The 72,089-nt window shown below is 40.7% G+C and overlaps 1 long non-coding RNA gene across 1 annotated transcript; it reads left to right on the top strand.

Annotated features, from left to right (window-relative positions):
- The first annotated feature begins 31,921 nt into the window (after nucleotides 1–31,921).
- Nucleotides 31,922–59,605, top strand: LOC126514203 (uncharacterized). Its single transcript, XR_007595522.1, has 3 exons — nucleotides 31,922–31,986; nucleotides 52,954–53,053; nucleotides 59,503–59,605. It is a non-coding gene; the product is annotated as an uncharacterized lncRNA (long non-coding RNA).
- Nucleotides 59,606–72,089: the final 12,484 nt, after the last annotated feature.

The following is a 72,089-nucleotide window of genomic DNA, read 5'->3' as shown; positions in this document are numbered from 1 at the left end:
CTCATTCACACCATCACAGCAACCTTCAAATGTGGTGACTTAGTAGCTAGTTCAACTTTTATTTAAATAAATAAAATCCACAAAAGCAATCAATAAATTCCTAAGAACATGTCTTATCAAAATTAAGTGAAGAAGCATTAATAGAAAAAGACTCTAGGCACAGACTAGTGCGAGATGTGACAAATTCACTCCAGAATCCTACCAAAACATTAGAGAAGAGCTAACACCAATACTTCTCAAATATTTAGCCTTCTGCACAGCAAAAGAACCAATCAGAAGAGATGATCTACAGACTGGAGGAAAACACTGATGGCTATGGCTCTACATCAGATGGGTTAATATCTAGATGTGGAAAGATCTGCAAGACCTAAGCAACAAAATCCAAATCATAAATTCACTAAATGAGCTAAAGTGGCCCAGAGAGATGGTTCAGTGGATAAGAGCACTTATTGCTCTTCCAGAAGACTCCGGTTTGATTCCTAGCTCCCACATCTTCCTCTGACCTCCATGGGTACCAAGCACACAACCAAGCACACACCTGCATGCAAATATAATGTATATAAATAATAAGTCTTTAAATCTTTAAAAAAATAAAAGTGAGCTAATGAAATAAATGGACCATTCTGAAAAGAATAGCTACAAATGGACAGGAAATATTTGAAAAAAAAATGTTCAACATCCTTAGCTATTGGGGAAATGCCAAACAAAACTACACTGAGACCCCATCTCTTCTTAGACATAATAGCAATCATCAAAACAGCTGAGCACGGAGAAGAAACGGGGCCCTGGGCCCCTTATTCCCTACTGGAGGGAATGCAAAGTGGCGCCACTGGTATGGAATTCAGTATGGATATTTCTCATGAATTAAAACTAGAGCTACCAGACAATCCAGCTATGCCACTCCTGGGTGAATACCAAAAGGGTTCCAATTTCTGCCAAAGAGACACTTGCACACCTTTGTGTTGCTGCTCTGTTCACACCACAGCTACGAAAGGGAACCAGCCCACATGTCCCACCATGGAGCAATGGATAAACTCTCCACAGAAAGAGTGGATGGGAGGGGTAGAGGTGATGGAGAAAACAGGAGGAGGGAGAGGAGGGAGGAGAAACTGAGATCGGGATTAAAATAAGTGAAAAATTTCAATTAATAAAAAATTAATAAATTCTGTATATAATGGGACTAATATAAGAATAAAACTTCCAGACCTATAAAAAAGAAAGCCTCTGTCTCTTTCTCTCTCTTCCTCTCTCTGTCATACATGCACACACATGTACACAATAGCATTTTATGTGGCTTCAAAATAAAATGAAAATACAACACCAGCAGGAAAATGAATGGAATGGAAAATCAGTTCTGTTAAGCAACATAAGCCAGGCTTAAGAAGACAAACACCATACTTTGTCTCCTGTGTGGGACCTACATTTAAAATTCTCTGTGTGTAATGAAACTAAAGAGGAGACCACCAGAAGGGAGGAAGAGCTCTTAAGGGAGAGTGTGAGTGTGGAGAAGGAGAAGGTAACAAAAGGGAGCAAGGGGACTAGCCAGCAATAAACAGGAGGATGCAGATGGCTGGTGACAGAGGGAAAAAGATAAGAACAAAATACCGTGAAAACGCCACAAAGAAATCATTACTCTGTACACTGACTTAAAATTATATAAATATGTAAAAGTATCAAGAAAAGTTAGAATATTTGCCTTTTATACTTCAATGTTTTCTGGTGAACTTTATTTCAACTTTGTAAAAGCTAATAAACATGTAATTGTTTTTTATTAAAAGTGAATAATCCATTTGTATACATATAGCATTTTTGTTTTCTCTACAAACTTCTTTAAAAAAAAAAAAACAATTGAGCTATTGAAAGGTATTCTCCACAGCACATTACTACAATCATAGCTCAATGCAATTTTATATACTTTAGAGCCTAGGAATGTACATATCTTGGAATGGGAATGGAGTTTGTTTTAATCATAGGTAAATTAAATTAACCACTGGCAAGGAGTGTATTGTTCATTTAATTTCTTTATTAATATATGAACTTCTAAAAACTGTTTATACTTCATATTTATAAGCTGGTGCGTTTGGAGATACGTATTTTCCCTTTTATTAAAAGCCACAATATTGCCCAACTCCAGAAATCCTTCCTCTTTGTTGTTTCTTGAATTTTTTTGTGATCCTTCCTCCCTAGAAAACTTTTTGGTACATTTATAAATTTAGAGATGTTGACAGAGTCCAAGATTGAGGTTTAAACAATAAGTAACTTTTTGTTTTACTTCTCTTTTCTTTCTTTCTCTCTCGCTTTCATCCATGCTTCATCCCTCCTTTCTTTTTTCAGTTTTTCTTTTCATTCTAATATCATGTTCCTGTTGACCCAAATTAAGTCAGATGAGCACCGAGAACCTACCAGCTCTGGACAGTAGGCTGTAATTGACCCTAGAAACAGCATTGCTCCCATGTGCCAGTACATGACAGAGACAGCTTTGGGGAAAGTAGAAATGTTCTAGGAAAGGACAAAGGGAATTATTGGCCATCCAAGCACACAAAGGATTTATTTTCCAAGTTCAAACAAAACGAAAAGCTCAGAAACAGGAGCTACAAATAAATAGGGAAATAAACTGATTTTTATTATCTTTTCCTTTCCCTGTGATTTAGTTAAATGACCCGTTGGCATGATAAGGGATATGGAACAGATGATGAGCCAAGAGACAGGACAGCCTGAATTATGGATAATTTAATGCTAAATATGCAAACACTGACATTAATTTTATTTAAAAAAATTCATTGAAGCACTAAAAAAAATAATAAATGAACCAGGACAATACTATTGGGGGGGGGGGGAAGAAAAACCAGCATACTACAGCCCTCTCCTGGAGAATCATGAAATACTCTTGAATTCTAATTTTTAAGATAACATTTTCTTTTAAACAACAGGAAACTGTTCGTGTTCTGTGCCTCTTCTCTTCTAATGGTTTTGAACTTATTCTTTTCTGGGCATCAATCTATGTTAACTCTATGAGTGGCCTTTAGTTTTCAACACATTTAAAGTTCCAGTGTTGCTTAAACGTAGATTACTGTGTCAGAGTACTGGGCACTTTCCAGAGTGGAGGGTAGGCCTGGGAACCTAAACGTCAGTGTTGTAGGAAGACATCTACAGCTTCATCAAGAGTCATCCCCAGCTCAGACACTAGCAAACCCTACCTTTTTCCATGCTTTGAAAACTTTTCCGCCTCATTTCATTTCCAGAGCAGCTAGGAATTTGGAGAAATTTGATGCAACTTATTAAAAGAGTATTAAACCACTTGAGGTAAGAGCTAAAGTGTATCTAGGTGGTTTTCTATGGTAAGTAAATGTTTTCTTGGGTTCACAAAGATTTTGTAATGCCAACATGGAACTTTGTTAAATCTTTGTTATATTCATCTCTTCTAATAAATAATAAACCATGATACCTAATAAGTAGTATCCAATACTATCTAGTAAGTAGTAAATCACAAGTCAGTTCAGTACTAATGCAATCATACAAATCAAAATTTTGATTAAATTCCAAATTCATCTTCTCTAAAAGTTTATTTCTTAAAAACTTAAAAAATCTTTAACATGGAAAGTGGCATCTACAGAGTCCAGCTTCCCACATGGAGCTAGGCATCCTAATAGAAAACATGTTGATGTCATTGTTTTTTTGCCACTGAGTAGTACTCCATTGTGTAAGTGTTCCATGTTTTCTTTATCCATTCTCTGGTTGACGGGCATCTAGGTAGTTTCCAGGAACTGGTTATTACAAATAATGCTGCTATAAACATAGTTGAGCAAATGTCCTTGTGGTATGAGTGTGCATTTTTTGGGTATATGCCAAAGGGTGGCATTGCTGGGTCATGAGGTAGATGGATTCCCAATTTTCTGAGAAACCGCCATACTGATTTCCAAAGTGGCTGTCAAGTTTGCAATTCCACCAATGATGTAGGAGTGTTTCCCTTACTCCGCATCCTCTCTAGCATAAGTTGTCATCAGTATTTTTGATCTTAGTCACTCCGCCTGGTGTAAAATGGTATCTCAGAGTTGTTTTGGTTTGCATTTACCTGATGGCTAAGGATGTTGAACAGTTCCTTAAATGTCTTTCAGCCATTTGAGCTTCCTCTGTTGAAAATTCTCTGTTTAGATATTATCCCATTTAATTGGATTATTTGGTATTTTGATGACCAGTTTCTTGAGTTCTTTGTATATTTTGGAGATCAGTCCTCTGTCAGATAGGGGGCTGGTGAAGATATTTTCCTTTTCTGTAGGCTGCCATTTTGTCTTGTTGAGCACATCCTTTGGTTTACAGAAGTTTTTCAGCTTCAGAAGATCCCATTTAATGATTGTTGCTCTCAGTGTCTGTGCTACTGGTGTTATATTGATGAAGTGGTCGTCTGTGCCTATGCATTCAAGGCTACTTTCCACTTTCTCTTCTATGATGTTCAGTGTGGCTGGATTTATGTTGAGATCTTTGATCCATTTGGACTTGTGGATGGAACTAGAAAAAACTATCCTGAGTAAGATAACCCACATTCAGAAAGAAAAAACACAGTATGTACTCACTCAAAAGTGGATATTAGACATAAAGCAAAGGATAATCAGCCTATAGTCCACAACCCCGGAGAAGTTAGGTAACAAGGAGAAACCTAAGAGAGACATACATGGATCCCCCTGGGAAGAGGAAATAAGTAAGATCTCCTTAGTAATTTGGGAGTGAGTGGGAAGGGGGGAGGGTACAAGGGGAGGGAAAGGGGAAAATAAGTAGGGGGAGGAGAACAGGAAGGAACTGGATGATTAAGTTGGGGAAAGGTCATAGAGAAGGAACAAGGAAAGAGATGCCTTGATAGAAGGAGCCATTATAGGATTAGTGAGAAACCTGGCACTAGGGAAATTCCCAGGAATCCACAAGGTTGACCCCAGTTAAGACTCTAAGCAATTATGGAGATGGTGCCTTGACTGCCTTTCCCCTGTAATCGGATAGATAACTACCTTAATTATCATCATAAAACCTGCATCCAGTAACTGATGGAAGCAGATGCAGAGATCCACAGCAAAGCACTGAGCCAAGTTCTTGAAGTCCAGTCGAAGAGGGGGAGGAGCAATAATATGAGCAACAGGGTCAAGACCATGATAGGGAAACCAACAGAAACAGCTGATCTGAGCTAGTGGGAGCTCACTGACACCAGACTGATAGCTGGGGAATCTGCATAGGACTGAACTAGGCTCTGAATGTGGGTAACAGTTGTGTGGCTTGGGAAGTTTGTGGGGCCACTGGCAGTGGGATCAGGATTTGTCCCTAGGGCATAAACTGACTTTTTGGAATCCATACGCTATGGAGGGATACGTTGCTTAGCTCAGATACAGAAGAGGAGGTCCTTGGTCCCCACCTCCTGACAGACTTTTCTGATTCCCAGTGGGAGGTCTTACCATCTGTGAGGAGAAGATAAGGGGAAGTGGGAGGAGAGGAGGGAGGGGGACTGGGATTGGTATGTAAAAAAAAAAAAAAGATAGTTTTTAAAAAATAAAATAATAATGAATTTTTAAAAAGTAAAGAAAGCATGTTGAAACAGTCTGTACTTTCATGGCAAACTAAGAGATGATGTGTTTTATAAAGAAAGGGGAAGAGAATTTTGACATGACCGCTGGAGTTACAAGGCCATTTTACATTGGTTTAAAAGGATACTAGGCTAGTGGTGCTAGCTTCTCCTTCACGAGTGTTTGAACAAATTGTCACTGTGAGTCACCAAGAATAGAGAAATATCTTAGTGACTGTGGGAACTCACCTTGCTAGGTTATTTTTAGGGTGTCATTTACATCAAAGGGCTATGGGGCTACCCCACATTGCAACTATGTATTATGAGAAATTTAAAGGGAAGTTTTCGAAGACTAAAGATTGGAAAATCCCTATGCCTTCCTTTGCAATGAAAAAAAAATTCCATGCAGTTGATAAAATAAATAAAGGATTTATTCAAATAGAACTTACAAATAAGTCGGGGACATATGCATAAATCATGCCCATATAATTATTACGAGAGCGAGAGATGTGGGAGGAGGAAAGAGGGAATCAGTTCTGCACAGGTGCACACTTGCAGATGATTATGAAGACGGAAGCTTTCCTGATAATCCTTTTTCTTCTTTTTTTTTTCTTGAAAATAGATTTTTTTCTCATATAATACATCCTGATCATAGTTTTCCTTCTCTCTAGTTCTCCCAGGTCCTCTCTACTTTCCCTCCACTCCTTTTCTGTCTCTCATTAGAAAAGAACAACTTCTGAGATACAATATTAAAATATGACAAAATAAAATATAAAATAAAAACGAGTTGGACAAGACAAAAAAAAAAGGAAGGAAGGAAAAGTTTAGAGACCACTCATTTGCACACTCAGGAATCCCTTAAAAACATTAAACTGGAAGCCATAATAGAAGCATGGTGACCTGGTACAGAGCCATGCAGGGCCTGTGCTTGCTGCTTCAGTCTCTGAGTTCATAATGAGCTTGGCCCATGTTGATTTAGAGGACCTTGTTTTCTTGGTGTCCTCCACCCACTTTGGTTCCTTCTGCCTCCACTTTCTGTCTCCTTTTTTGTGGGTTTCCCTGAGCTCTGAAGGGAGGGATGTAATGGAGACATCCCATTTAGGGGTGAGTGTTCCAGGGTCTCTTACTCTCTGTGTACTGTCTGGCTGTGGGCCTCTGTATTTGTTCCCGTCTGCTGCAGTAGGAAGCTTCTGGTGGCTGAGCAAGACACTGTTCTGTGAATCTAGCAGAATATCATTAGGAATCATTTAATGATTATGTTTACTTGTAGTTTTTTATTATTTTTATTTAGACCAGTAGTATTTTATTTTACCCAATGCCTCTGGGCTATCTAGTCTCTGGTTCCTGGTAACCCAAGCAGTGTCGAGTATGGATTCCATCTTGTGGTGTAGGCCTTGAGTCAAATCAGATATTGGGGTTACTCCCAGTAACATTGTACCTCCATTGCCCTAGCATATCTTGCAGGTAGGACATCATTGCGGATCAAAAGCTTTGTGACTGGCTTGGTGTTTATGTTTCTTTTTTACTAGCATAGTACCTTCCTATCCTAAAGACACTGGAACATAGGAGTGTCATGTAGGCAACAGTTCAACTTCTCTACTTCCGGTGAGTTGTGTAGGTGTTGTCTTCAGCAACGGGGCCTTCTGTCAGTGTGTAGAGGGCGACCTATTGTCTTGGAAACAGCCTGGTTTCTTTGGGGATTTCCATGGGACCCCTTTGGCCAACAACTCAATTATATGTAACTCAATCCCAGTAATAGAATATGGTGACAAGAGATATCGAGGTTTGGCTTTGTCTCCCTCCATTATTTGGGGATTTTATTTAGATCTCTCTCATACACACATATATATTGTAGGAAATTTCTGCTGTGTTAGGTTTCCATACTACTCCTCAAATGCCCCTTAATTTTTAACTGGCTCTTCCCATATTTCCTCCCTCAATCCATTCTCCCCTTCTCCCCGCACTTAATCCTTCCTTTTCAGTGTGCTCATCTATCCATAATGGTTTATTCTATTTCACTTTCCTAACAAGTTTTATCTGTATTGTCTAGTCCCTTACTTTCTGTGATTCTATGGATTATAGCTTGGCTATAATTGATTTCACATCTACTAAGCATAAGTGAATGTTTACCACATTCAGCTTTCTGGGTCTGAGATACCTCACTCATGATGGTTTTATCCTAGTTCCATTCATTTGCCTGCAAATTTCATGATGTCATATTTTAAACAGCTGAGTAATACTACATTGTGCAAATGTATCCTTTATCTTTATCCATTCTTCTGTTGTGGTACACCTAGGTTGTTTCCAGTTTCTGGCTATTATGAATAGAACAGCAATAAACAAGACTGAGTAAGAATCTTTGTGGCAGGAATGAAGCATCCTTTGGGTGTATGCCCAAGAGTGGTAAAACTGGGTCTGGAGACAGGTTGATCCCCATCTTCCTAAAGCTCCATCATACTGATTTCCATAGTGGCTGTACAACTTTGCAAACCCACAAGGAGTGGATGAGTGATCCCCTCATTTCCCTTACTCCACATCCTCACCAGCATGAACTGTCACTTGCTTCATTGGTCTTAGCCATTCTGACAGGTGTAAGATGAAATCTTAAAATAGTTTTGATTTGCATTTCCCTGATGGATAAGGATGTCAAACATTTCTTCAAGTGTTTCTCAGTTATTTGAGTTTCTTCTGTAGAGAATTCTCTGTTTAGATCTCTGCCCTATTTTTAAATTGGGTTATTTTTCTTGATATCTAATTTTTAAATTTTTTTTATATTTTTGATGTTAGCCCTCTATTACATGTGTAGTTGGTAAAAATATTATCTCATGGGGTTCCGTTTATTAATTGTTGATCTTAGTGCCTACACTAAAGATGTTCTCTTTAGCAGTGTGGGAGGTGATTATGTTGTCAATGTGTCTTATTGCCATTGGTTAAGAAAGAAGCTGCTTTCAGCCAATGGCTTAACAGAGTAAAGCCAAGCTAAAAAAGATATATAGAGAGAGTAGGCAGAGTCAGGGAGAAGTCATGTAGCTGCCGCCGAGGGAAAAATGCCTCTGCTGGAGCCAGCCGAAACTTTGCCAGTAGGCCATGACCTCACAATGATACACAGATTAATAGAAATGGGTTAACCAAAGATATAAGAAGCTAGCTAGCAATACGCTTAAGTCATTGGCCAAGCAGTGGTGTAATTAATACAGATTTCTGTGTGATTATTTAGGGAGTCTGGGCAGCCAGGGAATGAACAAGCAGCCTCACCCAACACAGAAGGTCATCTCCTGTGCCAATAGGTCCACTTTCTCTTCTATCAGGCTCAGGGTATCTTTATTTCTTATTTATTTATGTTTTTATTGAGCTCTGTATTTTTCTCCACTTCTCTGCCCACTTCCCTTCTACCCTCTCCCATGACCCCCAAGCCAGTGTATCTGGTTTTATGTTGAGGTCTTTGATCCTTTAGGAGTTAAATGTTGTTCAAGGTGTTAAGTATGCAACAATTTAGATACATCTATGTGCAATCATCCAATTTGACCAGCAACATTTGTTTAAGATGTTTTTTCCAGTGTGTATTTCTGCTTTTTTATAAAAACTCAGGTGTCCAAGGGTATGTGGACTTATGTCTGAGTCTTTAGTTAGTTTCCATCCATCAGTGTGTCTGTTTTTATGCCAAAGCCAGGCTGTTTTTCATATACAGCATTAGAGTACAACTTAAAACTTGAAACTGAATGGTGATACCTCCAGCGGTTGTTTCATTATTGAGGATGTTTTAGCTATCCTGTATGATGACATTTTGCTTGTAGTATAACAAATAAAGTTTGCCTGAGGATCAGAGTTTGGAGAGAGCCACTAGTTAGCCATAGATGCCAGGCAGTGATAATACACACCTTTAATCCCAGCACTCGGGAGTCAGAGGCAGACGAACCTCTGCTAGTTCAAGGCAACTCTGGGCTACACTAGATTGATCCAACATAAAAGAGAAACAGAGCCAGGTGGTGGTGGTTTACACCTTGAAATGCAGTACTCCGGAGTCACATGCCTTTAATTCCAATGCTAGGAAGATGGAGACAGGAAGGGAAATGTCTGGGAAAAGAGAGGAATATAAGGTGTGGGGCGGGGGGAGGCAGGAACTCAAAGCATTCACTCTTGAGGCCTTTTAGAGACAGGATACCTCATTCATGGAGGCAGGATTTTGCCCTCTTTGGTCTGAGGATTCGGTAGAAATAAAAAGTCTCTCTCACCTTTCGTGAATCTCTTCTAGCTTCAAGAGACCAAAAAAAGGACAAAACAAGATTAGCCAATCAAATTAATGACACTCTAACTATAGAAATTCTAACATCACAGAGTGCTACTAATAAATGCTCATGAAGAAAAAGTTACCAGATCACAATATTAGATGAAAACTATCTTTATAAAATTAGTTTCACAAAACACATTGGTGAATGTTGCCATGAGCAACCATTGTCTTCCTCTTCCTCCTTTCACAGTCCATTAACTCTAGCATTGAAGATTCTGAAGAATCTACTGAAGTTTTACTCCAACAAGGAATAGTCATGTAGTCCTGCTTCGAAAAGCCTTCAGTTGAGTCCAAACAGAACAATTAAACTCTCAGATCTTCTTACTGCTCACCCTATCATTTATAGGAAAATTATTTCAAAATATAAACTTCACTTTCTAAACGATATTTTTTTTTCCTTTTTAAAATATAAATTCTTTGAGAATTTTATCTAGTGCACCTTAACCCTGCTCATTTCCCAGCCCCTCCATATCCTTCCCCTCACTCTTGTAGTGTCCCTCCCAGAAAGCTAAAAAAAAAACAAAAATAAGATAAAAAATAAACTATATTTTTTTAAATGAAAGGGATAGCACTTCCCCCCTCTGTCTTCCCTCCCTCTCCATCACCTCTTCATTCACCTTAGTGGCACTAGGAGCTGCTCTGTATCAGGCAGTATATTCTTTTGTCCAAACAGCATTACTTGCAAATGTTCATTATGTAATGTGTTGTAGGTCAGAAGCCTCTGGCTTCAGGACAACATCAAAACCGAACCCTCCGCCATCAAAATATTTCTCTCCAGTAGCCTGCAGCTATGGTTGCAAAGTACCAGTTCCTTTGCACACTCCATCAGATCATAGATGGGATAGATGTTGAGGTGTGCCAACTCCACTCCTTGGACGTGTGCCCGGCTGGCAGCTGAGTTGGTTGGTTCAGGCCTCCGGGACTACTCTCGGGGAGGGAAGAACCAGATCTCTCAGGCCAGTGATGAGGGGTAGTATGAGTTCTCTCAAATGGTGGTGGTGTGAGAGCTCTCCTATTAGGGGCAGGAACAGTTTCCCCATGCTGGTGTCTGAACCCCAGGCATCTGGAGTCACTGACATTGATGCAGATCCTAGACACTGTAGGGTCACTGGCAGCAGCTTGGGCCAGGTTGATGCCACGGTCACTGGTGACAGTGCAGGCCACACAGAGTGTCACCAAGTAATAATCTTTAAATAATAATAAAAACAGCTTATTTCATCACTAAGATGCCCTCCTATCTTCAAAAATAAGGTTAAGTATAGAATAAAGTGTTAGCTTTAATAGTGGAAAGAAACTTACACAGAGTCCATAAACTTAGCATGCTGGCAACATCTTTTGTGCATGGGTTTTGTGGATTGAACCTGGGTTGTCAGGCTTGCAGAGCAAATTCTCTTACCCACTAAGCCATCATACAGTTCCATTCTTAGGTTTTATTCACTTATACATTCAAAAAACTCATTGTGTATCTTCATTGTACGTTGAACTACAAATGACAAGTCACTCACAACTCTATCTGACTGTATTATTAAGTATTAGTCACTTACTATGATTATTTTAGTTGCATCCATTTTCCTGAAAATGACATATTTCATGCTTTTTTTGTTGTTGTGAGCTTAGCCTTTAATGGCTGAGCCATTCCTGCAGTCCAATTTCATGTTTTCTTATTGGTCCTTAAAGTACTTATCCTTCACTACACTTATGTCTCTCTTTTATTTTATTTTTCAGAATTTAAAGCTTTCTAGTTTATGTTGAATACATTATTTTATATAGAATTTATTTTCTGTTTTGTATAGTTAAATATGATTATAAATGTGCTATATTGATAATAAACCATATAATAACGCTTTATGCTTGACTCATTTTATTTATATTTGCTTACACTATCATTTCCTTATGAAATGAATTAGTACAGCTCAATTAAACCAAATCAAATCATAATCATCTGAAAATCTCACATATATATATATATATATATACATAAATATATGAAAGAGGGGAGAGAATATTGCTTACCAACTAAAATCCATCCCTGTTGCTTCTGGGTGTTACCACAGGTCTTGTATCATAAATTGGCTACTCACATATACAAAAAGAAGAGTCAACACAGGTAAGATATCAACCGTAAGCCTTACATGAATGTGAATAGAAGATTTGATTCCTAGGAGCCAGAGTCAGTGGGAAATGTAGCAACTGAGGACTCCAGTTTGACTGAAACAAACATCTTAGAGGCTTGAGGCCAGCCCTGTCAGCAACTCCAGGCTGTTAAGACAATGCCAGGAGCATAAACTTTTCTAGAAATGCAAAAGACAGGAATGTTATCTCACACCTGAAAAGCACATGGCAGGAATAAATTATGGGGTTTTTTTCCCTTTAAATGCCCACCCCTTTAACTGTGTCTCAGTCCCAAATTCAGCCAAGGGGGTTGTGGTCAGCTGCTGCAGCTGAAATAAAACTCAGTTTATTAAAGTCTTGATAGAGTCCAGGTGCTCTTTCCCATGGTCTCCAACTCCACAGTGGGTTCATATGCACAGGAAATTTAATAATTTCTAAAGTTCAACTAAATTATTTTTAGTTACCAAAAGAATAGAGTTTGAATTTAAGTTCTCATAAAATAAATACAGGAGGCAGATTAAACCTAATTGTTACAATGTATTTCTTTTTTTGTTGTTTTTCTTTTGAGACAGGGTTTCTCTGCTTATCCCTGGGCTGTTCTGGAACTCATTTTGTAGACCAGGTGATCTCAAACTCTCAGAGCTCTGCCTGCTTCTGCCTACCGAGTGGTAGGATTAAAGGTGTCTGCTACCACGGCTAGCAGTTTGTTAGTTCAGTTTCTAGCCTTGGCTGGTGTGAAACTTTCCACATAGACCAGGTTGACCTTGAAGTTGAAGAGTTCTACCTCCGTTCCTTCCAAAGTATCAGTTTCAAGGAGAGGTCTCCACACCCAAATTACAATGTATTTCAACAGTATTTATACCAGCTAGTTCACAGGACTATACAGAAGTCCTGAAATTTAGGGTGAAATATTTTTTAAAAGTTGCTTCTCTCTGTTTTTAGTGTAGAGTCACATGGGGGAGAGATAACTATAATTAAGGGGCATTTGAGAGGTTGGGAACCTAATACAGTAAGAAATTTCCTAAAATGTGTACATATATGAGGGAGCTCTAAATGAAATCTCCAAATAATGGGGGAGACAGAGCCCCACCTGGACATCCCCTGTCACCATATTCTATTACTGGGATTGAGTTACATATAATTGAGTTGTTGGCCAAAGGGGCCCCATGGAAATCCCCAAAGAACCCAGGCTGTTTCTAAGACAATAGGCTGCTCTCTGCAAACTGACATAAGACCCATTGCTGAAGACAACACCGACACAACTCATTGGAAGTGGAGAAATTCAGCTGGTGCCTACACAGAGCCTTCACCTCTATGGTCCAGTGTCTTTGGTATAGGAAGTACTCTTTGTGCTACCAAAAGAGAAATATAAATACCACACCAGCCACAAAACCTTTAATCTACAGTGGTGGCTGTTAACTTTCAAACCTGGGACAACCTGTAGAGATGCCTACTTAACATATCAAAGCAGGACTGGTGGTGAGGTTCTCCCAGCATGCCTTAGTGCCTACTTGTTACAGGGGTCTTCTGGTTTGCATGTCCTGCTCTTACCCTAAACTTCTCAGCCCAGGGCTGGGCTGCCCTTCCCTATATAATCCAACCATTTTGTACATGTGGTCTTTTGTCTGCTCTCTTTTGGGCCTCCTGGCTGCTGCACCTGATTTCCCCCTCTCCCTGCCTCTGTTCCCCTCCCTCCTCTTCTCACATGGCTCAGGGTCATGTCCACTCTGGACTGTCCCACATGTCCCTGCATCTGGCTATGCTCTTCCTTTTACCCACAATAAACTTTCTCCTCCACCATACCTAGGACCAGTCATGTTCCTTTACTAATTTTTTTTCTATTCATCTGGTGCCAAAATCCAGGATCAGTCATATCCTTTACTCTTCATTTCTTTTTTTCATTCAGAGTCCTGATTGCAAGATATGCTAGGGCAACAGAAGTCCAAAGCTTGTGGAAGTAACCAACCAATATCTGGTTTGATTTGAGGCCCACTCTACAAGGTGGAATCCATACTCAATACTGGGTGACCAGGAACCAGAGACTAAATAGCTCAGGGATCTAGGGTAAAAACAAATACTACTGACCTAAATAAAAATAAAAATACCTGGTGTGGGAAGTCCTTCTGTATGCATTTTGCTTTTATTGGTTAATGAATAAATCTGTTTCAGCCAGTGGCTTAGCAGAATAGAGCTAGGCGGGAAAACTAAACTGAATGCTGGGATAAAGAAGGCAGAGTCAGTGAGAAGCCATGTAGCTGCTGGAGACAGACACCTGCACTGGAGCCCACTGGAACTGGCAAACCATAACCTCGTGGTAACACACAGATTAATGGAGATGGATTAGTTTGAGATGTAGGAGCTAGCTGGGAATATGCTTAAGCAATTGGCCAAACAGTATTGCAATTAATATAGATTTCTGTGTGATCAGTTCGGGAGTCTGGGTGGCCAGAAAATGAACAAGCGGCCTTCCCCGACAAATACCAGTGATGTGGGAGTGTCATATATCAATCTGTTGATTTCATTGGTTAAGCAATAAAGAAACTCCTTGGCCCTGATAGGTTAAAACATAGGTGGGAGGAGTAAACAGAATAGGATGCTGGGAGGAAGAGGAAGTGAGCTCAGACTCTGATCTGCTCCTGGAGACACTTGACAGCTCTGATCTCTGGAGCAGAAACGCCAGGCTCCGCTCTCCCAGGCAGCTCCGACCCAGGATGGACGGAGGTTGGAATCTTCCCGGTAAGCGCACCTTGGAGTGCTTACACGCATTATTAGAAATGGGCTAGTCCAGATATGAGAATTAGCCTGTAAGGGCTATAGTTAATGGGCCAAGCAGTCTTTAAATGAATACAGTTTGTGTGTTGTTATTTCGGGCATAAGCTAGCAGGCGGCTGGGGTGCTGGGGACGCAGCCCCGCCGCTCCTATTTCAACATACCATAATGATAAAATGACTCCTTATGATATTCTGCTATCTTCACAGGACAGTGTCTTGCTCAGCCACCAGAAGCTACATACTACAGCAGATGGGAACAAATACAAAGGCCCACAGCCAGACAGTACACAGAGAGTAAGAGACCCTGGAACACTCACCCCTAAATGGGATGTCTCCATCACATCCCTCCCTTCAGAGCTCAGGAAACCCACAAAAGAGGAGACAGAAAGTGGAGGCAGAAGGAACCAAAGTGTGTGAAGGACACCAAGAAAACAAGGTCCTCTAAATCAACATGGGCCAAGCTCATTATGAACTCAGAGACTGAAGCAGCAAGCACAGGCCCTGCATGGCTCTGTACCAGGTCACAATGCTTCTATTATAGCTTCCAGTTTAGTGTTTTTAAGGGATTCCTGAGTGTGCAAATGAGTGGTCTCTGATTCTTTTGCCTTCTCTTGGGCTCTTCTCCTTCTGTTTGTTTGCCTTGTCCAACTTTGATGTGTTAGTTTTTGCTAACAATATTTTATTTGGTTATATTTTAATATTATGTCTTAGAAGGCTGTTCTTTTCTAAGGAAAGACAGAAAGGAAGTGGATCTGGATTGAAAGGAAGGTGGGGAGAACCTGTAAAGGGTAGAGGTGGAATTGACTAGAAACAGGATATATTATGGAAGAATCTATTTTCAATAAAAAGAAAAAAGAAAAATAAAGAAAGCATACTTACTTCCAGTAGTTCCCTAGATAATGGGGAATATTTTCTAGGTATAACAAAAAAACACTAAGTAAATACTCCATTGTATTTTTCACTGCAGAAGCCATTGAGCCAGAATGGACGGAATTCATACTGCAATGCAGCAGAAACATGTTACAGTAGAATATTGGGTTTCTTGGCAGCTTGGATCACATCCATTCCAAAATAGCAGGTGTTTCTCTTGAAAAATGTCTATGTTGGGGTGGAGTGATGACTCTGTGGGTAAGACCACATGTTGCTCTTGGCAGAGAACCTGAGTTCATTTTCCAAACGCCATGTCAGGCAGCTCATAGCTGCCTATTACTCCTGCTCCAGGTGATCTGACATCCTTTTCTAAAACGCTTGGAACTTGCACACATGTGATGTGCACTCAGACAGACAGACACACTCACACAAATAAAAATGATATTTTTTTCACCTGGGAGGCAAAAACAATAATTAAAATCATGTATCTAAATTTGGGTATGCTATTATTATTCGTGCCTTTAGAAAAAGTTTAGAATAAATGACATTAAATTTATAATGTTGTTATGTCTATTTAGAACCTATTGAAAATAGAGAAATTCAAACCTCACATCCCCAACCTGAGCAGTATCTGATACTTTATTCTAGGCAAGAGAATAAATGGAAATACATATAGAAAGAAAGAGAGAAAGAAAGAAAGAAAGGAAGGAAGAAAGAAGAAAGAAAGAAAGAAAGAAAGAAAGAAAGAAAGAAAGAAAGAAAGCAGCATTTAAAATTCTGCCCTCCTCTAGTAAATGATATATAAGCAACATAGTTGGAGAATCTGTTTATAATCATGATAATAAATTGCGATGTTTTACCGTCACCTCTTAGAAATCATCTGTGAATGAAGAAATCATCTCACTTATTTTCATTTCTGCAACAAATAGCATGAAAATGAGAACTAACAATGACCTTGACACTTTGATAGTTCCCTCTCATCCAAATGGGCTGCGGCAGCCTGTCAATTCTGCCTGTAACCACAGAAGGAGATGAAGAGGACGGTCATGGCAAGAGGGACAGAGAAAGGTTTTAGGGCTCAACGTTTGAACAGTTCTGATTAGAAATTGCCAAAAAATTTAGTATCTAGTGGTTTCTTAAATCAGGAAACTGGTTTGAGAGTGTTAGAATGTTAACCGATTTTAAAGTCAGAGATTTACATCATACAGAAAAAGGAAAGAGAGGAGATACCACAGACTGCACAGAAGAGGGAACGCAGGGGTGGAGATGAGTAGGCCCAGAGTTTGAAGAACTGAAGGATACTTTGCTCTGGAGGAGAGAGACGGGACAAATTGGATATAAAATAGGAGACACAATCGACTCTTTATGGATTAAAGTAAGCAGCTGAAAACCTCAGTCACATACTCTTGTATTTCCCTGATCTGTGCATGTAAATGTCTGTGTACGTGTGTGTATATGTGTGCGCTTGTGTGTGTGCTCCTGATACTGAGCAGGTCATGGTAAACATTCCTCGGAATTAAACTAATATAGCTATCCACCGTGAAAATAAATGTCTATAGGCTTGTTTACTCGGAGTCCTCTTTTGACTTCTGTTGAAAAGGTTATTTGTTTAAGCAATACTATCAATAGTAAAGGAAACTTATCCCAGCCAGCTACCTGTAATTGTCAACGTGGGCTTTTGTTCACAGATCTGCTCAGCTAGACTTGAGGTCACCAGACATTGAAAGAAAATAAAGAAGACTAAGATGAACAAACAGAATTGTTCATCCAAGAGAAATAAGTAATGCAAAGAACAAAGGAAAAAAGTTAAATCTTTAGCTGTACTGGAAGAAGTTGAGAGTGTTCATGAAATAAGAAGAATGTTGTAAAGAAAAAAAAACAGTTAAAAAGTAGACTTTCGCAATGAAAAACAAAATTAATAAAATCAACATGCATGAAAATGAGATTATTCATCCAGCACACAAGGCAATATCTCAGAAGGTAGACTAAACCAACAACAGGTTTAACAGTTAAGAATTAAGAAGGCCAAATGAGGAGCACACCTATAACACCAGCATCTGGGAAGCTGGGGATGAAGAGGAGCAGAAGGATAAGGAGGAAGAGAATTAAAACAGAAAAAAGGAAAGGAACTAGAGCCCTTGAGTTTGTATGTCACAAAAAAAACAAAGGTTCCTACCTATCAAGGCAAATAAAGACATGTTCAGGCTGACTCAGAGAAGTCCCTGGCCTTCCCCTCCGAGCCTGAAGGTTCACCTGTGCTACACTCTCTCCTCCTCCATGCCTCCGGTCACCGAGGGGATCCTCCTCTCCAAAGCTCATTTCCCACGTGTGCCTTGGATATGCATCCCACCTCCGTCTGCTCAAGGTGTTTCTTCTTTCAGTTTGCTCCTTTGCCTCCAGCAGCACCATTCTTACAAGAGCAACAGCAGAAACCTATTACATTCCTCTTTAGATCCTGCTGTCTCAACAATCAATCCCTGCTGCAAACTTTCCTTTGCTGTGGAATTTATTTACTTATTCTGTTGTTGCTCTTCAAACAGATCTGCACTCTTGAGCCTACTCTGGCCTGAAACTCACTATGCAGCTCAGGTTTAGAATGTTTTCTTGAGTAATAAACCATCTTTCCCTGCAGTAAGGCATTTGCTGAAAAAAAAAATATACAAACAATTGTCTAGAGGTGTCCCTCCAGTCCCCTTCACCTGTCACCCACACCTGTGAATTTGAGCCCTCAGTGGTCCATGAACACTGGACTCAACAGGCTGATGATCACCTTGATCATCACTCCTTCCTCCTCAGACACTACCATGTTCCTGTCTGTTTTCACTGCTCCACTGCTGTCTTCTCTGTCTTCTTTCCCATTTACTTATTCCTCTTTCACTAAAGCTGTCAGCAGTTGACTGCTTAAACATTGAGTTCTCTTAGACACTGTCTTTTAGCCTCAGTTGTTCTTAGTGTCCATTTGCTATAAATACTATGGTTACCACATCTATATTTCTGGTGCAGACGTGTGTGTGTGTGTGTGTGTTGCACATTTCATGCACATATCATTTAGATGAGGGCATTGGATGTTCTCCTCTGTCACTTTCCGCCTTTCTTCTATGAGTCAGAACCTCTTCCTGGACTTGGAAGCTGATGGTTTTCTGCATGGGCAGGTAGCCAGCCCCAGCAACCCTACAGAACTGGGGTTGTAGATACTGAAGATGTTGAGATTCTTACCTGGAAGCTAGATCCAAGCGCAGGTCCTTATGGATTCTTAACCAATGAGCTATCTCTCCAGTCCCCGGAATTTTTTTTTTCAGAATTTTATTTTTTATGTTCAAGACTCACACAGTTCAATGGCTTCTCTGGCATCTTGGCTTGCATATTTTATTAAAAATTCAAGAGTAAAATGTCCAAAACATGAAATGAAATCTGAGCCTCACTCTCCTTCAAAGGTCCTCTATCTCAGATATGAAATCATCACCCATCTAGTATCACAGCAAAAGACTTAATAATCAAAGTTAGATTGAACTGAAGCACACAGCAGACTGCACACAATGCAGGAAATACTACCAGACAATTCTTTGTGCTTTTGGTTTTTAAACACAGCCCTATTGCAGGTAAAGAGTGTTTCTTACTTAAGAAAACATCCTAAGTCTGAGCTGCATAGTGAGTGCCAGGCCAGCCTAGTCACAAGAGTGAAGATCAGTCTCAACAACAGCAGTAGCAGCAACAGCAACAACAACAACAACAACAAAACAACAGCAACAACAACAACATAATAATAATAAGCAAATAAATTCTGGAAAGAAAGTTTGTGGTGGGTTGTTGAGACAGTGGGATCTAACATGGAACATAATAGGTTTCTGTTGTTATTGGATGACAGGAGTTCCTTCTTAGACCTAAACTGTGTCTTCATCCTCCCTACTGCTCTCAGTGTAATCTGTTATGAATATCAGTTATAGTGACTTGTTTCATTATAGTGTGTTTCAGCAACTGATTTATATAAGCATGACCTCATTTAGTTCTTACATTTCTGTACTAAGGCATAGCAAGGAAATGGAATCTTATTGAACAAAGTTTGATGAGTTTGCACAATAAGCAGTGTGGATGAAATTGCAAACCAGTATTTACTGGCTTGCAAACAAAGGACAATATTTGATGTGCCATGTGCTAGACATTCTCATGCTTAATTTAAACCTTGTAACCAGAAAATATACTCTATTCTTATCACAAAGCATGCTTCTGGATAACAGATCAGTTGTTCTAAATCCCAGTGCTCTCTTTATGTAGTCCAAACTTCCTTTCTAGTCTTTTCAATGTCATCATAGCATTTGTGAAACCAGGATTCTTCCCCAACTTTTTACTGCACTGAGAATCAAACCCCAGGCTTTGCATATACTAGAAAGTGCTCTACTTCTGGGCACCATGGCCAACATTTTGACAAGTCAGCCATTGTTCTGCCTAAGAAATCACCGCTCTCATTGTAGCACTCCTTTGCGTAAAATCCATCCTTTAAGAGTTCAGACTTGTCTAAAGAATGAAGTTCTAGCCAGGCCTGGCAGTGGTGGCGCACGCCTGTAATCCCAGCACTCGGGAGGCAGAGGCAGGCGGATCTCTGTGAGTTCGAGACCAACCTGGTCTACAAGAGCTAGTTCCAGGACAGGCGAACAGGCTCCAAAACCACAGAGAAACCCTGTCTCGAAAAACCAAAAAAAAAAGAATGAAGTTCTACAAGGGAATAGTAGTATGCAAGGAATATGAAAGTGGAAACAAAACAAAGGGAAGGAGGCTAATTCAAGAGAAGGAGTAAGAAAGGAAGAATAGCATTAAAGATATTTGAAAAAGCCGTAAAGAATCATATTTTTATTTACCCAAAATTACCTATAGTAAATATAAGTGCAAGTGCAAACATATATTTTAAATGAAATTGTGCCATTTAGGTTAACAATACTCCCCACAAGGGTCATGGACTTTCTAATAAAATGTGTAGTGCCGGGCATGAGTAGCCCCTTGTGAGTTGTTGGTCTGGAGACTCCCAAAACAATATGGGCTGTTGCTGTTACCCTTGGTTGCTTCTCAGAGGTTGAAGGTACGCTTGTAACGCTGAAGACACCCTTTAGACTTAGGATTAGAGGGATCTAAGCTGGATCTGGCCTGAAAGTCCCTGAGGACCACTTTTCACAGTTCTGAAAGGTGCTGTGCACCTTGCCAAGGAAGAGAAGCAGCCAGTAGTCCTTCCTACCTAGCATGAAGTCAATGAACCACACTCACCAGCATGCCGAGATATCCCTACCGTTACATTAGTGGCATTTGTATCTTGACAGTAACAGTGGCTGTCTAATTGGACATAAAGTTTCCTTGACAGGAAGGAAATCATGCTAGATCCTAGAAATCTAGCCCAAAACCTGGGCCTAGTGAAGTCATGGCTCCTCTAAGAGAGTCTACTACCAACACCTTCCTAAACCAGCACAATCCTTAACTGCATTTAATATTTATTCTTAGACCAACAGATACGTGTAGCTCACACCCTTCATCAAAGAGGTTTCTCTTTGCAACAGAGACAATTATGAAAAACCACAACTGGTCAAAATGCTGAGAACTACTCAGCATGGGGTGCCCAGCCTCAAAGGCTACATTTCCAATTCAACCCCTACAGCTGAGTTTCAGGGAACATCTCAGAGGAGGGAACAGGAGGATTATAAAATTCAGAGAACCGGGAAGTCTGTTGTGAGACTGTGTCTGCTAGAAATGACAGGGATGCTTCACCCATGAGCTGCCTAAACAAGACCGAACAATGGAGAAATATTATGGGGCACCATATCTAGATAAAGAACAAAAGGCAGTTAAGGTACTGCGAGAAGATCAATTAGTCTTTCCCAGAGATGAGCCACCTGAAATTAAAGTATTAAAACGAATAAGATCCTTGTCATGTCCTTATAAACTGCTAAGTATCTACCATAATGCCATTTGCTCCTGTTACCTACCGCGTCTTCTGGACACCAGCCATATCCATCACTTTCAAGGTCAAATTTGAACAGGATATGCCTTTTGGTCCTCCTTGTCTTTTTCTAAGTGATTTCTCTTGCCTTGAATGGATGCCCATACAGTGTTGGCATGGTTACCTTGTTACCATCTATGTTTATTTTTTCACTAGCTACTCCTATTTTTGTTTAAATATCCAGAGTTTCCTGGTCCCCTGCTTTGAACTCAGCTCAGCTACAGTTAATCAGATGATTGCACCTCCTGTTTTCTGTTCTTGGTTCAGATAAACCGGTTAGAGCCAGTGTGACAGCGGTGAAGGTTAAAGGGGGGAGATCAATGGCTGTACTTGAGGACTCTCTGGAACTGACGGTCTCTTGTCCCTGGTGAGTAGTTAGAGGCTCGCTTATGGGTGAAGAAAACATGAGTCTGAAGATGAAGCTTGACATTTAGGAAGGCCTTGGGAAGGAAGACAGGCTGCGCTGCTGAAACAAACCGGCACTGAAGCTCACCCCACTCCAGACCTCGGCAGTGACACGGTCCGGACTGATACTGGCAGATCCTCGCAGCCCCCAGAATTTATAGGCAGCGTTTTATCATCTGATTGATTTCTACCAATAGTAGATCTTCCTTATTCTTTCAAGGTTACAGATTCGTTTCCCTTGTGTGATCTTAAAAACTCTTTCTGAATCAAAACCCATACCATAAAGCTCCAACCTTTAATCTGCTTTCCAAGGGAGACAGACACCTTAAAGGAAATGAGGCTGGGTCACTTTGCTATTCTGAGATTTATAAAACCAAATGTGTTCAGTAACAGCCTACAATGCCGTGTATTTATGAAACTCTGTAAAACAATGCCCATGTATTTAATGTGGAATTTCTCGGTCGCCGAGCACTGGGATTCCGGGCCAGGAGACTCTTTGCTATGGAGCATCCTGCACAGGGTCTTTATATCATCTCTGGCCTCTGTTTAGCAATGGCCAGTAACACCACCTCCTCCACAGTGAGAAACTAAAATCTGTCCCAGGGTTGGAGAGTTCCCCTCCGTTAAAGTGTGCATTGTTCTTGTAAAAGACCCCAGTCTGGTCCCCAGTTCTAGCATCCTCAGCTCACAACAGCCTCTAACTCCAGCTCCATGGGATCCAACACCTTTTCTTGCTCCTGCACACACTGCACACACATGCCCAAATCAACACAGAGACATACAAACATACAAAAAATACAAATAAAAATAAAAATAAGGGACTAGAGAGATGGCTCCGCAGTTAAGAGCACTTGCTGCTCTTGCAAAGGACCTGGATCAGGTTCTCAGCACTAACATGGTGTAACTCCAGTTCTAGGGAACTAGGGGTCCCTCTTCTGACCTCCATAGGCACCAGATTTGCACATGGCACACATACATACATGTAGGCAAAACACTCACACATGTAAAACAAAATAAATATTTAAAAATTTTTAAATAAAAATAAATCCTAAAAAAATGTATTTTAAAAATGTTGTTTTGTTTTGTTTTGATTTTCTGAAACAGGGTTTCTCTGTAGCTTTGGGGCCTGTCCTGAAACTAGCTCTTGTAGACTAGGCTGGTCTCAAGTTCACAGAGAAACAACTGCCTATGCCTCCCAAGTGCTGGGATTAAAGGTGTGCACAACCACTGCCCGGCTATTTAAAAAAAAATCTTTTAATGTTTCCAAGAATTGATAAATGTCCATTGGGAAGAATAAAATGTACATTTGAGAGTTGATTACCCACTAAGAGTTCTGAGATTTTTACAAACATCTCTTGCGATTGGTCTTTTGTAGAGTTAAATCTTAGAGGATTTCATTATATACAACCTGAATATAAACAGGAAAAGCTAAGTGTCTTAGTTATATCTATTATTGCTGTGATGAAACACTATGGCCAAAGAAATTTGGCAAGGGAAGGGATTTATTTGGCTTACACTTCCACATCACTATTCATCACTAAAGGAAGTCAGGACAGGAACTCACGTAGGGCAGGATCCTGGAGGCAGGAGCTGATGCAGAGGCCACAGTAGAATACTGCTTATAGGCTTGTTCCCATGACTTGCTCGGCCTGCTTTCTTGTAGAACCCAGGACCACCAGGCCAGGGATTTCCCTACCCATCAAGGACTGGGCCCTCCCACATCAATCACTACTTAAGAAAATGCCTCCCAGCTGAATCTTATAGAGGCATTTTCTCAATTGAGACTCCCTCCTTTAAGATAACTCTAGCTTCTGTCAAGTTGACATAACACTAGCCAACACACTAAAGATTCCACAAACGGTAAATTATATCCGCTTCAGGTGAGACTATTGGCTTGGTATGTAACGAAGGTGTGCTCAGGTGAACTCCACCCTTCCTGGGTAGAGGATGTGATCTCATACATCAAACCTGCTTCCCTTAGTAGCCTGTCCCTTTCCAGTAACTTCCCATCCAATATTTTATACCATTTCATCACTGCAGAAGAAAAGATAAAAAAGAGAAGAGTAAGCATTGTTTCACTGGAACAGTATGTAGGAGCCTGTAATGAAAGAATTTGCTTCCAAGGTTTTTTATACCTACCCATTTCAAATACATCTGCATCTTATTCCCAGATGGTTTGTGCCCCCTCAGAATGAGATCTTTCAAACAATTACTAATTATAAACTTCAGAGGAGAGGTATCCAGTGAACATGCAGACACTTGTGCCCACACAATCTCCTTGGCCTCAGGGCAAACACTTCTGCCCTACATGTTCCTCTAACAGACAGGATGCTGGAAACGGAAGCTTGGAACAGAGAGAACCAAGCCAAAAGACTTGTTTGGATGGCTACATTTTCTAAGTTATAAAGAGCTCAGAGAAACTGTGCAGACACCCGCACGTCACCATGACTGATGTAAGGTGGTCCTTTCCGCTTGGGTAGAAACCATGTAAATGGGTGAAAATACAAATTATAATATTTTGGGGGTGGCAGTGGGAGGGGTGTATAAAAGTTCTCAGATGTAGCCTAGGCTGGTCTCAAACTCATGATACACTACTTCAGCCTCCTAAACATTCATTTTTAACTTTATTTTCCTCTCTTTCAGGTTAAAAGTTACAAAATGTCTTTAATCAATGTGTAGGTTTTTTATTATTTTTATTATATATGTGTATATACATACATGTATACATATATATATATATATGAGTGGCTTACCTTCATGTATGTCTATGTATCAGATGTGTACGTGGTGCATGCAAAAGCAAAAGAAAGGATAAGATCCAGTGGAACTGGAGTTGTAGACTCTAGAAGAGCAGACAGTGCTTTCAGTCATCTCCCCAGACTCTAGATGTAGTTTTAAACATTAGTTTACAAAGCTTGATTTTGAGTATAAAGAAATAAGTGGGGTCCACACCACGACATGATGAATTAATTAATATTATTAATGTGATTCCCAATGCCAATGGAATTTCCTCAGACACTCTAGGAAAGAATGTAAGTTGGTGGCAACTAACAGATCTAGCTATGGGTAGAATCTCCATATATCTTGCACCCAAAAAAAGATTTTCATTTAAAAGTTAAATTATGGTTGTAATTCTCTTATACCTGTGACAAAAGTGGTCATTTTTCATTGCTTTGTTCTATGGAAGACAATAATCTTCAGAATTGCCTCAGTGGTCAGTGTAAGAGGTAAAAATAGATACAATATTCTCAGCAGTGACTCCTTCTGTGACAAGGTGTGTGTGGAGTGATGGGGTCATGCTGGCTAATTCCCTGGCGCCAGAGGGATAGGCTGTTGATTTTTATCTGCGGCACAGTGGCTGTGCCTGAACTTAACTGCCGCCTCACTGCTGAGGCTGCAGCTGAGGAGAGCCTCCGCATCCCACCTCTGCAGCCTCTGCCACTTCCAAGAAGGGAGGCAAATGTTGTTTTAACTAAGTTTCTGTCTTCTTTTTTCACCAATAAAGACTCGGGAGCCAGAAGCTGGAGTGAAAACCTGCTAGCTGAGAGCCGCAGAAAAAAACAGCCGACTGACCTTCCTCCTCCACCATCACCTCAGAAAGAGTTTTCTCCTACCCTGTCTGAAATAAAGCTTCTCCAACTGTATGTTTCTCCCTTCTATTTCCTGTGCCTCTCCCTTCCTCCCTCCCCCTTCCTTCCCTTCTCATTACTTACAGTCATCTGGTCGCTTGCTCTGCCTCGTGACCTATGGTTGATTTTATTTAAATAATGCAATCTCAGGGTTCACAGTGTGATCTAATAGCCCGCAACAATAGCCTAGTGATGTGATTCAGTTCTGACATTCTACAGAAAAGACACTCAGCCCCATCAGAGCATCACTCCCTTCAGATCCTACTCAAGCCTTCAAGCTTGCTTCCTCCAGATTTCAATCAAATGTTCTCACAGCCTTTGATTTACTAGAATAGAGGCCAGAAAAACACTTTTTCCTATATTTATTCATCAATTTTGGCTGTGGGAAAGGAGGGAGGTGTGTATGTGCCAAAGCACTTGCGGAGGTCAGAGGACAATTTCCAGGAGCTGGTTCTCTCTTCTGCCATGTGTGGAGCTCAGATTATCAGGCCTGGCAGCAATGACGTTACCTGTTGAGTCATCTCCCCTGCCCCCTTTAGTTAATGTTCCTACTTATTACAAAAGTATCCAAATTCAGAGCTAGTTGGAAGAACGGCATATGACAAGGTGTCAGGGAAGGAGCAGGTCCTCTTTCAGGTATCCCCAGGTGTTTGGCATTTTAGGAGCTATCCAAACCCAGTCTTCCAGGAAGTTTATGTTATCCTCATTATGGAGGCCTTATTGGCTGAATTACTCTGAGTTATTGGCCCCTGGTGATCAACACAACTCTCAGCCTTTCTTCTCCCCAGTGGCAAGATAGCAGGGTCAAGGGATCTAACTTTCTAATCACAGAGGTGCTTCAGTGGCATGCAGGTCTCATCTAGCAAACTCCCTCCATCGGTCATCTTTTTAGTATAAAGGGCACTTACCAGAGGCTCTAAGAGTTATAGGCATTGAATACCGGAAGGTGAGGATAAAAAACAAACATGTATAAGTCATAATGCTACAGAGATAGATACCTGCTCTACAATGTGTTTATCATCTTATATATAATGTTTAAAAAAAACAGTAGGTTCAAAATGTTAAGATATAAGCTGGGCTTAGTGACATATGCCTTTAATCTCAGCACTCAGAAGGCAGGTCTAGTCATATCTCTGTAAGTTCAAGGCCAGTCTGGTCTATATATTGAGTTTTAGGGCAGCTAAGGCTACACAGTGAGACAATTTCTCATTAATCTAATGTAACCTCCTATATTAATATATTTGGAATTATTCTTCTCTACCTTTTTAATGTGATCAACAACCACTAACGAGGCTCTTATAAAATTCTAAGTATTCTTGCATTGCACCACTCAATTGATCTTCCTCTAACAAGAGAAAAAGAATAGTTCCTTCGCCAAAGCCACAGAGCTTGAAAGAAACCATGATATTCCTATGGGGTAAGACCATCGGTACGTTGTTCGCCAACAGAGGACACCAATATCTGATGAGAGCCTCGTGGTGAATGGCACGACGGTGTCCCAGTGCCTTGGAGTAATGCGTGAGTAGCCTGTGTAGAAGGCGGATTGTAGGGAGATGCCTTGCTTGGCTGTCACAACCCATTCTTTCATTAATTAATCCAGCCATGTGAGACTTGACTCACTCCTGGGAGACAGAAGGTGGAGCCTTTCAAGATGCCTGATGAGGCCTTACCCTTTTACGGTTCCACTACCCAAACACCAGCACACTGGGCACCAAGTCTTCTACACATAAACCTCCAGAGGACAAACTGTATCCAAATTATAGCATCTGTTTATACAAAATCATGTACAACAGAATATCTAAATTCAGAGAGCCTGTTTCGAAGTCATCTTTAAAAGAGTTCTCCCAAAACATAATTTTACTTGTAATAACCCACATGCGCATCCAAGAAACGAAGAAGTACCAGTAGGAAGCTGATATATTCACCTATGACTTACTTATATAGCAGGGTGTAACATAAACATGGAAATAGGGATGAAATAGAAGCACCTGAGATGCTTGACTCTGAGAATACTCTTATATTCTCTGACCTATCACCCCACCCCCCAGAAGGGTTTATGCATCCCAGGCTGGTCTTGAACCTCCTGCTCCTCCTGGCTCCACCCTCCCCAAGTGCTGGGATTACAGAAGTACACCCCCACACTCAGCTCTCTCTGACCTACATTTTTTTTAAACAGCACTGGGTCTGCTTTATTTCCAACTCTTCCCCTCCAGCCTGCCTGGAGAATAGCATTAAAAGCAGAATGAAAAGGGGAGGACAGATGAAGCTGTGCTGTAGGAAAATGTAAACTGTATGCTTAGGAAAGGGTTTTCTTTCTTTTAACAATGTACTGGTGGTATTGCTGAGACCTATCCATGAAATGGAAAGATGAAACACAGGAGGGAGAAAAATCAAATACAGGAAAAAAGCAGGAAACACAACTGAGTACAGGGCTGCATTTGTGAATGAGTTATTAAAACAATATGAGTAATTATTGGTTATTTTTAGGTTCAATAAGGTGCCAAGATTGTCAAGATGGCCATTTGGGCTATGGTTCAAGACCATGAAAAGTGCTTAGCCTTCAGCTCAACAATGCCATTCCGAGTCAACTTTCCTGAAGAAATACACAGATCTAAAATAGACAAATAAATGGCTTTCTAAATTACGACGTGGCAGGAGGATATCACAAATGAAGATGAAAGCCTTCAGTACTCTGAGACTCAGAGAGAAAGCACTGCTCTGAGTGCCATACACCCAGCCTGATGCTCTTTGCTGCGCTCTGCCTTTATCTGTATCTGGGTCTGCCGAGTCTGGTCCAGAAAGAAACCTGTACACTGAGAAGTGGAAGGTCCTGTGGGACTGCTGTGCGGACACAGGGAAGTCACACCAGGAGCTGAATCTGGAATGGGGGGTAGCTGTCTCAGGGCAGCAGCCATTTTCTGTGACTGTGGGGTGGCATTTTCCCCCACCCCAGTACACACCAGTTCAGTGCTCCAAAGTCACTTTGATTCTGACATTATCTAGAGACACGATCGGATTCCATACATCAAAGATCATTTACCCCCTCAGTACCTCACTTAAGAGGCCAGTGGCCAGTCCTGGGTCAGTGACTTCACCTCCTGCTAACTCGAGTTCACAAAGCCTCTTCTTGGTCTCATTTAATTTGCTTGAGTTGCTTGAAGAATGAAGAATTCTCTCAGACTATTAATATAAAGGTTATTACAAAGAATACAGATGAACATCTAGATAAGAAGAAAACGGAGTATAAGGCATGGAGCTTCTTCTACACAGGCCCCAGGCTCCTCTATGTTTCAGTGTCCAGACATGCCCTGAGCCCAATCTTTGGGGTTCTTCATTGGATAGATGATATAACTAATTCAGCCATCCATCACTGCTGATCACCCCAAGTAGAGGTCAAAAGATGGGAACTGACAGTTCATGAAACCATTTCTCCTGGAAAATACACTGCCCTGTACACACACCTCCAGGCTATGCAGGAGCCCTAGTTAGAGCATCTTATTAATGAATTAAGCACGTTTACTCCATATGAGGTGGCAAGGTTTTCAGAATTGTCTATAGGGAATGGAGATACAGACCAAATACGTATTCCACAATACCATGGTGCTAAATGTCGTGGTGGGCTTCATCAGCCTTAGGTCAGTGGTACATGAAGGAAGCTTAAACAGGAAAATGATTATTGGAAATTTTAAAAATACTTTTCTGCACACACTGTGGAAAGTGGGTTGCAGAAAGAACTTGGGAAACTGAAGATTGAAAATATGGCAATTTAACTTAGATTGTTAGGGGTTAGATGAAAATTGGTTGTTTAAACTCCATGCAGAATTTACTCTATTTGATGAAAATAAGACATTATGGCTATAATATTTTATTGTTTAGGTTAATAAATTTATTTAGTTTCTGATACTGGGTCTCACTATATAGCCCTTACTGATCTGGACTTGGCTCTATCAAACAGACTGGCCTCCAGCTCACAGAAATCTGACTGCCTATGCCTCTCAAGTGCTAGATTAAAGGCGTGTACCATCAAACTCAGTGACTCTGGGTCTTTAAAAAAAAATAATTTAACTTAGTCACATCTTGAAAGCAAAATTCTAACATAAAAAGGAAAGTAATTTTTCGTAAAAAGTGGAAAACCAAGTGAGAAATCTGACAAAAAATTCCCCACATGTTACAGAAAAGTCTTTCTCTTGCCCTATGTTTAACATCCTAGTATTATTCAAATAAACTGAAACAGACTTCCTAAGAGGTCACACCTCAGAATGACCCACAGGGTTTATTTCCTGTTAGATCCCCCTCGCTGTTGTTCTGCTCTATAACTCTGTTTGAATACAGTTCAGCAATGACTCACTCATGTCAGGCTGCCAGGAGTCTTTTCCTATTGAGAAAGTGACATGTACTTCACGTACTGCAGCGGGCACACAATCGAAAGCTTTGCTCAGATTGCCCCCAATTATCTTATTCGCTTCTCAAAAATGTCACCCTTCCTTTTAAAAATCAGGAAGAGGCCAAAGCCTAAATGCCATGACAAAGAGTGAAAGTTAATTGCAAACATCAAAGGGACATTAGTGAGGCATTACCTTGACCTGCCTTTGGGGGACCTGGGTTCCTTCGATGAGGCCCACTGCCTGAGATCTGTGTAGGCTTGCCCTAGTGTGCAGGGTGAGTCACAGTCATCCATGCCCAACAAGCTTCAGTAGCTACCATGGCCCAGCACAACACGTTCTTGCTTTGTGGTTCCTGAGCCTTAAGACATCAGCAAGGTTTCAGTCAAAGACCTTTGCTTCACCAAGATAGTCCCACCTTTAGCCTGTGTTGTGTTCATCTCCTCCTTACGGCTCAGATATAAAGCCCTTGAAGAGCTAAGCTGAGGTAATGACAATAGCTGACATTATAAATCCATCATATGTGAATTTATACAATCTTTATAAGAATCCAATTAGATACGTAAAGAAGATACCTTTTGCACAGATAAAGTAACAATGCCATATCTTGATAAAGCCACACTAGAGCTAGTCAATGGTGAGGTTCAGATTTGAACTCTTGCCACTGACCATCACACAATAGTTCTAAAGCCTATAGTTTTAGTCATTGTACTACAAACCTTCTTGGCTTCATTTTTTTTTTTTTGGTGCAACTTATGGCTTTGCTCACTAGACATTTTTCTAGATTTCTAGTCTGGCATGAAAATCAGCTCCTAATAGACACAGCAGATCCCAGCATAAGAGCAATAACCCCAGCCTAAGCTAAAACTGGTCTCTACATTTCCAAACTAGTGACGACAGCAAGCCCAAAGTTCTTCCTTGCTCTTGCTGCATTTTTACGGAGTCCAACTGATGATTTAACTCTGCTTTGCCTAATAATACCGGTTTCATAGAGAATATTTTCTTCAGCTAAGAATAAGTGACAGCAAAGAACCAATAAGGAAATATCTCTCTCTTCATTGAGTCGGTAACAATAATGGAAGGAAGTCCTCTTTTCTACTCAAGTTATAAATGGATACTAGGCTGAAAGCCAGGACCACACATTAGCACAATTCAAATTCTCCAGCCACTGTTCAAGATCTATTTTCATCTGGAGACAGTTTGCCAACCCCAAATCACAGGATCTTCTCTTGAACTATCCCCTGGAACTTTCTCACTTCTGTATGGGCCGCACATCTTCTCTGGAAAGTATATCCATTTGCCTCCACAGTCATCCTCTGCAGTCTTGAAAAAGACACCAAAAAGACTTGAGTCAGCAAAACATGCCCCACCTGGTTTCGCAGATATCCAACCTCCATCACTTACATTTTAGTCTTCATATTCTATCCCAAATAATCTGCAAAATGCAAGTCTATGCCAGATATATATATATATATATATATATATATATATATATATAACCTTACAAGACTCTCCACTGATCTCAAGTACAACATTTCAACATCCTATCAGTTCTTTAGCCCTGATAACTTTCAAAACTCATCTTTCATACTCTTTCCCAAAAGTGGTCTGTAGCGGTTTGAATGAGATTGGCCCCCAATAGGCTCATATGTTTGAAGACTTGGTTGGTGGAACTGTTTGAGAAAGATTAGAGGCATGGCCTTGCTGAGGGAGGTGTGTCATTGGAGATGGGATTCAAGCTTTCTCTCTCTGTCCCATGGTTGTTATCTCAACACACATGCTCTCAGCTACTTCTCCAGAACCACACATGCCTGCCTACCTGTTGCTCTATTCCCTGCTACAATGGCCACGGCCTCACCCTCTGAACTGTAAGCAAGCCCCCAGTTAACTGTTTCCTTGTATTAGTTGCCTTGGTCACGGTGTCTCGTCACAGCAATAAACAGTAACTAGGACATGGCCCTTCACTCTCTTCCATCCAACCACTCAGAAACTCTTTGATTCACTAAGGTAATGTTACCTTTGTTCTTTCTTACTGGTGTTTTCCCCTCTTTTTTTCTGACACACCCCACTATCGCTTCTCCTTTGTAGGGTGGCCCCTCTGTATTTCGTGTGCTTCCTTTCCACCCAGCCTTTCCCCATTGCTTTCACAGACGGCTGGGTTCTAATTATTATTGCTTATGCAGCTTGTATCTCTGGCTAAACTGTAAGCTGCTTGGGAACAGAAACTGCTTTGTTTTGATCACTATTGTATTCCTAGCACCCACCCATTTTAGTGCCTGGAAAATAATAGGCACTTAGTAACCATTTGTTGAATGAATGAGCACACTAAATTTGACACATGATGAGTTCAATAGCTTCCCATGGGTCTATCTGATAGAAAAACTTTCAAATTAAGTTCCTGAATAGTTCGTTAATAATTTAAGAATTTGGTCCGATTTGCTTATTTAGTTATTTATTCAGATGTGAAATGCATTTTTTTACACAATCATCTCTTCCTTCCCTCTACATGAACTATTTCTTCTACTTTATACTCAATCATGCAGAAATAAAGAGCAAAACTATGGTATCGGTAGAGAAGGGAGAGGGAGGCACCGTGGGAAAATGATATGTTACTTTATATAGTGTTAACAAAGGACTTTGTATGTATTGAGTGCTTAAATACCAAGTACCTTGAACTTCGCTGGACTCCTAAAATCTGGACTGATTTTCCTGATGAATGACAAAAGCTCTTCAAAGTAGGCTGAGTGCGGTGTCCCTGCTAAAAATGCAGATACTTCCGTCTGGCAGAATTGAAATTAAATATTTGCTTTCGTTTGATGATTTCTAGCACACTGGTAGGAAAAAAAATATGCAATCTTTTGCTAGTGAATTTCAGACACACAGAGTAGTTTCTGAAGCACTGGTAGTCTTACAAATGGCTTGGAAATTATACTGGCGTCTTTCCGAGAGGACTCTAGGTAGAGTCCACTATGCTGAGTGGGGAGCTAGGAGCAGTACAGAAGCCAGCGGAGTTGGGTAGACCTGAGGCAAACATTGTCAAGGCACTGTTTGGGGGATATTGAGCTTGGGACTAGTACTGAAATCTCGAGCTCTGCATAAACTTCCAGCTCAAGTGGGATGGGTTGAAATATCTACAAATGAAAATACAACTTGAAATAAAAACTCATTAATTAGCTAAGTAGTAAACACAACCAAGGAGAAAATTAGTGGCCATATATCTTGAGATATTTTAGGAATTATAAAGACTGTATAGGCAAAGAGCCAAAGATGAAAAAAATATGAAGGCAGTATAGAGGAAAAGACCAACAAATGAAAGACTTAGATTTCCAGAATGAGAGAATGGAAAAAAAATGTCATAAGAGGCATAAGAGGATTTTTTAAATGGCTGGAGTACTCCAATTTGTACTAATGCTACAGTCACATGCATGCAGGTGTATGCACCGAGAGATAGGCACGTGGGGCTCACAGATTGAAGGGTATCTTTCTCTCTCTTTCTCTCTCCATTGTATTTATTTATATACGGTCTCTCACCGAATCCAAAGTTTCCTGTTTTGGGTAGCATCACTGGTCAGCAAGTCCACCTGTCTCTGTTTGTGTCCCCCTCCCAGGACAGGGATTACATGCAAGTGCTGCTGCACCCAGTTTTACATGTGTGCAGGGATCCGAACTCAGATCCCCGTGCTTGCACGGCAAGCACTTTCCCTGCAAAACCATCTTCCCAGACCAAACATTACAATTTATGAAACTCTAAAAGCATGAAAGTACACAGATTTAGACATTGCGATGTATTCCTAACACACAAAATTAGAGACACATTAGTCCACATCTGGAAACATGAAGTTACACACAAAAGAAAAGCAGAATGATAGTAACAGCTGCAGTTACATTGGAAGAGAATCCTGTAATCTCTTCAAATAGTTGAATGGAACACTAAAGGGACAGGTAGACAGGCAGGAAGACAGTCAGAGAGATACAATATTAGTCCAGAAACAGTCTGAGATACAAGAAGAGTGGTGAGCAAGTAAATCTGGCAGGTGTGTGTAAATCAGGCAAACCTGACGATATAATAGCATGAAAATAGCAATGTTGACATTTGAGCTAAAGAAAGAATATAATTAAAAACCAGACCAAAGTAGAATATAAGTTTATTGGTTATTATAGATAAGGTATTGTAGAATTTGAATTTTTCTCAGAAAAGATAAAAATATTAATTTTGATGTCTGGTAATGGTCTTCTATGCTATTCAGATAATATTCTACTAGGAAGAGAGAAAAAATGTCACACAAATTCCAAGTAAAACTATATGTGTAGGTGTGTCTGTAAGATGTGTATGGTATGAATGGTGAGTGTATGTGTGTGTGATATACATGTGATTTGCATGCCCATAGGTACGTATGCAGAGCCCAGAAAGAGTCCTCAGGTGTCTTCTATTACTCCAGTTTATCGCCTGGAGGCAGGGTCTCTCACCGAACCGAAAGGTCTTTGTTTTGAACAGACTTTCTGCCCAGTGAGCTCTCCTATCTGCCTGTCTTTTCCCCCAACACTGGAGTTATAGACATCTGCAGCCATGTCCAGCTCTTACCATGGGTGCTGGAGAGCTGAACTTAGGTCTTCAGACCTGCAAGCTTTCAAAGCAAGCACTCATACACACTGAGCTATCTCTAGTAAAACTACTCTTCAAATACCAAGTGTCTTTGCAAACGCTTGCAAACTTACAGAAGTTTTTATTTTTTTAAATATTTATTTATTTATTATGTATACAATATTCTGTCTATGTGTATGCCTGCAGGCCAGAAGAGGACACCAGACCCCATTACAGATGGTTGTGAGCCACCATGTGGTTGCTGGGAATTGAACTCAGGACCTTTGAAAGAGTAGGCAATGCTCTTAACCTCTGAGCCATCTCTCCAGCCCTCACGGAAGTTTTTAGAAGGAAGTTTCAGACCAGAGAGATTAAGAAAGTTATAGCACCAAATCTGCAGGAGCTGGAAGAAGCATGAAGTAAACATGTACTAAGTAACAAAGTCAAGAAAACCCATGGAAACAGCGAGAAATGGAATTGTGTTTACTCATGCACTAAGTGTTTACTATAAATCTACTATGAGGAGACACAGCTTTAGAAGGCCTACACTGTTTAAGAGTTGCAGGAATGAAACCAAACAGACATCACAATAATCAATCAATCACAGGCTTTGAAATTCTACTCAACCTTGTTTAAGGAAAGAACTCATGTTCATGAAAACAGAAACTCCTGAAAAGTAGGGCACAGATGTGAGGACAAACCAAACAGACCATCTGTCTTAGTCAGGGTTTCTATTGCTGCGACCAAACACCGTGACCGAAGGGCAAGCTGGGGAGGAAAGGGTTTATTTGGCTTATACAGCATTACTGTTCATCCCTCAAGGAAACCAGCACAGGAACTCAAATAGAGCAAGATCCTGGATCAGGAGCTGATAGAGAGACCATGGAAGGGATACTACTTACTGGCTTGAATCCCCTGGCATGCTCAGTCTGTCTTCTGGTGGAACCTAGGACCACCAGCCCAGAGATAGCCCCACCCACCATGAGGCCTTCCCTATTGATTGCTCATTGAGAAAATGCCTTACAGCTGGATCTCATGGAGGCATTTCCTCAACTGAGATTCTTTCCTCTCTAATGACTCTAGCTTGTGTCAAGTTGACACACAAAGCCAGCCAGTGCTCCATCTATGAAAGAAAATTCAATACAAGAAACTTTAAGCTCAATGGACAGGTACTCATAGACACAGCGGGGGGAGAAAAACACTGGTAAATTAGAAGACAGCAAAACAAGTTATCCATAAGACCACACAGAGAGACAATGCGTAGAATAGGCCCACAGGACAGCTGTGGAGGAGGCAGTGACAACTTACACTGTGTCTGACTGGAGAGTCGCCAAAAAGGAAAGCAAATGAGTACGCAGCTCAGTGCTAGAGCAGCTACAGGCTGGGACTGTCACAAACTTAGAAAAGAGTATTCAGCATAAATTCCAGAGATTGAAGACATCCCAGGAAACAGGTTGTTCGTCTCACTCAGATATGTCATAGTGAAATACGAAAAGCCAAAACAAATGATATTTCAACACTAGTAAGGACCTCTTGTTCAAGGAGCAACAATTACTCTGATGCTAACTTCTCTTCATGGTGATGCAGGAAGTCGTCAACAGGACTTTTAGAAGAGCGAAGGTGAGAGTCCTCACCACCGGTTTGCAAAAACAGGAAGTTGTAGTGGACGCAGTTTAGCCACAGAGCACACTCTCTCAAATGAATACATATTTTTTGCAGCCAAAAAAAATTGGGAAAACACAGAAATTAGCAAATACATGAGTAAATTTAAAAGTCCTCTGTATAAAAAGTGACGGTATCTTATTGTTGAAAAAATACATTAAAACTCTATACAGTAATCCACAAAGAGGAGGCACAGGTGCTAAATGCCATTTCAGTGCTAAGGGTCCCAACTTCTATATCAGCCATTTATAAACTAATGGAGTAAAATAAATTTTGAAAATTAAAATTTATATAAGAAAGGGAATCCACACAGCTGGTACAAAGAAAAAGTACAACATACAGTGGCAAAAATAAATAATGACCATGATATGCAAAAATAACTAGAGTGCAAAGTTACAGACAGGTTAAAAGTTACATATTTGGAAAAGATTCACCAAGCAAAGTCTAAAAAGAAAGCCAGAATAACCACATAAACAAAATCATCTTTGTTAAAAGCAATAATGAGAAAGAAAGCCAAACTGGTAAAATCTTTGTTGCACGGTTTTGCAAGTAAATAATATTTTGGTCTCAAAATTAATAATCTATAAATAAAAATAATTCTGTTTTTCTTTTCAAATCATTATACCCTTTGGCTTAGTTTTAGTTCTTACATATACTATAATATCCAGTTGAGTGTTTTATGAAGGAGGTAGTCATATATCTTATGTTTGACTTAGTCTTGTCAAACACAAGCCTTGGAAATGTCACCATGATGATGGTGGAGTACAATATGAAACTTGTGTATTAATTTTATCTTACAGCAAGAAATGATTGGCATACATTCCTTAAATACATGTGCAAAGCTGCTAGCATGCATGAGTTTCAATGATAAGCTACATAAATCATGTCCTACAATTCTAGTATTTTAACTTGAAGGTTTAGATAATTTTCTTAGAATCATACAATCATTGAAAAATGTATATAAATAGCTAACTCAAACTTTAGAACTAGATTTTGCCAAACAAAAAAGAAGCTTTTTAAAATCTTATTGATTACTCACTAACTAATACTCACTAACACTCAGAAAAACAAATATAATGCATACTCACTCATAAGTGGCATAAAGCAAAGAAAAATCAGCCTACAGTCCACAACCCCAGAGAACCTAGATAAAACCTAGAACAAAGAGGACCCTAAGACAAACATACATGGATCTACATAGGAAGAAGAAAAAGAAAAGGTCTCCTGAGTAAATTGGAAGCAAGGGAGTCGCAGGAGAGGGCAGAAGGGGAAAGGGGAGGCAGGGAGGGGAGCAGAGAGAAATGTATAGCTCCATAAAAACAACAAAAAACATCTTATTGATGATGGTCATTTCGTTCTAGTCAGCATGGTGGCCATCACTGCCAAATAGCTGCTCACCTCTCACTAAGAGAGGGACTGGTCCCTGACTCCAGAAATGAGGTTGTTTACTCATTTTCTCCAGGGCAAAGGACCCAACAGTTCTCACAGGATTCTGGGGAGCAGAGTGTGACTTAACTTTCATCATCTAGCAAGATCTCATCCCACTGCTGCCATGGCCACAATGTCCTTGTCTTTGGTTTTATGACTGGGGACAGAGCATCCATGCACATAAATGTGTGCAGGCCGATGTGCATTGCTAAGAAGAAGTGGCCTTATCAGCTGCACGGGGTCTCATTAAACAGAGTGTTTGGCAATCGGAACACTGACGTGTGCTGAAGTATCCTGCGTTTCAGTCAATAAGGGAAGGAAATTGAATGACAACTAAAATCATCTGTTGGAACAAAATCTCCTGAGATTTGTTGTTAGACAAAACAACAGTTGTTTTCCTCCACCCTGAGCACCAGTGTCTGCCATCAGAGGTTCTGTGTGTATTTTGGAATCTGAAGACTGTGTTCATTTGTTACGTAAATCTGTGAAAACAAGTTGTTTTGGAGGGAAAACCATGGACATTATAAATGCTCTGTGGAACTGCTTTGTGTTGCCATGGTTGCTTTTTCTTAATGCATTGGTCAACATACATATATTTCACCACCGAAACATTTGTAAGTGATGATGCAATTGTTTTTAAGTATCCCATGTCTTAATTGCAAAATGATGTTCATTAAAACATCTATGCTCTGTAAAAGAGCAAACGTTGATGTGAAGCTAACGTATTTTTATAAAGGCCCCCTATTAACTCAGAGCACTTCTCATCGATTTCCAGCTTTAACTGTTTTCATCAGACTGGATGCTGAATTCTGACAAGTTCTCTTTACTTGCGTACATTGGGAGGGTCACATATTCTTCCTTTAACCTGTTCCTGCTGTAAACTAAAAGAATTTATTTCCTAGTATTGCATCTGTGATATCTGGTCACAATATGTCATCTTTTCTGTTTGCTCATTTTTTTCTTACTGAAGTTTTGCATAAAATTCTTATCTCCATATTTAGGAGCAGAACTAGCCTGTAATTTCCCCTTCCATTCTTGTATGTTTCTGACAGAATTTAAATCCAGTGTTACATCAAGCACTGATCCAAATGACCTTACCATTCTGTTCCTCTCCGTTTGGCAAAACTGTAAGTAGGCCTCTAACCTCCTTTCAGTAGATCATTGTATCTTCTCATCTTCATTTTTTTTAAAAAAAAAAAAAAGCTACAGTTGTAAATTTTTTCTCTGTGCCTTTGAGATACAAATCTACTATGCAAGAATATCCCCCCTTTTTTAGGACCTGAACGTCATGCCCTTGAAACTTACTAATCAAGAGAAAATAGTCTCCCTATCTCACAGTATGGGGCTAGGAGCCCCGTTTGTACCAGCAACGATTAGTAAGGGTAGATGACGCAAGCACACTGCCCCGGCCCCACTAATGCTCTTCAGTACTTCCGTTCTCCTACATCAGCTTTTATAATTATTATTCTCTGTGAATTTAATATGTGACTACTGCATTTATAACACTCTTTCCCTCTTTCCAGTTCCTCCCATGTCTTTCCCCCTCCTCCTCGAATTCCTGGCCTCTTAATCTTTAATTATAATTGTTTCATATATGTGTATAGATAATTTTTATAAACACAATCTGCAGAAATTGTTTGGTGTTGTTCCTTTGTGTTTAGGGCTAACATCTTGAGACTGAGTAGCCCATCAGAGGGCTCACTCCTGGAATAGACTGATTGCCCCTTTCTCAGCAATCTTTAGTTGCCCGTGGCTCTTCTTCGGGAAGTAAAGCTTTGTGAGAATTCCACTCTCCATGTTGGCATGTCACTTGGGATTTTGCAGATCTTGTTTAGATAATCATGTTGTTGAAATTTCATAGGTGCGGCTTCCCTGCTCTTTTTAGAAGACACCATCTTCCAGCAGATGTTCTGGTCCTCTTTGCCTTGTCTTCTGAAAAGGTCCCCAGCCCTCAGGCAGGTCATGCTGTAGATGGGCACCCCTCTGTTGGTGGTTTTCTGGTTTTGGCTAGTTGTGGCTTTAGGTAATGGTCTCCATCTGCTGTAAATAGAAATTTTTTTAGTAAGCCTTACAAACCACCTTTTCCTTATTTGATTCTTGCCCACCCATTTATTATGCCTTACTGTTCCTTTACAAATGGTAGAAATTCTAAAATACACATGAAGGATAATCATAGCATGTTCATAAACATTATAAATATTCAACTATGAAAGTAAAACATTTCTTGATTAAGAAATAAATCTAGAATTGGTAGTAGTCTCCTTTGGTTGTTTAAGCAGCCTGGTGCCACAGAGTTAGAGAGTAGAGTCATTTATTTTTTGGTTTCTGAAAGTTTGTTTGAGATGGGCACTATTTCCTTTTCAAATATTTGGTAGAAATAGAAATCAAATAACACAACTGGAGATGGAATTGTTGTACCAAGGGTTTTAACTGGTGATCCCCATCTCCATAATGCCTCTTACTATCTACAGGACAGCATCTATAGCTATGCTATCTTTCTCATTGCTGAGAATTCCTTTTTTTGTGTATGCGTGTGTGTGTGTGCTTTATAAAACCCATCCTGAGAAGTATTTACCAATTTCATTGGAGTTTCAAGGAACTAACTATAGTTTGGTTAATAATAATTGCACATCTGTTTTCTTGTTTATTATTTTTTCTTGATGTCTATTTTTCTTCATTCTGCTGCCTTAGAACTTAACTGTCTATTATCTTACTAAGTACTGTTATCATCAGACAAAGAAATCATGAAAATGATCTGTAACCAGGTTTTAAAAGCTATTATTTAGATGGATATGTATCTAGGTGATTCAGCCCTTGCCTAGTATGCATGAAACCTTGAATTTGATGTTGAGAATAATAAAATAATAGATAGATAGATATAGATAGATTAGATAGAAAGGTGAGATAGATTAGATTAGATAAGAACATGAGATTAATTACATTAGATTAATAGGTAGATTAGATTATGTAGATAATAGATGTGTAGATAGATAGATTTATTCTTGTGATTTAAAACAACAATAACTATGTATGCAACTTCTATTCCAACAAACTACTAGAAGTTATTATAAGCATGGTAGACATAAAAATAAATTAAATATATAAGGAGTGGTAAGGAAAAATTATTAGTAGCCATGAATAATATCGTGCTCACATAGAAAATACACAAGAATTCATGGGAAAATTTAGACCCATTGATAGAATATAGCAGTGCTACTGAATAAAAAAATCTATATTTAAAAAATTCTATTAAGTATTATGTGGCAGGAACCAACTATTAGAGAATTTAAAAATTAAAGTTATATCACCATAAAGTATTTATCCATCAAAAACTTAGATTTTTTTAAATGTATATGAAACATCTCCTACTGATTAGCAAAAAAAAAAAATTAACAATCCAATAATGAAGACAAAGAATGGAACGACCACTTAACTAAAGAGAAGATTCCTAAGGCAAACAAGTATGTAGAAATGCACTCTTAATAGCACTCAGGGGAAGGTGTCTTAAAACTACAGTGAAATTCTACTACAAAATGCAAGGTTGGCCAAAGTTTCAAAGAACTAAAAATCCCATGGGGATGCGGGGTCATGGGAGCTCTTATACGTGCTAGGCAAGCATAAAGTGAATCAAGTAATTTGAAGTTCTGTTTGGCATTATCTGACGGAAGTGCGCCTGACTTTGGGCACACTAGTCTCACTCTTGGACAGTAGGTAACCAAGCGGCACGTCAGCCTCCAGATGCAATAATGTTCTTAGCAGTATCATTTAGTCTTGGTACTCTCTAGTAGTAGTAGCAGTACAGGTAAATGAGCTATGCTATTGTTATTCTCTGAAACACTGTACAGGAATGGGGATGAGTCAACTGGAGCTAAATATTAAATGCAGAAGAATTTTAGCAATGGGGTTGGGATATCAAAGCATGAAATTACAACTCCACTTAGAGCTCACAATTGGCTTGATACTCTTATTCTAGAATTAGACAACATTTCAGTCCATGAAAACAGAATTGTTTTCAGTGCTGAGGGTTGAACTCGAACCTTACACATGCTAGATAAATGTTCTACCACAGAGCTATAACCTGTCCTAGAAAGCATTTTGACGGTCTAATTAGACATTGGCTTTAAGAAGAATTTGAAGAAAGTAGAAACAACCCCCTGCCCCGCCCCAGAAAAAAAAATGGATTCATAATTTCAGTTACTTTCCTTGTAAGATGGGGACAGGAAGACAGAACAACAGGAAAATATCCAAGTGGTTAAGAGCATCTTCCTTAACTTTTCTGGAACTCGGTTACTTCTAATTTGCCTGTAGATTCTGAGTTAAGGTGTGGAGAATGCCTGACACACATCCTGCACTGAGTAAACATTGGTACTCATGCCCTGCGTATTAGTCATGGTTCTCCAGGGAATCACGACTGATAGGACACGTACAGAGAGAGAAAGTGATCCCTATGTCCATGCAGTTTGGAAGATTAAGGCCCAGACTGGACTCAGATGTACAGTCCTGATAATTCAGCCTCCCGAGTACTAGGATTACAGAGAGTGTGCCAGCATATTTGTCTCAAAACTGATCTATTTTAAAGGAATTATCTCACTTGGTAATGGGGGCTAGGAAGTCCCAAATCTTCAAGGTGGATATTCAGAGAGGAGCCAATGTTGTAGTTTAAGTCCAAGGCCACCAACCTCAAGAACTAGGGAACAACAAACTTCAAAGTTCAAATGCACAGAAAGCCTAAGGTCAGATTTTTATCCTATTTAGGTCATTAATTGGTTGTAGAAGACCCACCAGTATCATGGGACAATCATCCTTGGTCAAAGTCCACCAACTTAAATGGAAGTGTCACCCCAGATACTTGCAGCGCACAATGCCTATTTGCGCTCTATGCGCTACCATACAGTTCGCGAGCTTCTGAGCTTCGGGCAAGGGGCTGGAAATTGAAACACACAAAAAAACACAGACAGAAAGACAGAGACACGGACCTCTAGTCACTGGTAAGAAGCCCTTTATTCAATAGCACCATAGAGGCTTATATACCCAACAGTCAGGTGGGCCAACAGGTGAAAACCTTATCCTCTGATCCTCAAGGCCAAGGCAACACGTGCTCGTGAAGCAGAGCTGGTAAACAACTTTGACACAGCTTTCAGTGACTCAAATCAGAAGGAAAGTAAAGATCTCTAGCAGGGAAGAGCAGCTGGAGGGCAAGACTCCAAATGGTCCCAACAAATACTCATAACACATGTACGCACTGAGCTCAGACAAATGAATTTATGTAAGTAGCTTCTCACCTTAATAGTGTTAATCATTCAGGGAAAATGATCCTTTGTCTGACTCTGGTAAGGCACTTTTAATGTCTATTAAAATCAGAAGGGGGAACAGGGACCTGCGGTTGGGCTTCTAGAGGGGACAAAGTGGCAAGAGTGAGGCACAAAACAACAGGCGCTAGGGGTCCTAAGGTTTAGAAAGGCTCGCTGCCTAGGAGTTCTCTGGCACAGTAAGGACCTGAGAACAATGGTAATGCTGCCACCAGCATCTTGTCTTATCAATGGAAATCTGACCAAACATGAGCTTATTATCTTTAAGCTTACAATAGTCCACTACCAGAATAGGCTGGACTAGTCCCTTAGGACATTGATCTGGAGAACGTTTACTGCCGATGTTCAAATGCATGCAAGTGGCAGAAATGAAAGAAACAGAAGAACTCTTCCAGGACTTTTCATACTTTCCAAAAGCCATATTGAATCCAAGAACAGTGCCCGTATGTATCAATGACATATTGAGAGACGCCTAAGTGCTCAAAACTACAGTCTCGTGAAACCGGACTGCCGTTGCAGCTTACTATAGCGTGACTGTGTTGATGGCATTGGTGCCGTGAGGAGCCCTGCAAATCTCAAAGAAAATAAATAAAATAGTTCTCTCATCTATACTTAATTACTTATCAACTATAGATGAACCTCCCCCAAAGCCAAGACTTTATATGGAGAAAACGTAAACACCACACACACTGATCCAAAAGAATTCTCTGCTAAGCAAGAGAAGTAGTCTGGTTAAGTAAGAAGATTCTCTAGGGCTCAGATTGGGAAGTGTTGGGAGGAGACCAGAGTGTATATGTAGTGTATAAGTCGTGTATATGTATGTATATGTTCATGCCCTATGCACATAGATATGGGAGGTAGAATATTAGGTGTCTGTAGTATGTGTGGTAGGGGAATGTATGTGGGGTGTGTGTGTGTGTGTGTAAAAATGTATTGGAGTGTGTGAGTTACTGGGTATATGTGTGGTGTATGTGTGTATGTACGTGTGGCATATGTGTGGAGTGTGTGTATGTATATATATGCATGTGGGGGGATGTGTGGCAGATAGGAGTGTATGTATATGTGTGGTGTGTGTGTGTGTCTGTGTATGCTTTATGAGCATGTGCATGTTGGTGTAGTAATATTTTCCAGTCACTATGTGCACAAGATTACAAAGAAAAGACTTATGCCTCACCACTTTATTGCTGGTTGTCTGGGGGCTACGTGCGTGTGTGGTCATTTTTTCCCAGTTGTCCCATAAATAATGTTCCAAATAAAAGAAGGCTTGTGCCTGTCACCTCATTACCACAGGTCTAGATATTCGTCAAGCTCTCCAATGGACAGAGAGGCATTCGCAGAACTGAGTTTCTCCCTTATAGATGGGAAATCGACTCAGATGAGCCAAACCCATCTCCCTCCCTCCACCTCCATAGCGGTTGTTCACTCTCTATTTTCCTCATCTCCTGTCCAGAAGCGTGGGAACAGGCAAATCTCCCCCTGTGTGGCTGCCCTGCTCATCAGCTAATGGCTTTCTCACATGGACCCTTAGCGACTTCTCTTTCTAAAAACTGGAGTCTGTTTTTTCTTGGTTCCCAGAGCTGGTGTGATTGCTTTGCCAAGCAGCTTTGAAGTTTCCTTTTAAGTAAGGAGACTTAATGTGTAAGTTTTCCTTAGCCACCAACTAGAGAAAAGAATAATTCATTCTCCACAAAGTCTAAGGCAGTGGATCTCAATGTTCCTAATGCTGCAACCCTTTAAGACAATTCCCCATGTTGTGATGACCCCAACCATAAAATTATTTCATAACTGTAATTTTGCTACTGCTATGAATCATAATGTAAATATCTGTGTTCTCCAATGGTCTTAGGTGATCTTTGTGAAAGGGTCACTTGACATCCCTCCCGAAAAAGTCCCAACCCACAGGGTAACAACCATCATTGGTCTAAGGGCTTGACTCTCAGGAGTTCTTTAAAATGGCATCCTATCTCCCCAACGCACTTACCAGCTAGGCCTGCTATTGCACAAAAATCTCCTCAGTTGTGAAAATATCTCTCAAAACCCAGAAGGCCAGGATTAGGGAAGAAAAGACTGCCTAAAATCTGAGAAAAACCTCCTCAATCTCAAAACACTGCAATATTCTAAACAGTTCAAAGAAAAACAGCTAATATTGCAGGCGGAGTGTGATGTTCAGGTCATTAATCTATCACAGCCACGCAGGTCCCTTTCACACAATGCCACTAGGGGATAAGCTACAGAAATGAAGCTTAATTTCTTCAAAGGCTTGCAAATTTAAAAGATGTGTACTTTTATTTAACCAAATTACATCTAATTAAAGTACTTTTAGAACTTAGCAACTATATCTCGCTATGGAAAAAAAATTATTCTAGAGTAAAGCTTTAAGTAGCTTAAGATGCTTTCTGGGAAGTGAAAATTCCAATTTTGGTAGCAAGTCTACAAAGCCGTGGTTCACAAAGTTCCACCAAAGCTAGACATTCCAGCACACTTAAATCATGGGTTTTGAGGCTGCTTTAAAAATACCTATGCCAAGAATATGAGCACACCTCCAAAAGTAACAAAGGAAGTAGTCACCAAAGAAACCTTGTGGACCCCTGCAAGTCCTGTAAATATTGGGGAAAAATAAGCCCGGGATCTCGGGAGCAGGGAGGACGGAAATAAGTGTCCTCTGAACCAGTACAGCTCAACAAGCAGGCATCCTAACTTGTTCTCACAGCTCTGCCTTGCTCTGGGCACGCAGAGGCTGCATCTAAATCACCCAGCCATGGTGCCTCCTGAAACTCAGTCCTCTTTGCCATAATGAGGCTAACACTCACTGACTCTACTACTTTTGAGTTTCAGAAAATGATGAGTCATTTGGTGTATCTTTCCCCTGTGACTTCACAGCTCTTGCTTCTTCTACTCAAATGGTAATGTACTGTTGGAGATTTGACACTGAAATTATAGAAATGGAAAGAGCCCACCCCCGCCCAACAGTTTTCTGTAAAGCCAGGCGTGGTAGCACTTGCCTATAATTTTAGCATTTGGGGAACTATAGCCGAAGGCTTACAAGTCCGGAGTCTAGACCAGCCTATCTAGAGATCCAGTTTCACGCACATACCAACTGAATAAAGAGAACGAATGAAATTAAACATTTGTCTTGCATTCTTGGGGCTCCTATACACAAAAAAGAAGCACACCTATAAAATAACTCAGCTGATTAGAGAAATAAGGAATCAAACATTTGGTTGAGTAAAATGCCCTGTGCAAAGAAAACAGCAGTCAAATGCCAAAAGTGTGAGAAGGCTTACCAAAGGAAGAAGAACTCACTGGACACACAAGAAGACACTTACTTTTAGGCAATGCTAATCTTCACATTTTCTAAAGCATATTGCTGTCTTGGAGAGGGGCAAATCATGTTGAAGAACATTTATTTACACTCACTTTAATTTGAGAAAGAAAGATAGGAAGACTGCATACAGCCAAGAATTCTGATTCTTAGTGGCAGTTCTGGCTATGAAGTCTAGATTGTGAATGAGATTGATTTGAAATGTGTAATTCTGAACTCACATTAATATCTTGTAAACACATAGTATCGGACAAGCTTCATTTTGGAGGAATGGTTGGAATTTTCCTTTTTTGACTTTGGAGTAATATTTCACTGAGTCTCCTTTTTTCTTTTTCTTTTTTCTATTTATTAGATTTTTAAAAAATACCTATCCAAGTTCCCACTCCTTCCCCTCCTCCTATTCCCTCCACACACCCTCCCACCCCACCCCATTCAATCTTCAGAGAGAGTAAGGCACATTGCTTTGTGGAAGGTCCAAGGCCCTCCCTACTATGTCTAGGCTGAGCAAGGTATACATCCAAAGAGAATAGGATTCCAAAAAGCCAGTATATGCAACAGGGATAAATCCTGGTGCCCATGCCAGTGGCCCCTCAGTCTGCCCCAGCCATGCAACTGTCAACCACATTCAAATGGACTAGTTTGGTCCTATTCTTGTTCCTTCCCAGTCTGGCTGGAGTTGGTGAGCTCCCATTAGCTCAGGTAGACTGTTTCAGTGGGTAAACCCATCATGGTCTTGACCTCTTTGTTCATGTTCTCATTCCTTCCACTCTTCAACTGGACTTTGGGAGCTCAGTCCAGTGCTCTGATGTAGGTCTCTGCCTCTGTTTCCATCAGTTTCTGGATGAAGGTTCTATGGTCATATTTAAGATAATCATCAGTCTGACTACAGGGCAAGTTAAGTTCGGGGCCCCTCTCCTCTATTGCCTAGGGTCTTAGTTGGGGTCATCCTTGTGGTTTCTGCTAACCCTATATTGGCTCCCTAAATTAAGATATCTCTTTCCTTGCTCTCATCTCTGTCCTTCCTCCATCTCAATTATCCCATTCCCTCAAGTTCTCCTCAACCCTTCCCCTTCTCCCCTCTTGTTCCCCTTATACCCTCCCTTCTCCCTACAACACCCAGGCTCCCAATTTTGTCAGGAAATTTTGTCTGTTTCCAATTTCCAGGTGGATCTATATATGTTTTTCTTGGAGTTCCCCTTATTACTTAGCTTCTCTAGGATCATGAACTATAGGCTCAACGTCCTTTGTTTATAGCTAGCATCCAGTAATGAGTGAGTACATACCATTTTCATCTTTTTGGATCTGAGTTGCCTCACTCAGGATAGTGTTTTCTAATTCCATCCATTTGCATGCAAAATTCAAGATGTCATTGTTTTATACCACTGAGTAGTACTCTAATGTGTAAATGTGCCACATTTTCTTTATCCATTTTACAGTTGAGAACATCTAGGTTGTTTCCAGGTTCTGTCTATTACAAATAATGCTGCTATGAGCATAGTTGAACGAATACTTTTGTAGCATGATTAATTCTCCTTCTTAAAAAAAATCTGTGAAGCACCCCCTCTAGGCTTTTAGCTAAGATTAAGTATTAAAAAAAAATCTAGAAAACATGTATACTGCACTAAAGAAGAAATAATGTGATCCATAAATTTCTTCTCGGTACGTGGGTAAGCACCGTAATGACTGAGGGCAAACCAGACTAGATACCACAGGACTCACTGAATCCCCATTATGAAATTATTTTAGAAATTATCAGTCTAACAGTTGAGTAACGTGAGGTCACTTTCTAAGGTCTCTTCTAACTTTGATTTCAGGACTCCATGATGCTAGCTATGTGTTTTGTGTATAAAGAGCTCCTTTTGTTTAGGAGTAGAGGAGAAGAAGATAGGTCATGGGGCGGGGCCTATGAGCAAGGTACTTTAGATATCTGTATAAGAATGTCAAAACGAAATTCAAATTCCACTTTCTCCCAGCAGAGGCATATAACTATGAGCTTGCCCAGATCTCTATCAGGATTTTATGACCTGCATAGACTTTCACAAAATGCGGCTCTGGTGGTCTCTGTACCACTGTCTCTGGAATACTCTAAACAGACACCTGGTCCCACCTCAGACCTGTTAAGAAGAACTTTTATAGGAACCTATGTGTTTAACAAGATTTAAATTACAGACACACACACAGCCACCTGTGAGCTGCTGCTCTGATCCTTGGCGGTCCCACTAAAAGGTGGGTGAGAAAGGACTACGTGAGGTTACGACCGTTGTTAACAGTCATCTGTTCCTTGAGGAGTGAGTTCAGCTCACAGGCATCTCCAACAGCGCTCAAGCCATTCTCTGGGCACCTCTGAAAAGTAAACATTCCCGCATGTAAAACCTCCCTTGATCTTTTCCTTACAAGAAGCAGCTTTCTCTTTTCCTGGGCATTACAATTTTGAACAGTAATCTTTCCGTAACTTTTGTGCCTCAAGGAATGTCCAGTGAGCAAAGCCACAGTTATCAGCATCTGTTATTATCCTGTGTGGTCAGGATGCAAGTCCCCAGATATCTTAGCTGCTTTTGTCTCTATCTGATGTTAGAAAAGAACATCGTATTCAGATCGTGTTTGTAACAAAACCACGGGGCACGGGTTGAGAAATCCCAGAGCCTCATTCATTTATCTCTGTTGTGCTATACAAATTATAACTATCCAGGAGCATTCCCAAACCAACAACCATAACTGCTGTGCCCTCTGTCCTATACTTCCCACTGGCATACAGAAGGGAAGATATGAAAATTTCAGCTCATACTTTTTCCATTACCATTTTCTTTAAAAGTACCCAAAAGGATGGAGTCAGAACACATGAAAAAAAAAATGTAGATTTAAGAGTAGAAGTCAGGCCAAATTAAGCTATTGGAGGAAGATGTAGTTGAAATGGGTAAAAGATTGATCAGTTAAGTTTCCAGGGACTTGGTTAATTTCCTGATGTTCTTGCAGAAAACTAGAGTTTGTCCCTCCCCAATCGGGCAGCTCACAGCTGCCTGTAACGCAAGCTCCAGATCTGACCGTCTCTTCTGACCTCCACAGGCACCCGCATACAAACCAATGTTTCATGTCTTCCTTCTACTTATTAATTTATCTTCTAAAACAATTTTTATTTAGATACAAATAAAAACACTCTCTATGCAAAAAATATACTTTCACAGGGCTGGAAAATGGATTAGCCTGTAAAATTCCTGATCTGCAAGCATGAGCATCTGAATCTGACTCCCCAGAATTCTCATAAAAGCCGGGTGCTATGATGGGAGTATCTAACCCCCAGCGCTGAGACAGGTGGATTGGTCAGTCACTCTCGCAGAATGGATGAACTCTAGGTTCAGTGAGACACACTGTCTCAAAATGTGAGGTAGAGAGCAATTTGGAAGACAGCCAACATTGACCTCTGGTCGCTATACACATTCATACACACACACACACACACACACACACACATGCACACACACACACACACACACACACCACTTCTATTCTTAAAATAATTTCCAGAAAATAGCAAGTAAATATAAGTAAAATGTTCAGTTTAAACCCAATTTGATGGTTTATAATTGTAATTTCAGGATTCAGGAGGTCAAAGCAGGAGGATCATAAGACAAACATGAGCTACGGAATGGGTTTAAGGCCATCCTCGTCTACATAGCAAGATCCTGTCTCAAAACAACAATGACAAACACTCCAGTTAACCTTAGAAGATTTGAAAATCTATCATGAGATACATTTGAAAAGATCATTTCTATTTATAAAAACACATTTGGTCAGAATTTCAAATTTGTTCCTCTTAAAATTTACAAATTCTAAATTTTGATTGATTGGCAGGCTTCACTAAATATAAAAAGGAAGTTTGAGTTTGTGAGACTAAGCAAAATCAGAACAAGGCACACCAGTGCATGCTTGTAGCTCCAATTACAAGGGAGACTGAGGCAGGAGAATAACTTGGGGTCACAAGTTTGAGAACAGCCCAGGTAAGTAGACACCACCTTTCAAAAGCTTAAGGGCTCCCCTCATAAAGAGCACACAGGACAAGAACCTCGTGAAAAGTGGGAGCAGTGCTAGGATTTACCCTGAGTAAGTAACCGCTGCTTCTTTAGCTATAAAACTTGATTCAGCTGGGGCTGTGAGCCGAGGGCTCACTTGACTCATGTCAGTCCCTAGGCTGGATTCTGGGCACCAAAAAAAAAAACAAAAACAAGAGAGAAAAGAAAGTGATCCAACCGCCCTGATAACTGCAGCACTGATAGAACTGAGTTACCCAGGAGGTAGAATCAGTCGCTGAAGACAAGATACATAACCCGAGGCAGACAGCTCTTGTTTGTAATGTTGCTCTGACAACAGTATCTCCTTGAGCAAGTTGCATAACCTTTTAAAGCCTCGTCTTACTTTGTAAATGAAAATAAATGATATCTACTCTGTAGAATTATTATTAGAGGCTTATTGAAATAACAGTTGTGGTGCATTTAGCGATATAACTCTGTAGGTAGAGCTATGAAGTCTTCAGTACATGTTACCCTTTACTATATATGCTGGCTAGTTGACACAAGTCAAATTGACACAAGCTACAGTTGTTTTCGAGGAAAAACTCACTTGAGAAAATGCCCCAATCAGATTGGCCGCGCGGAAAGTCAGTGAGCAGCACAATGTATTGATTGGTGATAGGTGTCGGAGGACGCAGTTCCACGTGGGTAGTGCCACACCTAGGATGGTGCCACTGGGTGCTATAAGAAGATAGTGAGGTGGAAATGGTAACATTAAGGAAAAGGAGGACATAGAAAGCATAAATTCTGGGGTTGACGAGATAGCTCACCTGTTAAGAACAGAGGATCCAGATCTGTATAACAGTAAATGCATATGTTACATACATTCTGCATATACATAAACGTTTATGCTGGCCTGCCTCTTTTTTTTCTTTTGTTTCCTGTTTTCATAAGGCGAATGTTTTCAGTGGTTCGAGTTTCTATAATTGTTCCTTCTTTGAGCATAAATTTTAAAACGACTCGGGGCTGCCTCGTCAGTCCTAACCAGACATACCCCCTGCTGTTTAGCCCCGCAGATGACTAAAAGTCAGCCTAGCAGACTTACAGAAATCAGTGCAAGTGGAAGAAATAGAAATTCACTGGGTATTTGAAGTGGGAAAGTAAAACATGAGTCGGCTTTGAGCTGTATTTTTAATATGCTTCGTGTTTCCTAAACTGTAATTTTAGTGACTCATCAGAAATTATTGTGTCTGTGTTATTCAGGGATTCTCAGAAAAAGTACAGTCACCACTGGGTGAAACAGGTATGGGTTATATGCTATCTGTCTTACAATAGTCAAAGTACCAACTGTCAGCATTATCTGGGTTTATTTCTCTAGGGCTAGTCAACATCTCTTGGAGGATGAATCAAGCCATCTTCTTGAAACAACTTCCTTTATGCCCAGATTGCAACACTATGACTTGGTTTGCTTGCGAAGATATTAAAACTAAGACAATGTCTCTAATTATATTATATTGCCTTTATGTATTAAATCAGAGATGCTCAACCAGGGGCAGATAACCAGTCTACATGAATGACATTAATAATATTTAGAGACATTTTTGGTCCTTATAACTAGAGTGGAAACAGGGCTCCTATGGACATCTGGTGAATACAGTTTGGAAATGTTGAAAAATATCTCACATACCAGGGCAGTCCCCCCACAACAAGGAATCACCCAGTCCAAAAACATCAGTAGCATCAAAGTTGAAAATCTGGGTGCCTGACGTAGGTTCTCAGAGGACCTGCAGCATCTTTGGAGGTCCAGCTAAATCTATAACCTTTACATGAAGCTTTCCCTAAACCAATTTACAATGCTGTCTTCACAGACTAGACTTCCTACATATAATAATATAGATTTGATTTGATGGCAACTCATCTTAACAAACTATTTAGGACAAACTCTGGAGAAATCAAAAGTTCATACTTGCTGTGGCACTTGCTTTTCCCTGCTTATAATTTGAGTTCTATTATAAAACTATTTAATAGATTTACATTTCAATAACTTTGCTATATAATGTCTTTTCTTTCTACTCTACCATTCAATTTGTATGTTTCCGTTTTTGGCTTTCAGAGACAGGGTTTCTCTGTAGCTTTTGGAGCCTGTCCTGGAACTTGTTCTGCAGACCAGACTGGCCTCAAACTCACAGAGATCCCCCTGCCTCTGCTTCCTGAGTGCCTGCCATTTTAAGCTTCTCCAAGTTTCGTCTCCTGTAACAGTGGTATCATAGAAAACGGCTACAAAGAAAAAGCAACAGCTAAGCGTGTTTTTGTCTTCCTAGTTAAAGAGTTTGGATGGTCACAGGAAGTCATAGCACCAGTGTCAATTCCTGGGTCACTTCAGTAAGAATAAAAACAAATTAAAAAACTCTAAATTTTGCCTCTGACCAATCCACTAACACTCTGCCTCTAAATAGAGTTGAAAACTTTGCCCTGGTCTTTCATACACCTGTAACTCACTCATCTTCATAGCAATGGCAGCTATGAGAAGAGGAAATGAAAACCAAGAAAAGCCCTGAATTTGTGTTCATTAGCCATGTTCTCATCCAAGTGGTTGTCCTGGGGGTGGGGGTGGGGCAGTGTGCTTTGCTAGGTCATCGCTATATTGGTTGACTTTTATTTCTCCAGCTCTAGGCAATCTTTTAATGTTATTTGTCAAGTGCAAAGATTCTCCAAATCAGTACGGGAGAGTTCATCAAGGACATGAATTGAATGCAGTGGTATTAAGGTAAGTATTCCCATGTGACTTGCAGCTTCAGCTCAAACATAGTTGTCTCCTCCAAAACTCCTACCTGGAAACTCATGTTGAAATATAATCCCCATCATAAAGTATTAGAAGGGTGGAAACTTTATCCTGCCACAGTGTTCATAAGTGGGGCCCCTAGAAGGTAACTAGGGTTACATGAGGCCAAATTCCCATGATTGAATACTTGTGGCTTTATAAGAAGGAATGAAACCAGAGCATACACACACACACACACACACACACACACACACACGTTTTCCTGTCTCTCACGAAGTGACTCCCTGTGCCATGTCAGGACCCTGCCAAGAAGAAAGCCTTTACCAGTCTTTGGACCAGCACCATGAGAAAAAAATAAATAAATCTTTTTTTTAATACCTGCCTGTGATACTGTGATTATTATTAGCAACAGAAAATGAAAGCCAGCCAGAAGCTCAGCTTCCTTGGTTGTAGCTCAGAGCCTGTCTCCAGCGAACTATTAGTCTCAACTGATTCTCTTTCTATGGATATTCGCTTTTTCCTCATTTCTTCAATATTAACCCAAACATGAAGCATGATGGTTTGCTCTGTACTTTCCTTAAACTGATCACACAAGTGTGGTGCTTCTATCAGAGTCTCCCACAGCTCTAGAACAAGACAAGGTAATGGCAGTGACAGAATGCACCACTTCAGCCAGCGTTGTAAATGATGCAGTAGATACTCTGGTTCCCAAATCTCCTACACACTGGCTTGTCCCTGAACCCTTCGTCACTCTCTCACAGATTTCGTGGCTTATCTTAATTCTAGCATCAACATTCTTAACCTTAAATGCAGCCTGTTCCCTTGCGTACCTCCTGTGGGGACAAGCTCTGTTTTCAGACACTTGTGTTACCAGTGGTACCTCTATGGCCCTGAAATCCTTTCAGTGGATTCAGAAAGTCCCTTTGCTGGCAAAGATGCTCTCTTCTGACTTTAAATAACTAATTCATGTCTGCACTCCCTCCGTTTCTGTTTTTCACAGCAGGGATGGTTTTTGTTCTCTCTCTTCACCCTTCCTTCTTTGAGACAGAATTTCACATAGTCCAAGCTACCCTTAGCTATAGCAAGTTAGGGAAAACTTTGAAAGTCTGATCCTCCTGTCTCCACCTCTTGTGTGCTAGGATTACAAGTATGTGGCACCCTTGCCTGACTTAGGTGGTGCTGGGATTTGAAGCTGTGGGCTCTTATATGTTAGACAAACACTCCACCAATTGAGCTGCAGCCGCAGACCCTGCTGTCGTCTTCAGTCTCCGGCAGGATCCTTCACGTCACTGCTAGCTTCAGTTCTAGAAGCAGGATATGTGCAGCTCCATCTCGGTTCCAAACTTGTGATTAAACCCCACCAGGCCAATTCCCACCTCTTCCAGAACAATGTCACATAAGTGTGCTTGCTGAAGAAGCCAAAGGTTCTTTAACACCAGATGATTATTGTTTTACTTTTTATTGTTAGAATTATTTACTTTATTGAATTGTATAAGCATTTGCCTGCATACAAGTATGTACACCACATACCTGGGGAAGTCAGAAGTGGGTATGAGATCCCCACTATTGTGTGGGTGCTAGAAACCCAACCTGGATTCCCTGCAGGACCAACAGTGCCCTTCACAGCTAATCCGTCTCTCCAGCTCCAAACCACTGATTTTTTTTTCTGGCCCTCTAAGGATGTGACTGTTGGGGACCACAGCCCTGCTCGCCACTTTCCCCTGCATTGGTGAAACTGCCTTAACAAAGCACTGCAAAACTACAACTTAAAAAGTAGGAATTTATTCTCTCACAACACTGGAGGCCAGGAGACTGAGATTGGTGTGTTGACACCGTTAGATTGTTTCCACGTCTCCTTCCTTGGCCTGACGATGGCTTTCTAAAGCCTGTGTCTTCGCAAGGTCTTTCCTCTATATGTGTTTATAATTAGGACTTCAACACACGAATTTTATAATGGTGCACATTACACCTACGTACATTTTTTTTTCTTCCTCCTGTTCTCCAATTCCTAATTAACATTTAAGACCACGCTCAAGGTCAGGTGGTGGTGAAATGAGCCTTTAATCCTGGCACTCAAGAGGAGTATGCAGACTGATCCCTGAGGTCAAGGCCATCCTGGTTTACAGGGTGAGTTCCAGGAAGCCAAGGCTATACAGAGAAACCCTGTCTAGAAAAAAAAAATCCATCTATCTATCTATCTAGATATATGGTTATATGGATATATAGATACATTGATATATAGGCATATATATATTCTATATATTCAGTATATATATTCAGTATATATATATTCAGTATATATATTCAGTATATATATATATACAAAACCTGCATCCACCCAGTCCTTCCTAATTATTCTAGCTTGACTTGCCACTCTTTCATTACTGTGTCAATTTTTTTTTATTTCTCTTTCCTGGCTAAAAATTTACCCCCAGAAAGTCTAAGCCACTTTTTAAGTTTCCTAGGTTTTTACTAAGTGATCACTATGCATGGATTGAAAATCCAGAACAATTCAATTTCCTTGGTCAAACATGCTGTCTCGAGTCCATCAAATAAGATGCTTGAAGACACTGCTCTAGACTAACAACAGAAGGGCTGAACAAACTGAGAAAGTATTGTGTTTCCTGCCTCTGAATTGCGTCTCTCTGTTTTCTTAAATTCCTTTCAGGATCGTATTCAATATGGCATTGTTATCACAGAACACAGGTTAGTTCCTAAGAAGGAATCATCACCCTATTACCAAATAATCAAAATGCAACCATTCAAGTGTTTGAAAAGCAACTTTCTTCCGTATCAGCACAGGTGGGAGCGTTGTGATCCACACTAGGTCTGCATGTCGTCCCCTCCTCCTCGCAAACAGTTCCCTCCACTGTATTATATCCGGAACTGTTATGAGCAAGTAAAATACCAGCTAAGTGGCTCCTTCAAATTCTTTCCTGTATGTTGAACTCCACCCATATCTGAAAATTCTCAGCCTTCGGAAAATGGAAGCAAGATCAGGTGTCCAAGGCCAGCTTCAGCTACGTAGAAAGTTTAAGGTCAAACTGGGCTACCTGAGATCGCATCTCAAAATGAACAAAAGAAAAGGAGAGTCGGTATTTAGTGAGTATAATTAATGCAGATCAATCCTTGATGGAATTAATTAATAATTAGATTAAATTAAAATTATTGATGCAAATTGATTAATATGTAGAATAGAGCAAGCTCATCTCCCTGGATTATCCGATTTAACCCCTGCCAATCTTATGAAATCATAGCATGATTACTCTGATCTTATAAGTAAGAAATAGTAATATTAAGTAACTAACCCAAGACGTTGTGTTGGGTCACCTGACACTAGTGGTCAAAGGTCACGTAAGATTTTACCCATCAATGACAAAGATCCTCCTAATTCTTAAACTCTTGTGTTCTTTTCTTAATCCCTTAATTTAAAAAAAAGTGGCTATTTATTTAGTGTGTGTATACACACACATGTGCATGCACGTACACACACACGCCACTGCTTGTGGCAGAGACCAGAGGACAGTTTGTGAGAATCAGCTCCCTCCTTCCATCATATGTGTTCCAGAAACTGAACTCACGTCATCAGTCTTCACAGCCAGTGCCTTTACCCACTGAGCCATCTTGCCCACCTCATACTCTTAATTTCTAATTGTGACCTCTTTTCTAATGCAAATTACATATCCACTTAATAAGGTATTCGACTGGAAGAATATTTTTATTGGTGTATTTGTTACAATATTTTCATCTGTTTTTCAATTCTGAGTTTCCTTTGGAATGGGTTCTTTAAGGGCAAGGCAGACATCAGGTCTTTGTGTGGTTATGCTGCCCTCATGTGACAGAAACTGTGAACAGCATTACATTAGCATTAAAAAAACCATCAACTCCAGCTTGGGAGCTGAGGATAACAACCCTCTCCAACTATATGCAAAGCTGCTTTTAGGATTGGTGAAAACACACATATATACACAATTTCAAGTAAAAATATATTGTGGCAAAATATATATGTATATATATTGTGGCTGTTTTCTGACCATTCCCTAAGAACTTTCCTAAGGAAAGCAATGGACTAAAATTTATTTGGTGGAAGATATTTCAGGACAGCCTAGTATTGACTCTATTTCATGGTTATTAATTGCAGGTAAGGTAATAGAAAAATATAAAATGTGCATTTTAAATAGAAAAAGAGTCATGAAAGACATAAAGAGGCTAAAGAGAAGCCTTGTATGCTTCGAAATAGAGAGAGTACTCGGGACAAGACCCCACCCAGCCATCCTCCTTGTGTAAAACCATAGCAGATTTTCTGCTCCATAACAAAATGACATAAGCAACCAAAAATAACACTCAAGGGGGCAAGGGTCCACCCCAAGCTGACAGTCAACTTGACAGTGTGGTCCGTGAGGTAAGAATGCAAGAGTAAAGAGGTTTTAGACTCTTCCTCCATGATTTCAGAGTGTCACTAAAGCCAGGCAATGGGTGGCAGGGATGTCCTTGCGTGAGGGTCCTAAGAGACTGTGAATGTGAAACCTGAGCTGCAGTGGAGACCCCAAGATAGTGGAGACACCATGAGGTGTCTGCCAAGGAGAAGAGTTCCACAGAGGGAGTGGAACCAACCAGAAGAGAGAAAGAAAGAAAGAAAGAAAGAAAGAAAGAAAGAAAGAAAGAAAGAAAGAAAGAAAGAAAGAAAGAGAAGTCACAAACAAGAAAACAGGAAGCCTAGAGTTAGCTAAGCCCTTTGATATCAGACGTGGAGCTAGATAATTAGGTATTTGTGGTTTTAGTCTTGCCTTGGTCCAGGATTTCCTCACTATGCTCTTGTTTCTCCACTTTGGAATGATAATGTATATTCTAAACCATTATCTATTTGGAAATAAGGGTCTTTTTTATTTTATGGGAGATTATAATTACTAGTCTGCCTTGGATCTTAGAAGCAACTTTGGGATTTCAAGTAGTGTTGAGAATGAAGAACTCTAGGAGATGTTAGAGTTGGGACTAAATACATTTTGCATCATGATATGTCCATGAGCCTCTGGGAGCCGGGGAACAGAATGTGGTAGTTTAAATGAGAATGGCTCCCATAGGCTCAGATGTTTGAATACTTGGCCCACAGTTTGGTGGCCCTATTTGAGTAGGTTTAGGAGGTGTGGCTTTGTTGGAGGACATACGTCACTGGGGGCTGGCTTTGAGGTTGTAAAGCCTCACACTGTTCCCAGCACGCTCTCTTGGCTTCCTTGTGATGATTCAAGATGTGAGCTCCCAGTTTTCCTGCTGCCATACTTGCTTTCTGCAATGATTCTCAGCCATGATGGATGCTAATACACTAAAATATTTTAAGATAACTCAGGGCACACATAATTTACCTGTGTGGACATATGACCTCACAAGCCCTGTGTTGTGCAATTAAAAGAGCCTGTAGTAAAAGATAATAAATGTTTGTTGGGGATCACTCACAAAAGAAAGCCACTGCCTTCCTCTGCTCTGTGGGCACTGGGGTTGTGAACCAAACTCTGACCACCAACTGAGCAAAAGGAAAAAGGGGGACGAGGATGTTTCCTGTCTGTGCTTATAGTACTTCAGACCACACACTAATGGGCTAGTATCTTAAAGTCTATAGGCTAAATGAATTCCCATAACACCCCTGTCATCCTTTTTATTAATTAAATGTGTTGCCATGGTGTGTGTGTGTGTGTGTGTAACGGATTGGAACTATCCACTGGAGCTTGGTGGGGTCACTAGCGAGTACACACTAGATAGCAACAACAGTCCCTCTCCCTGAATCTATCAGTAACAAATCATTCAGCAGTGTGGAGTAGGACTCACTAAGGCTTCCTTCATTCATGCTTGACTGTTGATAGACCTATTCTGTCAGGAGCCATTTTCCCAAAAAGTATAGTGGGGACCATTGTCCTGGGGATGTTTGCAGAGAGACCCACACCCCAACTGTATTGAGAACTGTTTGTTGGCGGAGCCCACCCCACACCCAACTATCTTGGTTGGAATCACAAAAGGAACCATTTTGCTTGCATAGAAAACACTAGGTGTGTCAACTCCTGACTCAGGACCAAATGTTGACTCGTGACCATTACCTGACCCGGCAAGGTCCCTTCCTGCCCTTGCCATGCCCCTGCCCCCATGCCAAGCCAAATTTCTCATCCAGGGGCTATGTAAGCCACAACCATTATGCTAATAAATGGAGGCTTTAACAACAGTTCTTGCTCAGCCTCGTTCCTCTTTCCCGCCCATGTCTTTTCAGATAGCTCCTCTTCTGGGGGCCCTGGAATAACTGACCTGCCAGGCGGGTTACAACCCAGGAATAACTGATCCGCAGGCGGGTTACACTATTATTGTACAGATTCAGGGTAGCATCAAGGAATAAAAAAATCTGCATTTTGCCTAGAAGATGGTGCTTTACATCCCTTTCCCCTGTCTTCCAGGTCTTACATTGTTTGCTCCTTCTCACCCATGGTATTCTCTGAGCCTTAGAAGAGTTTATATAAATCGGGCGATGAAAGGAGACAGAGACAGAGACCCATATTGGAGCACTGGACTGAAATCTCAAGGTCCAAATCAGGAGCAGAAGGAGAGAGAGCACGAGCAAGGAACTCAGGACCGCAAGGGGTGCAACCACACACTGAGACAATAGGAATGTTCTATCGGAAACTCACCAAGGCCAGCTGGCCTGGGTCTGAAAAAAGCATGGGATAAAACTGGACTTGCTGAACATAGTGGACAATGAGGACTACTGAGAACTCAAGAACAATGGCAATGGGTTTTTGATCCTACTGCACGTACTGGCTTTGGGGGAGCCTAGGCAGTCTGGATGCTCACCATACTAGACCTGGATGGAGGTGGGTGGTCCTTGGACTTCCCACAGGTCAGGGAACCCTGATTGCACTTCAGGCTGATGAGGGAGGGGGACTTGATCGGGGGAGGGGGAGGGAAATGGGAGGCGGTGGCAGGGAGGAGGCAGAAATCTTTAATAAATAAATAAATTATAAAGAGATCTTATCTAAAAAAAAGAGTTTATATAAATGTGTTGTTTATTCTCCCTCCTTCTGCTCTTCAACTGGACCTTGGGAGCTCAGTCCAGTGCTCTGATGTGAGTCTCTGTCTCTATCTGTCGCCAGATGAAGGTTCTATTCAAGATAGTCATCAGTCAGACTAAGGGACAAGGCCAGTTCAGGCACCCTCTCCTCCACTGTCCAGGGTCCTAGCTGGGGACATCCCCGTGGACACCTGAGAACCCCTCGAGAGCCAAGCCTCTTGCCACCCCCAAAATGGCTCCCTTAATTAACATATCTCCTTCCCTGCTCCCATATCCATCCTTCCTCCATCTTAACCATCCCACTCCCCCAAGCTCTCCCCAACCCTCCCCTTCTCCCTTCTATCTCCCCCTCCCCCCTTCCCCCCACTCTACCCCCACCTCCTATGTATCCAAATTGGCCTGGCAATCTTGTCTGCTTCCAATTTCCAAGAGGACCTGTATATGTTTTTCTTTGGGTTCACCTTATTACTTAGTTTCTCTAGGATCTCCAACTATAGGCTCAATGTTCTTTGTTTATGGCTAGAATCCACTAATGAGTGGGTACATACCATATTCATCTTTTTGGTTCTGTGTTACCTCACTCAGGATAGTGTTTTCTATTTCCATCCATTTGCATGCAAAATTCAAGATGTCATTGGTTTTTACTGCTGAGTAGTACTCTAATGTGTAAATGTACCACACTTTCTTTATCCATTCTTCCATTGAGGGGCAACTAGGTTGTTTCATTCTGGCTATTACAAATAGTGCTGCTATGAACATCAAATGCTTTTGTAGTATGATTGGGCATCTCTTGGATATATTCCCAAGAGTGGTATTGCTGGATCCTGAGATAGGTTGATTCCCAATTTTCGTGGAAACCGCCACACTGATTTCCAAAGTTTTTGCACAAGTTTGCATTTCCACCAGCAATGGATGAGTGTTCCCCTTACTCCACATCCTCTCCAGCATAGGCTATCACTGGTGTTTTTTATTTTAGCCATTCTGACAGGTGTAAGATGGTATCTCAAAGTTGTTTTGATTTGCATTTCCCTGATGATTAAGGAAGTTGAACGTGTCCTTAAGTATCTTTTAGCCATTTGAAATTCTTCTGTTGAGAATTCTCTGTTTAGTTCAGTACCCCATTTTTAATTGGGTTATTTAGAATCTTAACGTCTAGTTTCTTGAGTTCTTTATATATTTTGGAGATCAGATGTTTGTCTGATGTGGGGTTGGTGAAGATCTTCTCTGTTTTTGTCTTAACGACTATGTCCTTTGCTTTACAGAAGCTTCTCAGTTTCAGGAGGTCCCATTTATTCATTATTGCTCTTATTGTCTGTGCTACTGGGGTTATACATAGGAAGTGGTCTCCTGTGCCCATATATTGCAGGCTACTTCCTACTTTCTCTTCTATCAGGTTCAGTGTGGTCAGATTTATATTGAGATCTTTAATCCATTTGGAATTGAGTTTTGTGCATGGTGATAGATATGGATCTATTTCATTCTTCTACAGGTTGACATCCAGTTATGCCAGCACCATTTGTTAAAGATGTTTGCTTTCTTCCATTGTATAATTTTAGCTTCTTTGTCAAAAATCAGATGTGCGTATGTTTGTGGATTAATATCCGGGTCTTCAATTCAATTCCATTGGTCAACATCTCTGTTTTTATGCCAATACCAAGCTATTTTCATTACTGTAGCTCTGCAAGGAAGTCAGGACTGCAAGGGGTTGGTCCACCTACTGAGACAGTATGCCTGAGCTAATGAGAGCTCACCAAATCCTGCTGGATGGGACTGAACAAGCATAAGATCAATTGGACTCTCTGAATGTGGCTGACATTTGGGGCAGACTGAGAAGCCAATGATAATGGCACTGGGATTTGTCTCTACTGCATGTACTGGCTTTTTGGGACCCTAGTCTATTTGGATGCAAACCTTCCTAAGTCTGCATGGGGGGGAGGGCCTTGGACTTCCCACAGGGCAAGGTACCCTGCCCTCTCTTAGGACTGAAGGGGGAGAGGGTGAATGGGGGAGTGAGGGAGTGGGAGGGAAGTGAGAGGAGGGGAGAAAGTAGAAATTTTGATTGATATTATTTATAAAGTAATAAAAAAAATAATCTGCTGGAAAAAAATATGTTAAGACCGAGCTCTTGTCTGCCACTTATTCTCAGCAGCTGGTGCAGCCATGAGACTCTGCTTTCAGACCCTTCTGGCCTCTCAGAATAAGGCTGGGAATGGCATTTGTCTATGGGTATAAACGTAAATACTTCAATGTCAGTCTAGCTAAACAACAGCATTCAGTTGTCACTGCTTCTCCTTTGGAGAATTCACTGCTCAAATCCATAGTCCAGTTTTCTATCAGGCTGTTTTCTCTTTTTAAGCATTTCTATATGCTAGATATCAATCTTCTGTTGGATATATAGCTACCTGCTGTCTTTTTAATAAGATAAATATTAAACTTGAATAGTAATTAATTTTAATATTAAATAGTCTTAATATGACTCTTGAAAATGTGAATTTATGATGGCAAACAAACAGTCCTATATTTATAATTATGAGTGTATAAATAGCCTTTGCTGCTTAGATAAAACATGCCAAATGAAGGAGCCAGCCATGATAAGCTAAATATGAACAAATCACCAAAAGAAAGTTCTTTACTTCCAACCATTATCATCTGCCAGAGTAGGACTCAGGCATCAATAAATTTAATAGAGGCCTGAGTCTCAGTAGTTTACCCTGAAGCAATACCTGGTTACAGGAAGGACCACAAACTGAGATTACCAAAGCACCACCCAAAAACAGACCATCCAAAGGAAATGGCTAACATTCCAACTGCTGTAGATAGGATTGCCTGCCAGCACACACTCACCAGGACACCCCTAGACAAATGTCAGCCAGTCAGGATCCTGAACCTCAAAAAATCCTCACCCCCACCTCTACTACTATAATAACCCAATTCTAACTGAGCTCGGGGCTCTCTGCTTATTCCAATATGTTGGACATGTGGAGAGACCGAGTTTGCAAGCTTGCATAAAATAAAGGCTCTTTGCTTTTACATATGGGACTCAGTCTCCTTGTTGGCTTTTGGGGAACTTCGTGGATTTGGGCATAACACCAGGCAATTATAAACAAGAGACATTTATAGTACTTGCAAAGAAAATAAGGTGGCTAAAGTCCTTCTGGCCATAGTATTATGTATGATATGGCCTAATTTGGGACCTTGGTGGGTCCCATGGCAGTGAGAACCGTGGGGGTGACAAAATACCATGCAGACAGAGCATGAGTGTGGAGTTTACTGAGAGGAGGGTAGAAAGGAGAAAGGGAGAGGATGAAGGGAAGAGAGAGAGAGAGAGAGAGAGAGAGAGAGAGAGAGAGAGAGAGAGAGAGAGAGAGAGAGCAAAAGAGAGAAAGGCAGAAAGGAAGAGAGAAGGGGTGGGTGGAGCTAGTCTCTTAAAGGGACAGGGTATTATCTGTTATGCAGGCAGGCATGACTCAGGGTGCAGGGTGTGCCTAGATACTAACAAATAAATCTTCATGATAATTTCATTGACTTTGGAGTTAGAAAGTGAAAACAGAGTTAAACCTGATGGTACATGCCTTTAATGACAACACAGGAGGCAGAGGCAGATGGATCTCTGTGAGTATGAAACCACCCTGTTCTACATAGAAGTTGCAGGACAGCCCAGGGTAACACAGTGAGATGTTGCCTCAAAAAAGAAAAGAAGAAAGAAAAAAAGAAAGAAAGAAAGAAAGAAAGAAAGAAAGAAAGAAAGAAAGAAAGACAAAATGGAAAGAGAATATCAGGGATCTGCCCTGAATGAAATAAGCAAGTATCTAAAATGTATAATCTGAGGCCACCCAAAGGCCTCTTAGTGCCCTGAAGTTATCTTTCCAACTGGCTTAGGCCCGAGTATAGAGTTTCTGCCATTAATATTTTTTTCTCATAATTACAACATGATGTTTCTGGCAGTGTACTTTTGAAATATCAAAATAAAACATCACCGCTTGGAAAGATAAGATCCTATAAACCATAAATTCTTCAGCATAGATTAATTTGCAAAAAGTATTTAGTGTCAACAAGAAGCAGTAAATAAGGCCCAAAGGGATAGGTGAGGCCAGAGGTAGCCAAGAAGACAGAGGAAAAGCTCAAAGCTACAGAACCACTGAGAACAGTCTGTGTGGGTTGTTATGGTGGGAAGAGAATGGCAGTCTAGCCAGGGAAGCCACGTGGTAGAACAGATGGGACAGCGCCAAGTATAGACTTGAACCACTTGAGAATTTTATGTAACATTAGTCCTGCCAGCCAAAGTCAAAAATCTAAAATTACCTAGTAAAAGATGCAGAAAAAAAAATCAGTTAAATAGAGCAAAGGTCAAAATTGCCTAATTTGTTTTCAGGGAACTTGAAAATTGATTACTTCAACACAAATTCTCAATTCAGGAAAACAAAACCTCTGCATGTAGAATTACCAGTGGCTTTGAAATGTGAACTACTAAGAGTTTAACAGATGATCCATCTCTTCCTGGCCAAAGAGAGGAAAAGGCGTATTCTGTTTTTCAAGGTCCAACTGTTTTTTTTTTTTTTTTTTTCTTGACGTGTTTAGAATGGAGTAAATAACCCCAGAAAAGACTAAAATGATGCACTGCAGGTTAGGAAAAGGAACTGTCTCAGTTCTTGAGGTCTAACACCATCACTCACCAAACTGAGTATGTGAAAGTTACCCAAGTACATGAATCTCCTGCATATGTCTATCTGAGAATGAATTGTCAGGCGGCAATCCTCTGGAACAGGCACATGCTTTTTAGGTTACATGTTTACCTGCAGCACAATTGAGAACATCAATAGAGTACCATATTCTTCGCCTGATGATCCAACTATTTCCATTGTTATAAGCCTCTTTAACCTATAAATCAAACATTTTGAGATCTCATTTTAGAAGTCTCCTGCCTCAATTCTTGCATTTGCAACTGAAAGACTCCCAGTGTTGGGAGACTCTCACTTAAGTCTTGGGATAACATGAACCCCCAGTAACTCACAAGAGACTGTCCTTGCTGCAATCACACGAGGTTTATTGACAAGACAGGAACCAGTGCACTGGGGCCGAGACTCATAACCCACACAGGGGAGTTGTTCGACCCCAAGTAACTAGGAGAAGGGGGTTTTAAGGGAAGAAACCACAGCCCAGTAACCCAAAGGGAGGACGTCATAGAAAATTCCAAAAATACCAGTAATGATCACAAGGGGGCAATTCCCTGTTTCTCAAGATTATTCTCAAGATTATAATCAGCTAGTTCCTGAAACAGAGTATTCCAAAAATACCAGTGATAATCACAAAGGGGCAATTCCCTGTTTCTCAAGATTATTCTCAAGATTACAATCTAACTTTATCTTCAGCTAGATTCTGAAACGGAGTGACTGAACCGGCTAATCCTAGATTTCTGATTTTTCCCTCCCTTCTTAGATTTTTGGCTCTATTTTTTCCTGCTCGGGGGTTCTGAATTTATCCAGGTCTTTCACAACTAGAAAAAGAGTCTAGGGAACAGTCAGAGAATTAACAGACACGGAGAAATGGTGTGAGATCCTGACCAGCTTTCTCCTCACTCAGAGGGCACCATCCTGTAGAGAAGGAATCAAGTGTTTTTTTCTAATTTTCAGAAATAATATTCAGGCCAGAAAGTGGTGGCACAGGCCTTTAATCACAGGACTCAGGAGGCACAGGCAGGCAGATCTCTGTGAGTTGAAGTCCAGCCTGGTCTACAGAGAGAGCTCCAGGACAGCCAAGGTTATACAGAGAAATCCTGTCTTGAAAAAACAAAAGCAAATAAACAATCAACAAGCAAAAAGAAATAATATTCAAACTATTATCTTCTACAAAGGCAAGGTGGCATACTGCTAACCATTACAAGCTGCAGATGTCCACAATAGCACTGCTTCTTCAGCTTGTCCATCTCAGTCCCAATTTTCACTCACCTGAGTTTTCTAAATTCATAGGATTTAAATTCCGCCACTTAAAATTACCTTTGTTTTGCAAAGAAAGCCAAAGATCTTCCATTTGTTTCTTTGATTTCGTTTCATGGTATTGGGGCCTTGCCATGAAGCCCACACTCACTTTGAATACTCGGACTATAGGGGTGCCTCAGCACATTAGGACAAAGTTCAGTTTTGTAATTTTAAAGATCGCATCATCATGCAGCAGTGATATAAAATATGTTAAAAAGAAAGTCAAACAATCCACAACTGTGACCCTATCAACATGATCTGATGCACCAATTTCCCTCCCAAGGTGCCCATCATATATGAAGAGCACTTTAGTATACTGAAAGATACCAAGAGAGCTGGAGAGATGGCTCAGCGGTTAAGAGCATTGCCTGCTCTTCCAAAGGTCCTGAGTTCAAGTCCCAGCAACCACATGGCTCACAACTGTTGTTCTTCTGGAGAACTACAGTTCCCAGAGTTCCCCTGGACTATGGAAGCCGGGACACTTCTCCCAGCCGCCCCTGCGTTCACTGTTAAAAACAGAGTTGCCTCAAGCCGCTCTCTCTCCCCTCTCTCCCCTCACCCTCTCGTGTCTTGCACACCTGTCCCTTATTGTGCTACCTCTCCCCCATTAAAACGCACCCACGTGGGAGCCGCGTGTCTGTGTCTCCTCCTTTCGTGCGTGTTTTGTCTGTCCCGTGTTTGTCTCTACTCACACACACCTGCTTTAAAAGAATAATAACAACCATCTGTAATGAGGTCTGGTGCCCTCTTCTGGCCTGCAGGCATATACACAAACAGAATATTGTATACATAATAAATAAATAAATAAATAAATAAATAAATAAATAAATAAATAAATAAATATTAAAAAAAAAAAGAAAGAAAGACACCAAGAGTGCTCAGCCTTACAGGGGTCATCTACGGCACTCCCACTCACGGAGGAGATCAGGGATCACCTTGAAGGAGGAAGTGGAAAGATCGTTAAGAGCTAGAATTGAAGTAGGAGTGCAGCAAAAGTAAAATTTTCCAGTCTGTGACCAGACTGTTGGATGCGTGAACTCACAGGGGCAGCGACTTATAGCCACAGGACCTGCATAAGAACAAGCCAACTGCTAGGCAGTCGTGGCACACACCTTTAATCCCAGCACTTGGGAAACAGAGGAAGGTCAATCTCTGTGACTTTGAGACCAGCCTGGTCTACAAGAACTAGTTCCAGGACAGGCACCAAAGCTACAGAGAAACTTTGTCTCAAAAAACAACAAAAAAGAACAAGCCAACCAAACTCCCACCCCTAGCTGAAGAGCTACTGGAAACTGATGGCTTCTGGTGGGGACCAAGGCATCAGTATGCTTCAGGGACATGATCTCTGATAGGTTGGTTGCTCATGCTCCAGTGGATGGCACTAAATACATACTGTCAGCCCTAAGTAGACTCCCTGGCTTTAAAAAGAATACAGGAAAGAGTGAGGGGAAAGGGATTTGGGGATATGAGAGGGACTGGACAGGAAGGAGGGGGGGATGGAATGGACTTTCTTAAAGCAATACTACATATGTATAAAATTTCCAAACAACCTTTAAAAGGTAAAAAAAAATAAATAAATAAATGCAAAACTTTTGCTGCTGAATGTTTGAGTTCCAGCTGTGATTGTTATTAAGAATGACTCAAGTGTCCCCTAATGAAGCATTAAAATAGTAATCCTAAACTAAATCCCAGGACAACTTCTTTATTCCTCTAAGAAAAGTTGCTTTCTTCGGTTTCCTTAGGATGTTAGGAATGTGACAAGAATGTGAAAGCTTAGCAAACGCTTTAGGGACTAACCTCGGATTAAAAAGGCAGGTGGGAAGACAGTCTCTCCTTCCTGTGACTGCACCTTTGTCCCTCACACCTGCAAATGCAAGGTATTTATAGATAAAGCTGCTCGGTTAATTCTTACAAGAGGATTACCAGCTGCCAATCATGCAAAGGGGTTTGTGTGCACTGATAAAAACAGGTTCTGGCAAAGCACTTGAAGAAGTGACTTCTAAAGTCTCTCCATCTCCCATGCTCTGTTCTTTATTACAAAGGAGGGAAGGAAGGAAGGAAATGGTGTCCTCTTTCTCCACTTTAGGACAGAAAATATGAGCCTGCTGCTAAATAAATGCATTGCACTTAAAATGCATCGTAGAACATGCAGGAAGTAGATGTGCTTTGTGCACCTCGATTTTAGCTGCAGGCTGTTTCCATATGTGTCTAAAGTAAATTACATTTGCAACTGTAACAACTTGCTTTTTTATTAATCAGTTTACTTTGCATCCCAACCACAGCCTCTCCCCACCCTCCGCTTCTCCACCACTACCACTCCTGCCCCACATCCCAAACCCATCCTCTCCTCTTCCACATCCAAGAGTAGATTATTTACTTACACTCCATTCTACCTTTCCATCTGTGTTTGGGACATCTGATCTCAGGCATTGTACTTTATACACATTACATGCAGAAGCATCATGTCCCTAGCCTCCCTCACAAAGGTTTGAGCCCAGTGAATACTGTCACTGTCTCATTGGCCACCTGCCAGAAGTTTTCATCACCTGTTTCTCTTGCCTTCACTCTTACAAGACTTTTGGCCTCTGTCTCTAAGATTCACTCATTCTTGCTCTACCCCTTGCCTTTGCCCTTGCTAAAGGGGTTGCCCTCCTAAATAATTCATGCAATGTGGTGCCCAGTGTGTGGGGACCCCAAAAGACCACCAGGGAGACCGACTCACCAAAATGTAAAAGCAAGGTTTATTATGTGCACAATACAAGCAAGCAGGGACCTTGTCAAAGCAACTGGCGACGGCACAACAGCAAGAGGAGGTACCCTGCCCTTCTAGAGAGCATTATTTCAAGGCAAAGCCCAGCAGGGTTTGGGGTGAGAGGTTCAGTCCTGATTGGTTTGTGTCTGGGGACTTCTCAGAAATTCTATTTTCGAACCTTGCCTGTTACTTGTCAAGTATTCTTATCAGCTGACCTTTGGGTGGGGACATTCGGCAGTTATTTATACTTTCCAGGTGGCTACCCTGTTACTTTTTCCCCTATCCATTTCTGAGGACTAGAATGTTTTATGAAAAATGGTTTACACAAGATGCAAGATGGAGGTGAAAGACAAAATGAAGGAACTTTGGTTTTTCAATAGTTGTTTTAACTGTTCTCACCAATTCTCAAGTTTCTAAATGCACTTTCCACATTCTTTTTTCAATTTTTCTGAAAACGTACTCTTCTCTCATATATTACATCTTGACTGCAATTTCCCCTCCCAGACACTCCCCAACATCCGCTATTCTTCCATTTTCCTTCCAAAAAGGGCAGGCCTCCTGGGACATCAACCAAACATGGCATATCAAGTTACAATAAGACTAGGAACCTCCCCTCAGGTGAAGGCTGGGCAAAGCAACCAGTAGGAAGAAAGGGGTCCCAAATGCAAGCTAAAGGGTCAGAGACAGCCCCTGCTCCCACAGTTAGGATTCCCACAAGAAGACCAAGCTACACAGTCATAATATGCAGAGGGCTAGGTCAGCCCCATGCAGATTCCCTGATTGCCGGTTAGGTCTCTGAGAGCAGGGCCCAGGTTAGTTGAATCTGTGGGTTTTCTTGTGGTGTTCTTGACTCTCCATTTGCCGAGTTCCACTTTATTGTTTGGCTGTGGGTCTCTGCATGGGTTTGTATCAGTTGTTGGATGAAGACTCTCTGACTAAGCTCCTGTTTACGAATATGATTAGGAATAATTTCATCGACTTTTTTTTCCAGTCAGGTTGGGTTCTATCGTAGATCTCTGGGCTATCCAGGCTCTGGTTCTTGGTCCTCCGGGTAGAGTCAGGCATGGACTCCCTCTTGTGGCACATCTTACAGACAGGACTAATTGTAGGTTGAAGGGTTTGTGGCTCAGTGAGTATATCAATCCCTCTACAGGAAGTCTTGCCTGGTTATAAGAAACGACTGGTTCAAGATCTCTATCCCCCCTTAGTAGTCTTAGCTAGGGTCACCCTCATAGATTTCTGAGAGTTTCTATTGCACTGGGTTTCTAGGTCATCCCTGAAATGCCCCCCAGATTCCAGTTGTTTCTCCCCGTTACTGTCTCCCTCAGCCCTCTCCCTATCCCAGTTCTTCCTGTTCTTGTCTCCACACAGCTCAGTCCACCCGCAATATCTTTTCTATCTCTCCTTCCCAGGAAGATTCATGCATCCTCCCTTGAGCCCTGCTTCTTACTTAGCCTCTCTGGGTCAGTGGATTATAGCCTGATTATCCTTTACTTTGCAGCTAACGTCCACTCATAAATAAGTGCATACATACTTGGCTTTCTGAATTGGAATGTCCTCACTCAGGATGACTTTTTTCTAGTTCCATCCATTTGTCAGAAAATTTCATGATTTTTTTAACAGTTGAATAATACTCTGTTGTGTAAACATACCACATTTTCTTTATCCATTCTTCAGTTCAGGAACATCTAGGTTGTTTCCAGTTTCTAGCTATTACAAATAAAACTGCTGCTGGGTGGGAGTGGTGCATGTGAATTCCCTGGATGCTGTACCCAAGAGGGCCAGCTTTCACTTATAATTTTCCCAGGTCTAGATCATCCTTTCTCTCTTCTCTGTATAGTAGCTTTTAACCCAATTCAGGTACCGTGTTCTCCACTGTCTCTAGACAGCAGCATGCTAGTTCCTAAAACCTGGCTTGGATACTCTTTCCTCCACCTGTTTTCATTTGAGCTCTACTCCAAATTAGAAAGTATGTCACCGCATCCAATCCCTTTACATTTGCATCTCTGAAAGAGCACTTCTTCCACACAAAAAAAAATTTGTTTCCTCACAAAATTCTAAGTCCAAATACTGTTTTATTTTCAGCTTGATCTTCCCACAAGCCTCTAGTGGTATGTGTGTGTGTTACCCATTTGTAGCTCATGTTTATCAAAAAATAAAGGCTATCATTAAACGAGTGCTTATCATATACTACACTCTATCATGAATACTTTATAATATGTTGAATCGATTTCCAAAACAAATCTATGATGTGGATAAGATTGGCTACATTTTACAAATGGAGTCATGAATGCTCTAAGAAGGTGAGCCTGTTACCCTGAAGTCAGTGCTGGTCCTTCCACCATTCATGGCTTCTGTCCTCCACCAAGTCACTAGACAGTCTTTAATGTTCAAACATTCATACTCAAACATTCAAAGGGGCAAGCAAGTAAAGGCTACCTGCTAAAAGGCTGCCACACAAAAGCTGACCGTAAACCATGGGATGCTTTAGATCCTGGTGCCTAAAGAGTAATGTTGTACAAATGCATATGTTTAAGGACAATTAGTGCATACCTCATGGGACTGTTTTCAAGATTCAATGAAATAAAATGCATGAAATGCTTACCACAATACCTGAAGTAGAGTAAGGGCTTAACTACGTTTGCATTTTAAATTTCGGAATAGTATAGAAGCTGTAATCAGACTTACCTCCAGCCATAAAACCTGAGGGCAAGTAGATAGCCTTTAACTTCATGGTGATTCAATGTCCCATAAAGGAAATGTTGTCTTAAAACTTAAGCTTAATAAACATATAAAGCGTTTGTTGGTATACCTATTATGCACAGAAAATGTAAGGAGATTGTCACTTAATTGAGAAAACTTGTTGAATGAGAAAAATGATTTCTCTTAGGAATGGTGGAGAAGAAAGTTTCTTGTAGACAAAAAGGAGAGCACAGTCAAAAGCAGAGACATCTTGGAGCGTCTAGAGTGGACATGACACTGAGCCATGTGAAGAAGGGGGAAGGAGTAGAAATAGGAGAGAAAGGAGAACAAAGTGTAGCAGCCAAGAGGGAAAAAGATTTAAGAAGGTGGGGGGGGGGGGTAACCAAAATGGCTGAATTGTATAGGGAAGAACATTTGGGGAAAGGGCAGCCCTGCCCCTATACTGGAGAGTTCAGGATAAAGGGCCAGGTATGCCAGCCAAACAGACTGTAACAGATAGGGGCTGAGGGATGCTGGGAGAACCTGGTAGCCAGGTCCACTTTGATA

Source organism: Alexandromys fortis, unplaced genomic scaffold, assembly GCF_014885135.2.
Source record: "Alexandromys fortis isolate MF-2015 unplaced genomic scaffold, M_Fortis_MF-2015_v1.1 scaffold_126, whole genome shotgun sequence".
Taxonomy (NCBI): Eukaryota; Metazoa; Chordata; class Mammalia; order Rodentia; family Cricetidae; genus Alexandromys; species Alexandromys fortis.
The sequence above is the reverse complement of the archived record's forward strand: the minus strand, read 5'-3'. Positions and strand labels throughout refer to the sequence as shown.